This window comes from Epinephelus fuscoguttatus, linkage group LG3 (assembly GCF_011397635.1).
Source record: "Epinephelus fuscoguttatus linkage group LG3, E.fuscoguttatus.final_Chr_v1".
Classification (NCBI taxonomy): domain Eukaryota; kingdom Metazoa; phylum Chordata; class Actinopteri; order Perciformes; family Serranidae; genus Epinephelus; species Epinephelus fuscoguttatus.
In genome coordinates this window covers 2,763,584-2,828,026 of record NC_064754.1, presented here as the reverse complement: position 1 = coordinate 2,828,026, position 64,443 = coordinate 2,763,584, and the positions used below count along the sequence as shown (strand labels likewise).

Genomic DNA, 64,443 nt, shown 5'->3' with positions numbered 1-64,443 from the left:
AAAGCGCCACTGGCACAGCAGATTCTGTGGTTTATTTCGCAGTCAATGTCCGCCTTAGAGGAGAGGTGGCTTCCCAGATAAGGGAAGTGGTCAACATTCTCAAGGCGTCCATTGTCAATTGTTATTGTTGGCGGGGATACAGCAGTGTCTGGTGGGGGTTGGTGGAGGACCTCGGTTTTCTTGATGTTCATGGTGAGAGCAAGAAGCCGGTAGGCCCTTGTGAAAGCATTGAGGGTGGCCTGAAGATCTCCCTCTGTATGGGCTACAACAGCACAGTCATCTGCATATTGTAACTCCATGATGGAAGTATGGAGGACCTTAGATTTGGCTTTGAATCTGTTTAGGTTGAATAGTTTACCATCTGTTCTGTAGATTATCTGGACACCACTGGGTGCACTGTTTCCAACGAAATGGAGGATGGCGGCTATGAAAATTGTGAACAGGGTGGGGGCAATGATACAGCCTTGCTTGACACCAGTTTCCACCTGAAAGGGTTCAGTCTCGCTGCCATGGCTGAGGACAGCAGCTGACATGTTGTCATGGAAGAGTCTCAGGACCCTGATGTACTTTTCTGGACATCCAAATTTGGATAAGATTGTCCAGAGGGCCTGACATACAGTCGCAGGGGACAGTTTGATACTTTAATACTGCATTTTACTGATTATATTGAGGGAACAGTTCCAACGCAGGACTTGTACTTATAGCAGAGTGTTTTTGCTGTGTGGTTTTAGTGCTGTTCCTCAAGTTAAGGGTCTGAATACGTCCTCCACCACTGATACATTAAAATATTCATGATTATAATAACTGCAAATGTGACTGTACAGTGCTATTGGTTCATTATACTGTTTTATTCACAAAGACACTTTATACTCCTTCAGTTCAACACGTAACAAAACAGCAAGGTTCAGGCATTGAGACATCTCAACAGAAAACAAACAAACAGATCATATTTGGCAAAATAAATCCAGCCATGCACTTCAGGAGGAAACTGAGAAAAGAAAAAGCTGTGGCGGCACAAACGTAACACAAAGTGGAGCACTTGCAGCCGTCGAAAAGCACTGTGTCCCAAAATAAAAGCAAAACTCTTCTCAGCGGAGAGACAGAGGTGTCTGACGGCTTTAAGGATCAGTCTGGTGACACTTTTCTTACTGTCAACAAATCCCATGAAATCATCAAATGTGGATTAATCCACCGCTGAAAATAGTCCCCAACAGATGTACTATTTCCTCCTGTTTGTGTGATAAAAACTACAGTGAGCAGCTGTTTTGGGAAATTACTGATGGAGCTATATATTTGTGTTTTTAAAGATTTAGGTCTTCAGAACCAATGGGCTCAGAGCTGAGAGCCACGGACAGGAAGTCAGACAATATTAAGAAACGGACTAACGGGGCCCCCAGGAAGTGCGCCGGGCTTTGAAAGACAGATGTTTAACTGCAGACACATTCCCATTGTAGCGTACACGCCCACCATTAGTACAAGACAAACCCACCACTCGACACTGTGGAAACAAACATGAGGCCAAACGTGGCAATACTCCACATTATAATTGATAATACACGAAAACAGGATTTACTTTATAAGTAACGAGATGTAGCCTTCCCATTACCCTCAACCTACCTCTCTTTTAACCAACTACTTCACAGCTAGCTAATCGCTAACTTAGCTTTTTCGTCAGGGCTCTACCTCCAGGTCAACAGGTGAAGGCGGCTGATCGTGGACTGATATGTAGGTTAAGATGGGCGAGTCATGCAGGTGCTCCAGCTGCAATATACCTACTTGCTTTAAAGCCAATTTTCATAGTGGTCAAACAGCGGTACTGCACTTTCCATACTTTTCCCCATAGACTTGCATTGTAAAAGAGACGTCTGTAAATCAGTGGATGCATTTCTTAGAGCATCACAACGCCCATGAAATGACTTGTTCCACTATTGATTTAATCAGTCCGATAACATTCCCAAAGTACAACAGGGCCACAAGATCAAACTATTTTATCTCCAGTCAAGTTAGCAGAGCACTAAACAGGAAGTCAGCTGGTTGGCCAGCAGGAGTTGGCGGTTGTTGGCGTCTGTAAGTCTCTAGCGCACCTGCTCTATGGGCCCATGATGGCAGAGCAGCACCAATCACCCAGGTAATTTGATACCATGGAAACAGAGCTTTTTTGGCTTCATGTGCCACTGAGCAACTTCCATAGCAATGAACAGGGACCCTCCTCCAACGTTGTATCCAGGTCTCTTTACACATCCACAGGACTAACACGTGTTGGTTTTTGTTTTTCAATGGGATTTCCTGACATTTAGAGTAACACCAGCCTGATCCTTTAGAGGAGGAATCCACCATCATCCACTCACACTGTCACGTCTCATTTTGTCTTTAAGGTTTGTTTCATTGCTACAGAAATGCACGTTTTTTACAACCTGCCTCGACATTTGTGTTTCCTCTTCTTGACAGAGTTCCAACATGACAGCTCTCACTGTGTCTGAAATTGGCCAGTTATAAACAGGAAGAAGAAGAAACATTCTTTTAGGGACTGTTCGTTATTTATGAGGGGGGAGAGGTGGAGCAAAAAAGGGGGCGGGATGTCAAATAATATTTGAAGCAGTGGGAGGGACCTATGGTTTTATTTTTGGCTTAGGGGAGGAGCACACAAGTTTAAATGGTTGTATTTTGTATTTATTTTATGGCAGATTTATAAAGAAAACATGCAGGTGGGATGGGACATAGATATAGGAACATAGATGCCTCATTGGCTGCTGAGTCATATGTCAGCAGCACCGCCATATTGGCGAGGTCAGACTTGCCTGTAAACAAATGCAAGCAAACAGGAGCTGCGGTTCTTCCTGATTAAAAACACACTATAATGATTATTTTTCTTAACCAACTGCAATAAGTGGTTTTTATGTTATATTTATATGTATTCAGTTCATGTAATCCTAACATGATCCCAACCTTTCCTGGTTGGAAAAAAAAACATCATAATTTTTTTTTATTTGATTTTTTTAATCAAGAAAAACCACAGCTGCCCTGGTCACTTGCATTGGTATAATACAGGCGTATTTGACATCATCAATATGACATCGCCACTGACATATCACTGCAATGGTCTGACGCAGTCAATGCAGCATCTACGTATAAATGACTGTGAGTTAGGAAGGCATGTTTTCTATACAAATTGCCAAAATTACACCATCGATAACAGCCAGAATCGGTAAAAAACAAAAATTATTGTTGGATTTGTAAAATTTCTGACTGTCCTTAAACACATCACGTGCAACAAATGGTTCTGTCTTAAATAAAACGTCACCAAATCTGATCTTAAAATAGTGATATTGCTTCAGAATCACTTTATTCCACATCTCATTTAAAATTCAGCCACAAATAAACCATTTGCATAAACTAACCAGCATGACGAGGGTGAAAACAAAGGCTATTTTAAATCTAATAACTCATTTATAGCGGACGGAGGGTCATGGATTTCCACCGGCCACTCAGGGAGGCGCAAGGAAAAATATGTGTAGCTTTGGGGAGGGTCCAAATAAATGAAGTCACACCCCAGCCACCTGCCTCCTCTGATAAATAGAGAACAGTCCCTTATTGTGACCTGTTTGTTTAAAAGTGTTTTGGGTGGATTTTTCACGTTAAATAACACAATACATAACACATAAGAAAAGTCAGAACTATCACAGCGATGAACACGCTCTCACATATCGTCTCTCCTCTCTCACAGACACATCCACACAGCTATTAATAAATAAGATAAAATACTTCTTCCACCCACAGGTGTCTTCCGTCCTGCTAACACCACGCTAGCTGCTGCGCTCAGTCCCGAGGGGGGGTATTGCTCACACACATCTGAAGGCTTCAGGCTTGACTCAACCTTAAAGGAACAGTTGGAACATTCTGGGGGGATGTTGTTTTTTGTGAATTTCTGTGCTTCCACCACAGAGAGAGGTCCTGTATTTAGCCTAGCTTAGCACAAAGACTGGGAGCAGGGGGAAACTGTTAGCCTAGCCCCATTAAAAGTGGGCAAATACACTTTCCAAAGGATTTCTGGGAAAATTCACAAAGCACATATTGTGGCCGCTGATAGCACACATGCCAATGACGTTACAGCACAAACACACTACTAAAGTTTACAGCAGAGTGTAATCAACTGTGACAAACAGTATTTGTGATTTAATATCTCAGTCTGTCAGTGCGCTTCAGTTCCCACCATCTCTCTGAAGACACCAATAATTTCACTGTAACTGTGTGTGGCTGACGACTGATCTTTAAGACTTGGACTGTTTTTGCAGTGAGGCTCATTTGCATAGGAGAGGACCAGTTTTGATCAAATGTATGCATATTACCCAGTTTAAATATATGCAAACAGCACAGGAGTACTGAGATGGTGTTTGCTTGGCAGTGCAGTTTGGGGTGCATTTCACCCTTTGCAGGTGCTCTGAGAATTACATGGTTTCTCCTGCGGCAGCAAAAGCTGCACAAGCCTTGTGTAATTCTGCCCCTCAGTCTGATTTAAATGCTGTATCATGTTTATTGAGCAGGTGCAGAAATAGGTGACATTGGAGCTGCTGTTTTTGTTGGCTGACAACCGCTGGCGGCAGTGACTGAACGCAGCATCTCTAAAGTCCATCGTGGTTGTTTGAGCTCTGGCTTTGCATTTGATGGAAAGAGTATTTGTCTCTTTTGATCGAGCCAGACTGGCAGGTTCCCCTAACCCCGACTGTAACCGCAGCACTCTGATCTGAGCTTAAAATACTGATATTGCACCAAAATCACTTTGTTCTACATGTCTCGTTTAAAGTTTGGCCAAAGATAAATCATGTGCACAAACTAACCAGCGACAAGAGTGAAAAACCGAGGCTTGAGTCAACTCCAGGATTTTGTCGATGCCTTTAACGTCAAAAGGTACATTTTAAAAATCTAATAGGAGGAGGGAGGGTCATGGATTCTCTGTCAGTCAGGGAGGCTCGAGGAAAAATATTTGTAGCTTCAAGAAAGGGTTTAAAAAGCCCCCAAAACAAAACAAAGTCACACCCCAGCCACCACCTCCTTTGATAAATAAAGAACAGTCCCTAACTGGTTTACAATTGTTTGGCCTGTGATTCCTTAAATTTTCCTGTAAATGGCCCACAGTCAAAAAAGTTTGACCAGCCCTGCTCTGAAGGAGTTTTATAACATGTCTGTTCTCCTGAAAAGCACTTTGCCTGTGAACAAAAGACCAACCTGTGTTTGTGTTGACTAAGTTTAAGTTCCCCGCTGCCTCCTGTCTTTGAGCTAGACTTCGCTAAACACATCCTGGATCTCTGTACTGGAGTCACTCAGATGGTGTGTATGTAAATCTTCTCATCTGAATCCAACAAGCTGATTTCATTAAGTGTCCGATTGTCCCTTAAACTCTGCACGCTCCTGTTTTAAAGCTTCACTCCGCGACTTTCTATGTGGAACTTTTCTTGGTGTTTGATCATTGAAAGAAGTCCACCTACACACTGAGTGACGGACTGAAACATAAACCCCTTTTCCACTAACATTAGCGTGTCTGCGCGGGTTATTTAAACACGGGACAATGAGCTAAAAATAGGCGATAGACTTCTTTGCTATTGCCAGATGACCACCGCTGTGTACACGGCTCTGCAGCAGAGGAGTATGCCTGTCTGTGTGTGTAGGGTTTATTGTGTGTGTGTGTGTCATGTTTAACGTCACTGACAGGCTGGAAACAGGTTAACAAACAGTTGGAAGCAGCATGGAGGCCAGTGAAAACTTGATGGTGGTTACTTTTTTGCATATATATATCCCTTATGTATACAGTCTGTCTTTCAAACTTGATGCAGACAAATTTGGATTGATGTTTGAACGCTGCTTGGCCATAGATGGACGGCATTGTGTGGTGACCTGTCATTGCACCTCGCTGGTTAAGGGGCTATAAAATCAGCGTGTTCACCCGGGTGTTGTGTTCCCATCACTGCCGACAAATACCTGCGACTACTACTGAGTCAGTTGACCCAGCTGTGAAACCTTTCCCATTACATTAAAAAGATGTTAGCGGGTGTTAGTGGATTTTTTTGTGCAGTGGAAAAGGGGCTTTAGATACAGATAGTGTTGGTGAGCGCTCCCCTCAGAGGTTAACTGCTCTTCCAAGCTTTAGATCTTTCCCCTGTTCTGTCCCTTTAGTTCCCTTTGATATAAAACATCTTAAACCAGCCGAGCTGTGTGCAGTTAACTTACATTACTATACAGGATTTCTGAATACTAGCTAATGCTTTTCAAACTTTTCCCCTCTGCTGGCGTGTGAAGCTGCCAAGAAGCACCACTGCAGAGTGCAGCTTTAAAACAAAAACCCCCTTTAAGGACCAGCACAGCTAACAGCTACTTTCTTTCCTCTCTGTGATAAAACAAATACCAGACCCTCGCTGACATGACGCACGCCTTTAAGATAAGGCTGTCCTTTTACTGTGATGCTGATGTTCAAAGTCCCGGTACAACTGTATCCTCTGCTTGGTATTTGGTGTGTGGGCGGTGGGAGGACGAGCGGACTCAGTTGAAGGCCTCCTTGTTGATCCACATGAGGGTCCGCGTCTCGTTGGGCTTGCACTCGTACTCGATGCTGCTGAATTTGTTGCCGAACTGGCAGTGCTCCCTCTTGTAGTAATTGTAGTATTTCGCCTGCCAGACCGTCTCAAACGTCCCCGCTTTGTTGAACTGGACAGGAGGAGAGATCATCATCACCAACACTGCTGCAAAAATCACCCATCTGATATGTGATAAAAGGTCCCTGTGACACTGTTGTCTCACCTCCATGCTGACTTGGACAGGCTGCCGGTCTCCGCTCTTGGTGTGCGGGACGCCCTCGGTGTCGTACTGGCCGTGGTAAACCACCGACTCCTCGTCCCTGGACTGCTGCTCCAGAGGGAAGATGATGCCTCCGATGTTCATGTTGCTGTGAGGAGGAGAAAGAGGAGCAAGTAGTTTGATACTGCACTGAGAGCTTTAAAGTGACACCTGCATGCACCTGCAGGTCAGGTGGCTCTGAGAGCTGATATTCTCAAAGGCCTCTCCGGGAATGACTGTGTCTTGGACTGTACGTTTGGTCGAAAGGTCTGCCAAATAAATAAATGTCATCTTAATAGAATGACCTTCTTTCTGGTAACCATGAGTCTCATTCATGCGTAGTCCCCCGTCAATTACTGGGATAACCTTTCAGGCACTCCATGCACTATATTCATGAAAATTCCCGTCTGGGAGCTTTTCACAAATGCCTTGAGAATAGATGAGGCAGGGACAGTCCAGCAGATGGCGGTAATGCAACATTTTTACATGCCGACAGTGATAAAACTCAGCAGAAGAAGAAAAGGATGGGGCAAGGCCGGATGTAAGACGTCTCATAATTTTCAACATGGCAAATAAGGAGCTGTTAATGTCTGGCGGCAATGTTCTTATAATATGTTTAACATTTAACAAGTTTGTGGTGTCAATGCTAATTGCAAATGTATGCTAACACCAACTGGATCCCAGGATGGTGCCTATTAATTCAAATGGAGTTGCTACGTCAAAAAAGTTTCTAGCTTTCTAGCTTCCACTGAATATATGCAGTAGTGTTTCTTACGCTGGCACCACCTGCAAGTTCCCACCTGGCTCATAGACTTTACATCGTGATGACGTCACAGATGTTTTTTTTTTAATGGCTTTTCTTGGTTTAAGGAAAGTTTTACAAATATAAAACCGCCATGGATCAAAAACTCATAATAGAAAGAGGCATAACTGAGCTTGTTTGCAGTTGGAGGCATCCTGTCAACAGTTTAACAGACGTCTCTCTTATAATGGTGCTCTACGGGGAAAATGCTTTTTGGGTTCCAGGGGATGTTTTGTTGCAATACCGTGAGTGGCCACTGGCAACAATTGGCAGCAAGGCTGAGCAGTGTTCCTGGAGGCCCGATGCTAAGCCGTAAATATCTCACAGATTCAAATACGCCATCGTCGTAGTCTTGAGATTGGTTTGCTCGCTCTACATGAAAGCGTCTTTCGTACATGCTGCAAAAGTGCTGCAGGGGTGACGTTTTCTTGTAGGCCGATACGGAGGTTAGCGTCGCCCTGGTTCCCTTGGATTATAGATTACTGCAGAAAATACGCTCTGCGGAAAACAAACATTTATGATTCACATGTTTTGTTCAGCAAGATAATCTTCACTACTGAACACCACTTTTATGATTTTTTTTTTAAATTTTTTTTTTGATGAAATATCACCATTTTAAGCTCAAATTTCGTTGTTTTTTTTCTAACAGAAGCCTTCGTCACTCATGATGTGTCCAAGGACCGTCGGAAATCTTAAAAGCCAATGCTAATTTCTGTTTTTACACTTCCTGGCTCTGATAAATGGTGTAATTTTGGTGATTTTTAAAGAAAACACGACGGGTTTGGAAGGTTTTCTTCAAAGATCAGTAGTAAAATAAATATAAAATTCATCCATTTCAAAGTCTGTGCCCCCTTAGCCAAAATAAAAAGCATACGTCCCTCCCCAAATATTATTTCACATGCCTCCCCTTTGTTGCACCACCCCTCCCCCTCTCCTCACAAGTAACGCACAGTCCCTTGACGCCTTCCTCTGCACAGATGGATCCCTCCCTGCGTGTCACTGAGGCTGGCTGTGATCAGGTGGACCCCGCCCTGCTCACTTCACTTCACCTTATCCAACAGCAGCAGAGCCGACACGAGCTGTTGGTCCATCAGCAGAGACACGACGCCTCGTGACGTCACCAGCGATGAAAAAAACATCACACATGATGATTTATTCAGGCGGATATCAGATGCTGCTGCAGGCCTGCAGGAGGAGGCCACGGAGCCACCGACATGCGCCACTGTCACTGCTTTAATTTAGTTTCATATTCTAAAACAGTCGCTAATTACGGCGGTGCATCTCATGCTTACAGATGTGTGACCTTTGTTTTATTATAGGGAATGAATGAAATAAGAGAACACGCATGCTCTGTGTGCTCCTGCTGCAGATACACCCAGTATCTGACCATATCATAAAGACAACAGTAACAATACTGATATAATCTGTTTCTTCTTACGTGGCCTCGACGTTTCCAGGCTTCAGCACCACCTCGATCTTGTATTTGGAGCCTGTGAGCAGTTTGATGGTCCTGCTCTGTCCGAACCGGGTCCCGTCCACCTTGAAGAACACGGGCCCCTCATTGGGCTGGATCCGCAGGGAGATGGAGATGTTGATGATCGGAGGGACGTCGTCCATTATCCCGGATCCTTCGGTGTCCTGCGGGGTCGGTTGTCGGTCCCGAGTTGAGGGAGAGGACGGCGGATGATGCGGTGATGCTGAGGAGGGACCACGGTCAAGCTGAGGAGCACACGGCTTCCGGTTACGTCTTTCAAAATAAAAGTGTAAGGGCCGAAGTCTGGGCTGCAACTAACCGATCATGGTCTCGATTAATCGACTGTGGTTGAAAATGGCAATATCAATATGCCGAAAGACGATTTCAAATTGTTTCTTCTGTCAAACCAGTAGTCAATAAATCAAATTAATCTTACTATTAAGGGACTGTTGGTTACTTATGAGGGGGGAGGGGTGGGGCAAAAAGTGGGGGGCATTCTCAAGCACTGGGGAGCGACTTATATTTTTTATTTCAGCTTAAGAGAGGGGCGTACGCATTGAAATGGTTATATTTTGTGTTTAATTTACTGCAGATTTTTATATTTTACATTCAGAAACAGGAATCAGCACACCCTGACTTCCACCCCTGCAGGTAGTGGCCCCACAGCGAGAGAGGTCAAGTAATTCAGGGTCTTGTTCAAGAGTGAGGGTAGAATGGAGCGTGAGATGGATCAGCGGTTTGGTGCAGCATGTGCAGTGATGCAGGCGCTGTGTCAGACCATCGTGGTGAAGACGGAGCTGAGCCGGAAGGCGAAGCTTTTGATTTCCTGGCCCATCTACGTCCCAACCCTTACCTATGGTCATGAACTCTGGGTAGTGACTGAAAGAATGAGCTCGTGGATACAAGCAGGTGAAATGAGTTTCAGACTTAGAGATAGGGGGAGGAGCTCAGAGGGATTATATATTGCATCAGGTCTGGGCACGCCTCAGGGTCCCCCAGGAAGAGGTGGAAAGGAGAGGGACGTCTGGCGTACTTCCTTGGCCTGCTGCCTCCACGACCCGGCCCTAGATAAACGGATGAAAATGGATGGGCGGATGGTAAAGAAAAAGGAATTTAACCATTTAACTAACCTGCATGCACAACAAGAGTGAAAAAATGCAGCTTTTTCAACTTGAATTTCGTCTTCAACCTTTAACTTATAAAGATCAAAGGGTAAGTTAAAATCTAATAACTAATTCATTTAAATCTGACCTTAACTATTGTGATATATTATCAATATCACTTTATTCTGCATCTCGTTTAAAATTTGGCTAAAATCAGCCAAGGTTATTTTCAATTCCAGAATTTCATCTTCAACCTCTTACATCACAGGGTGAGATCTAAAAATCTAATAACTAATTTATGATGGCGGGAGGGTCATCCAGTCGCTCGAGGAAAAATATTTGTCACTTCGGGAGGATCAAAAATAAATAAATAAATAAATAAATAAAAATAAAGTAATCACACCCACCCCCTCCTCTGATAAGTAGAGAACAGCCCCTTACTATTTTTTTTCTTTTATTGTTTTTTATGACAAACAAAAGCCACACATTTTCATATTTGAGATCATCTTCATTGTTTACAGAGTACAGCTGCAATGATTGGCTGATTAATTTAAGTTGAATTTAAATATTTAATCAGAAACTGTTTTACGGTTCCAAATGATCAAATGTTCAAATTTTTGTCTCTTATAAATTATAGTGAAATGAATAATTTAGTATTAGCCTGAAACTTTTTTCAGTTTTCTGATATTTCATAGACCAAATTATCAACGAGTTACTTCAACATACGAGCCAGCATAAGAGATGATTAAAAATATATATTTGCAGCAGCCCTCCTGATGAATAATTAACAACATTTACTCAAGATATGACAGTGTAAATGTACAAAATGTAGGCCTATGTAAGTAAGTGCTTCACAGGGATACCATTATATTCAAGTATCATATTGTCTTTTGTTTCCTGCACTTTTCTAAAGCAAATATTAAACTTTTCACTTTCAACATTTGACAGCTGAATATGTTTCTTTTGCACATTAATATGTATGTTCAAAATTTCTTTTAAGTTCTCTTTTGTCCTTCTTCCTTTCATGACGAACATGAAAAACCCAAATATTGTGAAATATTCTGTTTCAGTAACTCTTCCTGTTCCTGAAGTACTGTTGAGTTCATGCTGCAGACTTAGTTTTGATCAACAGTTAATTTTTTGAGAGATTTTTGCAGCTGAAACATGACACTGAGACTTCAGCTGATTAGTAATCATGAGTTTCTGAATTAGATATGTGCGTTTTTACAGACACAGAAAAACTCAAATATGTTATTATAAAATATTAAGCAGGTTTCAACATTATTGTTGTGTTGAGCTCTGTGGCTTTGCAGTTGGGTGTCCTACCAGTGTACAGACACCTGTAGGTTGTGAAACTGTATGTAGCCAGGGTGGACACAATAAGAGAAACACCTTATGATGTAATGCAATACAAAACTCCAGTGTATCAACAAAGGTGTCGACAAAAGCTGCTTCACAACAATGTCATTTATTACATTTTTACAGTAAAAGCAATGAAACAGTTTAATTTTTACAACTAATGTCAATGTTTCATTCTCCATGATTTTTCTTAAAAAAAAAAGCAATTAAAAAAATTATGTACAATTGTTTTTTTATATATATATATTCATATGAAACACAAAAGTATAAAATATATATTAGAGTTAAAAATCAGGCACGCAGTAGTGCCAGAGGTGCTTTGAATAAAAATCCTACATGTGGTATTGATCATCTGTCGAGCTCGGCCTGCAGGATCTCTCCCCAGGTCTCAGCGTCCAGCGGCGTCATCCTCCTGCCGCTCAGCTCCTCCGCTGATCTCACGTGGCTGTAGCGACCTCTCAGCCAGTCTCTCTTCAGACAGCTGCGAGTGTAGTTCTTCACCAGAGCGACCTGCGGAGAGGAGACGGGATGCTGTCAGAGGACAAGGGTCAGAGAAGCTTCAACCTCCTCTCAGTCAAGACTCAACCCAGTCGCCTGAAAAAATGTTGGCAGTGTATGTTTGAGCAGTTCACGGCTACAATACATTTGTACGTTATTACGTAGAAAACTTTACGTTTCAACAACACTTAACATGTGGTTATATTTGAGCACAAAATCAACTTGGATATGGTTAGGAAAAGATCATGTTTTGGCTCACAGTACCCAGTTTTGAGGTACCCAGCAATGTCTCTGTAAAAAACAATGGCTTTTCATCTCATCATTCCCGCTGACAGGTCGCTACAAAACACCCACGTTTAAAGGTGAAACAGTGAGACACAGCAAGGACTCACTAAATAACAATCACTTTTATTGTTTGTTGGTCTCAAACAGTGGTCTGCAGCCTCTCACCTGATGCATCACCTCAGAAATGTTGACACGAAACGTGCAAACGTAACATAGTCGTGCTTTGCAGAAACGTACAAAGCCAATATTTTCTTCTGGAGACTGGGAGACAAGGTGATATTTTATGGGGATATTTTTTTCTTCATAGGATACAAATTCAAAATAATAGGAGTTTGTCCATCAGTTAAAGCCTACAGCCTCCTCCTTTGATGTTTTCTACTTGACCTCTGAGATATTCTCAAGGTCTCTGTTGGGTGATAAATGTGGCGATATCTCTGGTTGTGGCTCGTGAGAAGGGTTTGAAGATGGCCGTTGACACGATCAAAGACTCAACCCAACTTAACTTTATTTATGAAGCACATTTAAAAACAACTCATGTTGACCACGGTGCTGTACTAAAGGGATAAAATGTTAGAAACTCACATGAGAGGCAACATAACACACACTTAGAGACACAACACACACAGGCAGCATCAGGGGAAACCACATCAGGGGGACTCCAACAATAAAGAATAAAAGTAGGTTTTTCAGCTGAAGCCTCAGTGTCTCAGTGTCTCTGTGCAGTTTACTGTCCGACACCTGACAGTGTAATGCTGAAATCCACTGTACTCACCACGGTGAAAAAAAAGACTTCCAACACAGAAAAGTGCAATGAAACATCATTCAAGCTGAAATTCAAAATCAGAAACTTGGGCAAGATCCATCTTATCTGGGTTCGCCAACACAAGTTCATCTGACCTCACAGCAAACATGGCGGCGTCCACAGTAAACCGAGCAGGGTGACCTTTACATCAGATCTTACTTTATGCAGTGTTTTATGTAGAGTTTGTGTGTGAAACATGTGAAATATGCTCTTCTACAGCTTTATGCTCCTGGCTGTGGTGGGTCACACTATGATGCTCAGCACTCGTTATACATTTCACAATTTTGAGCTGCTATTAGAACAAGCAAAGACGAGACAGGTTACTTATTTTAAACGCCGTTTCTTTTCACTAATGGTGCTGTGGTCTTCAGTAGATGGTTGTGAAGCTCAGAAACGTAGCCATAAAAAACACCAGTTTGCTGCGGGCGTCCATGTTTTCCTGAGGAGATGCACTGGGATGCATTTAGATCGGACACTGGGAACACAAACTCAAAATGATCAACTCCCAACTTCCATGGATTGCAGCATAACATGGAACTAAACATATTTTGTGCCTCTGTGATGTCACATCTCTTGCCTGGGTCCAGACCTTTGAATCCAACCACTCCAGTGAGTTTGAGTTCACTGATTCATCTGGTGTGAAACGGCCTGTATCGTTTAAGATAAAAAACGACCGATGAGCACTGTGACAGGGCTCCATCAGCCAATCAGTGTCACAGGGGGAACTAACATTGTTGTCATGTTGTCAAGCTCTTGTCAAGTGGTGTACCAGAGTAAACGAGGAGTAACAACAAAATGGCGAGCTCCTTAAAGGAGACAGTCGCTGCTGTCTAGGCTGTTCTACATCAATACATACTCGGCATGTCCTCTAAATATCACTCTACATCATAGATTGTATTTACTTCGCTCCGCTCCACTCTTAAGACCCCAGCAAAACAGGTATGTTGGCATGACTACGCATCAGTGAGGAATTAAAATGACGACAGATTCAGGCGGATACGTTGGTTTCTAGTGACTGATTATGGAAAATTGAATCCCCATCCCCAGTGGAAATCAATTAGAGTGGACGCAATGTCAGACTGAAGGCAGAAACAGAGTGTAATGCGTAGACAGTTCTGTCTGATACATGTTCACAACTGCCTCCAGTTTAAATCTTTGCTTTAGTGAGACGTTTTTAGCATCAAACTTTATTTCCATGGCAGTACGCAGTCGCTCTGATGACAGGTCATTGGCAGCTGTGTTCATATTTTCCGATTGTTCTTCTGACTCTGCTAAATTTGTCTGCTGATTTCTGACAGCGGGACTGTGAAGTTCCTCTCATCACTCTTGGTGACATTTTTGTGACTGAAACCTTCCCACAAACAGAACACAACAGGCAGTGTTGTCGAGCTAATTTGGGGCATTGATTACGCAGTTGGTTTATTAACAACAAAACAACTATTAGTTTATTTACAGGATAGACTGATGTATAAAGAGATTTCAGCCTGTTGGGTTTAAATGGAGAGACTCCATTGACTGAATCGCCTGTTGGAGCGCAGAAGTTGGTATTTATTATTTAGTTATTATCATTTTGGACATATTCATTAGTCACCTCATGAGTTCATTTTAAATGTAATGTTAAAGTGAAAGCTGGCACTAAGAGCCAAAATGAACCCACCTGGTTTGAGTTCATTTTGAATTTTAGTGTCTGAATTTGTGCACAAATTAATTTTCCTGCCGACCCACCTTCCAGGACAGGCCGTCCCTCCTGTCGCTGTCGACCTCCCTCTGGCAGACGGCTCTGACCAGCAGACACTGCCTCCTCCACACCTGGTCGCTCTCCTCGATGATGTGGTGCCACAGCTTGCAGGTCCGCGAGGCGTTGCACAGACTCTCGGCGTCCAGCTCGCCAAAAATCTTCACGCTCATTTCTATCGGCAGCGTCTCGGCAAAGTTTTGAGGGGTGGTGGTGTCGCATGTGGATATCAGGGAGGGTCCTCTTTTGGAGAGGAGGAACACAGGCGAGGTCCTCGTGGAGTCATGCTGCATAATAGCTCAGAGTCCAACAGGGTGAAACAGCCTGGGGAAAACAGATGGATCCAGTATTTCAGAATCTGACGTCACTGATTAAATTATGATTTACACTACATTACATTAGCTTTGGATCTTATGGGCAATGTGAAGACATAAGGAGGGAAGGACCTGTTAAACTGTTTGTGTTGAAGGAGACAGAGGAAGACTTGTATTTTGCTGAGCAGCCATCTTCACCAATATAAAGATATTTTGATTTAAATTTTCTGCAGTGCTTATGTTAGATTTTATTCTATATGTTTGTCTACCACAGAGGCCCCTCGCCTCAATTGCAAAAATTTACTTACATGTATTTTCTGCTCAGTTACACACACAGACAACTGTCAAAAACCTGCTCATTGCCCAGTAATATACACAGACATTAACCCTCAGGATATTTAGGTTTGACTGACAGGCACATGTGGCTGTTGTCCATCACCAACTGACTCTACAAAGTGGGAAGGAGTGCAAATAATGAAGTGCAGTTGCAAATAACCAATAACAGTTATCAGTATGTTATAAAAAAAAAAAAAAATGGTGCCAATGCCAGACATGTCAACAGGATAACAGTAGTTTCATGAATGTAGAAGTAATGTGCAATTCATTAACGATAAGGATCACCAAAGGACTGGACAAATGAAAAGGTTATTAACATGTTATTACGTATGAAGTTACTTTACGTCCCAAACATAGATTTGCAGGCTGAAGGATGACAAACACAGAAAAACATGTTCATTACAAAACACCGAATAACAGCACACAGTTTATATTAACATTCTCCATTTTCCTGATGGGCTTGTGGGTGAACAAAAGCTTCAGTTTTCTTGAATCAAATCTTATTGTGAGAAAATCAGATGCAGCTCAGAGTCACGTTCAGCCGCACGAGTCTCGTGTCCGCCCCGGATAGCAGGAACACGGTTAGCTAGCTTAATGTTAGCTCACAGCGACCGAGACCCCTCCAGACTGTCGCAGTTTACAGGATAAATACTTTTATTTTTTACCGTAGAGCGTTGCTATGTGATGGCTGCCGACATATTCAAATACAAGACGAGTCATTTAATCGACGTGTGTCGGTTAAATGAGAGTTTCTTACCGGCTGTGTGGTCGCTCCGTGCTGCTCTGACAGCTGACTGTTTAAATGTCTCAACGGTTGTTTACACACACAGACACGTCACTGTGTTTTCCATCGAGTGCGCATGCGTCAAAAAGCCCACGCCCGTGAATCGCAAACGCCTAACGACACATTCGCCGAATCCCATCCTAAAAGTTTAGAATTTAAAATACTCTTGGTTATTTGCGAATAATGTCGGCATATGAAATTAATCTCAAAGCGTATTATGAATAAGTAAATATCATTCTTTAATTCGGCATACATATTATATACATGGCGTGACTTTAATTGATCAAAATTCCAACTTAAATTGGTTCACATATCTTGCCACATACATCTTTTTTTTTTGAGAACATGCCAAATAAAGGCTAGTCAAAAAAAACTAAATGTACTTCCTTTGGCCAAACAAAATAGCAAATGTGTGCAAAAACTCTGCTCAATTTAAAATTCAAACTCAAATTTTAGGAAATAGTCAAATCGTGCAAATAAGCTTCCTTTCTGCAATATTTCTGTTTTCTATTTTCCTTTCTTACCTAATATCTAGCTATAAAAATACATAATACGTCGAGCACAAAGGGACCGAAACAAGAACTGTGAACCAAATAAAAAAGTTTACATTTTAATAAACTAAGGTCATGCACTGTGTGTTGCATGTATGACAAATACAGGATTGATGTCTATTTTATTCAATTTAACCACACTTTATTTAAGAGCACCACACGTCAATTGCATGGAACGGTGTGAACGAAGTCAAAAAGTTTAAATTTTGATAACTAAAGTCACGCAAGGTATGTTATAAGTATGCCGAATTATAGAGTGACACCTACTAAATTATAGATTATTTTTAGATGTATTTTTTTAATCACAAATAATTTGTAAATAAGACATTTTAAATGGAAGAAATTCAGGATGGAATAAGGGGGACGTGTTCAGACATGCTTTCAATAACATCGCCACACCTCTACTGCGCATGCTCCCTCCACATCCCGGAAGTTTTGAATCCCGTAGCTGAGAGTTGTGAGTGGTGTCCGTGCTCTATGGTTGGATTTGAGAGTTGGGAGACAAAAACTATCTAGTTTACCTCCACAGCAGGTAGGCAGCAGTACAGGTGTACCACTGCAGCGCATTACGTGGCTCAGACGGAGCATCTGAATGAAACATTAAGTCAGAGAAGCTCTTTGATTCCTGATTTAATTCTCCTAATAACTTTCAAAATCCTCTGAACTAAGTGGTAAAGGCTTGTTTTAATGTGTGTTTTCTTCCTCCAGTGAACCGGGGTGAAGCTCTCTCCTCTCCCGCCCGCTGAGCAGATGTCCGGTTTCGACCTCGTCCCGGTGGACGGCGGGGATCCCGTCCACCTGCCGCCCGGGGAGACGGTGCTGGGCAGGGGGGCGTTACTGGGAGTGAGTCCTCCTGTGGCTTTGTTTCAGTTTACTTTACTCTTATACCAGCATTACTATTAACAGTGCGCATTAACAAGCATTGCTGTGGTGGGATGTAACTATTTACTCAAGTACTAAGTGCAACTATAGGGTACTTGAGTATTTTATTTATATGGTATTTGATGCAGAACAACCCCTGCTCCACCCAGCTTGGTCCTGGCAAGGTGCTGGAAACACCAATAAGTCCAGACTGGTAGAAAAGATTTCTCCACGCTTACATCTATTTTTATGGCATTTAAAACTTTTACCCCACTGAACCTCAGATGCAGGGGTGTTTGTAGGATTTGAGGACACAGGGGGCTTAGCCCGGACCTCTGAAGGGGGGTCCTTGGGGCTCCTCCCTGTGAATTTTTTTTTTTTTTTATTGAACACGCTTTATGTTGATGCTTTTTTCTTTTATGTGGCACCTTATGGGTCGTTCACATGTCGTGTTTTAAACTGCCTGGAAAACTGGAGGTCGGGCTCTGGGTGCTACTCTTGTGCCAGCTTCCAGGGGTGTGGAGGCAGGTTGTGTCTGAGGTTGCTAAGCGACCATAACTAGCACCGTATCACAGCCTATTTACCAGAAATCCTGAGTGCAGAGCTGATCTTCTTCCAGGTGTTGTTTTGTATGTGTGTATTAGGCCAAACATATTGTCTGTGGGACAGATGTAAAGCTCTGACAGCTCTGCACCAACATGATCAACTTCCCCTCCATATTTATCACAGACTGATATTTACATTAGAAGAGAAAGATATCCGTCGGCTGTGGTTGGTTGTTCCTTGTCACATGACATGCGATGAGCACTGCTGCGTTCCAAAAGTTGAACTCAAGGCGCAGCCGTAGCGCCCTGAATAAAAGGCACTCTGCGTCTTTGTTGTCTTATCATTTTTAACTTTACTTATTTTTTAAAACTTTTTTTTTAAATTATGAATTATGATGTTAAAAATATTAGTAACTGTTAGTAATAAGTATTGAGTAGAGGCAGAATACTTAACAACTGGGAAAGTAGTTGAAAAAATAGTTAAATATATGTATTTATGTTTAAGCAGCTCTTACCTTTCTTGCAGTTCACACAGCACAGAAAAAATTTGAACATCCACAACTCCACCTCCCTCCATTATGTCCTCATTACGTCTATGATAGACGTGGGCGTTGGCAAGGTAACGTCAGATACACGGAAGAGGAGAGCCAATTTAACGTTACAACCAAGACAGTCAAACAGTCTGTTTCAAAACTCAACCGGAGTCAGTGATGACTGATGAGTTTTAGAATAAGGTTACAGTGCTAACGTTAGATAGTAGCGTTAACGTTACTAGTAAGTGGAAACACACAAGGAAGATAACGTTAATGTTTCAGAGGCTACACTACAGTAGGCTAACATTAGATTGTAGTGTTAACGTTACTAGTAAGTGGAAACACACAAGGAAGATAACGTTAATGTTTCAGAGGCTACACTACAATAGGCTAACATTAGATAGTAGTGTTAACGTTACTAGTAAGTGGAAACACACAAGGAAGATAACGTTAATGTTTCAGAGGCTACGCTACAGTAGGCTAACATTAGATTGTAGTGTTAACAATACTAGTAAGTGGAAACGCACAAGGAAGATAACGTTAATGTGTCAGAGGCTACGCTACAATAGGCTAACATTAGATAGTAGTGTTAACGTTACTAGTAAGTGGAAACGCACAAGGAAGATAACGTTAATGTGTCAGAGGCTACGCTACAATAGGCTAACATTAGATAGTAGTGTTAACGTTACTAGTAAGTGGAAACGCACAAGGAAGATAACGTTAATGTGTCAGAGGCTACGCTACAGTAGGCTAACGTTAGATAGTAGTGTTAACGTTACTAGTAAGTGGAAACACACAAGGAAGATAACGTTAATGTTTCAGAAGCTACACTACAATAAGCTAACATTAGATAGTAGTGTTAACCTTACTAGTAAGTGGAAACGCACAAGGAAGATAACGTTAATGTTTCAGTGGCTACGCTACAGTAGGCTAACGTTAGCCATTAGCAACTGGATGCTGTGTTGTCGTATAACGTTATATGTTATATTAGAAGCAAACTAAACATAATGTTACTAGTCCTGCACGGTCAAACGCAACCCCGGAGTTTTGAAACTTATCCGGGTTCAGTGATGACTGATGAGTTTTAGAATATAACGTAAACGCTAACGTTAGATAGTACTGGTGACTGGCAACAAACAAGACAGTAGGCTAACCGTAAGCAACTGGATGCTGTGTTGTCAAATATAATGTTATAGCCTATGATACATTAGAGGCAAACTAAAAACTAAAAATTCGGTCCGAATGCAGTGATTGGTCGGAGTTTTCTTAGAACCATATGAGAATGGTATAATTATGAGTTTTTATTTCTGGTGGAATTCACTTACATTTTAGTGTGCCATCAGCTTATTAATAGCATTTTAACCTAAACAAAGAAAAGCGTAAAATTTCCAGAAAGGTAAGTGTTGCTTTAAGTGTGGTGGAATGTAACTAAGTATATTATTTTTAATAATTATTTTATAATTATATATTTTTAATTGAGTTCTATCAAAGTCCAAACAGACAGTTTAATCAAACTCATAGGACTCAATAGCCATACCTTTCCAGGCCTTCTGTGAGACACACTTACAGCAGGAGATAACATGAAAGTGGAGGTGAGTTACAGTACACAAGCCAAAATGGACCAGTAGAGTAAATGTAAATACAGGTATAAGCATAGAAAAACAAATTCAAAAAAGAAATTGAGCTCATTATATAGAACCAGAACGTTGGATAAGAAAATTCACCTCAAACAAATGAAGATCATACGGGTGTAATACACACCATCCACTTTTCACATCTTTCAAAAGCTTATCTTGTTGCAGTCTGATAGGAAAGTAATCCTTTCCATCTTAAAGATATCATATATAATATCTATTCAGTCATCAGCTGTAGGTGTTGCTGGTTTTAGCCTCTCTCTAATAATGGCTTTCTCGCTGCACTCAGGATCCCAAATACAAATCTCTCATGAGAGGTAACACAGTCCAGAGGCAGGGTGCCCAAATATAGCGTTGCTAGTTTTAATGAAATGTCCACCTGGAATACTTTTTGCAAAACTGTGTGAACCTGCTGCCAGAGAGGAATTAATGATGGGCAAGACCAGATACGTGATAATGATTGGCACCAGAGAACCCACATTGTCCCATTCCTCCTCTGTCATACCTACGCTCCCTTCCTATTCGGCCTATTCTTATATTTTATTTATCAAGAATATTTTTATTCAGTTTTAACAGGATTACACAAAACATGCTCACAGCAGGTATCAGACTTAAAGCATATGTATGATGGGGAGCAAAGCTTGAAGTCAAACCCTCCCCATACCATAACCACTAATAGCAGTGAGAGGAGGAGGGATGTTCTTTGTAAAGGCAGGCTCAGAATGATGGGGTACTTTATGCATTCACACTGGCGCTATTTGGTCCACTTTAAATGATCCCTGGTCCACTTCCACGGATAGTTCAGTTCGTTTGGAGTGGCATGAACGCTCATTTGAACTCTGGTGCGGACCAAACAAGCGAACCCTGGTCTCCTGCAAGTGAACCATTGTGCAATTCACTCACAGTGGGAAATACAAACGTCCTATCCAGCGAACCAAAGAGAGGAAGTGACGTAGAGCGCAGACAAAAAAAGTCAACAGCGTGAACTGGGAGAAGCCGAGGTAAAAAAGAAAAAGTTGAATAAAGTCTCGTGGGCAGACGTGGAGTAGTGAGGGGGTGCAGGCGCTTATTGATATGTGGTCAGAGGACAACAAATTGCTGAAGGGGATGGATTTCCGTTTTCGGTCCTGGCCAATCGATGAAGCAGGTTTTCTTCTTCTTCATGCTTTTTTCTTCCTGGTCAGTGGTCGTTTTGGGCAATACCATCCCCAAAACGAGCAGCTGTTGTAACTGCGTGACGTTGTCCAGGTGGTTTGGTCCGCTTCAAAAAGTGCAGAGTGAAAGTGAACCGAACCAAATGAAGGTGTGAAATGTTTCAGCATTCCACTGGCAGAAAGCACCAAGAACAAGAAACAAACACAAAATCTCAGTTTAACTGGCAACTCTGAAAGTACTTCAGTGAAGGGGCCCCAAACCTGTTGGAATTTTTTATTTGAGTCACTAATTGAGTGGCAGATCTTTTCAAGATTAAGGCAGGACACAATGTCCTTCAGCCACTGGGCGCGTGGGTGGGCGGGGCAGCATCCCTCCATCTGGTTAAAACAGCCTGTCTGGCCAGCACAGAGGCAAAAGACAGTGTACGGCGTTGGGTCAGAGTCAGGTGTACATCTTCCTCTGTGGTGGTGCCAAAGAGGGCGACCAGGGGGTCGGGCTGCAGGTCAAAGTTAAGGATAGAGGACAAGGATTGAAAAACGTCCTTCCAGTATTTTTTAAGGCTTGGACACATCCAGTACATGTGAATAAGCGAAGCCTCACCACCTGAACATTTGTCACAGCCAGGGTTCACATCTGGGTAAATGTGTGAGAGTCTAACTTTAGACCAGTGGACTCTGTGTATTCTGGCCCAGGCCTAACGACACCACTGCTGAGAGGCAAATACTTTACTTTTTATTTCACTACATTAATCTGACAGCTTCAGTTACTTTACAAATTAAGTTTTTTTTTCACACAAATCATTGAAGAGTTTATAAAATATGATGCTCTGTTATAAATGAAACTACCCAACAATTTCTACATGCACAGCTGCAATGATTAGTCGATTGAAAGCTAATGTGAAATTATTTTGATGGTTGAAGTCATTTTTCATGTGAAAACATTTCAAGTTTCCAGCTTCACAATTTTTTTTCCTATGAATGATGTTAATTGTTTTTGCCTAACACAAATTGATCAATAAAACTGTGCACTGATAAGTATCAGTCAGGATCATATGAATGTAAGTGCTGAGCTGCAGGTCTTCCTCTGGACCACTGGAGGACTCTGTCACACCGATAACACGCAGGCAGCTGGACTCAAGGTTCAGGATGTGTCATTTCTGATGCAGCACACTGTCGTTTATGCAGCACTGATTTTAAGTGATGAGTTTCGGAGGCAGCCCTGCTTCTGAAAAAATCGCCTGATTTTCTTTTTCCTGATACCACAAGCAAGATGTGTGACAGATTAAAGTCAGATAAGTAAATCACCGTACCAAAAGGTGAGCAGGGAGCTTTAATATGTCCTGCAAACATCATGCATGTGTTAATTTTAATAGAAATACAAGTGGAAATTCTGTCCTGATGGTGACAAAGGAGGAAAAGTCAGGGTGTTGGCGACTCCTCAGCATAGTGCTCTGTGGACTGTGACTGTTCACGGTGAATTCCATGAGAATCTGTCCTGCAGTTGGTCAAATGGTGATGTGTATGTATCTGCTTTGTACCTCCATTTTGAACCTTTTCTCCTGTTTTCCTTCACGTCATCTCAGATCACTGATAAGAGAGTGTCCAGACTTCACGGGCTGCTGGAGAACCTGGACGGACAGCTGCGTCTCAAACCGGTACGTCCTCTCACTGAAGGTTTAAAACATCCACACCAGTGGTTTGCCATGTTGACCATTAGCTTACTGGTGAACCTTTTCATAGGTCTACCATCAGTTATTAAAACTTTTTTTAAGTTATAGAATTAGAACGTTATTATTTAATGTTGTCTGTGCGGCTCTGAGCTGCAGCGTGGCTGACTGTGTGCAGTGAAGTCTGAACAAACGACAGTCACTGTGATGCTGCAACAATCAAAGTCAACTCATGTCACTTTAGTGTGTTCAGTGTGTATCTGGTGTATCTGGTTGATCCACCACCAGATAGCTCATACGCAGGCCCATGTGGAATCTGCGCCTGCAGAACAGATTTTAGCAATATAGGTAAGGCACAGTCGCCCAGCCATCGTTTCTTTCTTGTATTTGGTTCCCATGTTTATTCACAAAGGGACGAGCAGTTTTTGGTCTGGACGGTAGAATCAACTCAGCAGGTTAATCTTCAGAGTGTAATTAAGATAAATAACACACACTCTCTGCATCACAGAATTTGCATTTAATTTCCAAACATTTGGTCTTCGTCCTCCCTGTGACTGACTGGAGACCTGTCCAGGTGTGCCTCTCCTCTCACCTTACTGGGGATTGGCTGCAGCGTCGATGTGAGAGGATAAGTGGGTAAAACTAACTGATGGATGGAAGGTGTCTGGTGATCGTACAGTATTGGCATCAAGAGAAATGCGTTTCAGGAGTAATGGCTGCCAAAGGTTGCTGAAAGGTCTCCATTTAGTAGCTGTAGTCATATACAGTCATAACAGATACATTCAGTGCTCTGATCTTTATCCGTCCTGAGGGAGGTGGAGTCTTTGGAGTCAGACAGAGGTCTGTTAATAACATAAATCACACCGTCTTATTGAATTATCATTTGCTTAATTGACTTGAAGGGATGTTAATGCATCAGCACGTTTCAAATCGTTATCTCAGACAAATAATTAACACCTCGCAGTCACAACACCTCTTTTAATCGTGTGTTGGAATCAATCACATCAATGAATTTGGTCTCTTGACATCGCAGCTATGGATATTCTTCAGAGAGCAGCCCGCAGCTGTGAGGCCACATCGATGCTTTAACCGTCACACCTGCATCATAAAACAGAGAAAATGCAAATGCTGTCAATTTTTTCTTTTTTTATCGATTCCTTTTTAGTGGCAGTTTTTTCGCTGCTGGGCTGTGAGCGTAAAGGAAAATCATCCACAGATTTCAGATGATTGTTCCAGGTGAAGAATCAGGTCGCTGTGACCTGTTAAACTGAGGGGTACAGAGAGAGTGCACCCTGACAGAAGCTCCCTACACACTGTGCAGTTATGGTGATTTTGCAGGTTTATTGTGTGTCACACTGTGGGATGGGTCTAATAATAAATCTCAACTGCTGCCTGTGTCAGATTGCACAAGCCTGTGCTGAGATGTAAATAAATTATACATGCACGTGGAAGCCTTAAATCTTCTAGCAATTAAAATTCTTTTTCTGAAGTGTTTTTCTACAGAAATGGAATATTATATAATAAGAGTGTCGCATATAATCACCTGAAATCAGTGTTAATTTTGACAGCTACTTTATATTTAGTCTGAGTCTTGAGGAAAAAATGTTTCTTAGTTTTAGTCACATTTTAGTCTGTTAGTCAATATATTTTGTATATGCTTTTTTATATCTTTAAACTAACCCAGTGAGGCTGATTCATGGATCATAAATCAGACTCAAGGTGACAGGTTGTATAAAATAATGTGTGTGTCATGTCTCCAGCAGTGTGTGACAGGTTTAAGGGCTGATTTACAAGCACACACTTACTGATCATCATCTGAAAAGCTCAACATCTCTCTATTTATGCTCTCAACAAATAACTAATGTGAGCCAACTAGGATTTGTCCCCAGGTTCATTGTAAACTCTGACTTAGAAAGGACCACAAACCTTCTCCAGTCCGGACTGAGTGGAGTCCTGCGGGGTGAAGCTGTGAAGGCTGTGAGCGGAGCTAGCTGCTAACAGCCACCGCTGCAACTAACAAACTCCACAAATCCATTCAGCAGCTCCACCATCCACAGTCAGACACACACGGCTGATTATTTACTGCTGAATTACAGCTCACAACTCGCACCAACCCAAACATCCTGGTGCAGACTATTTACTGGAGTTTACCAGCCTGTCGCTCATCAGGCATCTGAAGAGAATCACAAGCACGGCCATTCTCGGCATTCCGTGTCCGATAGTCCACCACTAACATTTTTTCTCACGTCTCGTCTCGTCAGCAAAAATGAAACATGGAGTTTGTCTTGGTTTTTATTATCAAGATCTACTTTTAGCTCGTCAGCATCTTATTTTCACATGGAAAAGGATGGTGACGAATAATTTCCATCATAGTTTTTGTCAACGAAGTCAACACTGCCTGAAAATAAGAATGTTTTTGTTATCTGAGAATGAGCCGTTTATATCTACACAGGGTACTCGTCTACGGAGATTGCCATGTTGCACCGTCATGTTTCTACAGTAGCCCAGAACAGACAAACCAAACACTGGCTCTAGAGAGGGACATTTGCATTTTTATGTTTTTGCATCGTTAGAGGCCCATCTTTGAAGACCAACATCAGAAAACACTGATTCGTAATATGAAACTGTTTTATTCAGTGTTTTACTGGTTAAATCAGCTGCTCTGTTTGTTTCTGAGAGGAAGAGACCTCTGAGGATAACTCAGCTCCTGAACAATAAACACTGAAGGAATTCTAACCAGGAGAAGTTTCAGCTGGCTGCAGTCTGCAGTCCTCACCGCTAGACGCCACTAAATCCCCCTAAATCTGACACACTGGACCTTAAAGATGTCTTTTAAAAGCAAACAGAGATTGAATGATGAACAGCCCGTCTGTATCGAAGTGAAAATTGAAAAACAGGATATAAAGTATTGACTGAATTCGTTTTTGCGTGCTGAAACTGCACAAATAAGACAAAAGAAAATGTGTGATTCAGTGACAAACCTGCCGGAGTTCATCAGCTCATCCTCTTGTCGTTTTGATCTTTAGACCCACGTGAACCCGTGCTTTGTTCAGTCGTCCCTGACCGACGAGCCTCAGCCTCTGCAGAGAGATACCTGGTACCCTCTTCATCATGGAGACTTGTTCTCTCTGCTGCCGGGCCGCTTCATCTACAAAGTGGTGGCCGTGGGTGAAGAGGACCGCACTCCCAGGTACTTACACGTCAGACAAAGTGCTCCCCGCCATGTCAAGATTAAGTCATATGAATCTCATTTGCTGCGATTTCCCCCCTGACGTCTTTGTGTATAATGAAATCAAGACGTAAGAGGCTGCTCTCCACTGTTTAATTACAGTCTTATCTTTCATCTTGGTGGAGCAGACTGCATGGGGTTGAATGGGATCTGGTTTAAGTGTTATCTGGTGTCTCAATTGAAAGCCAACATTAGGGACATGGTTGATTCATGTAGTCTTTGGGCTGCGGTAATCTTTCATCTATGAGTTAGCGTCTCGTCTATTGTCCTGCTGCCAGCTCTCTGTTTGAAGTTCAGATCAAACAGACGGGAAATGGACACTTGAGAACATGTTGCCACCGTTCAGACCAGACAAAGCTCATGTAAAATTCATACACAAGTTCAGCTTGTATCAGAGCAGCAGCATTACGGTTCTTTTTCTAAAAAGTCTCTTTCTGTCATTCAGGGCTTTTAAAAGTGAACTGCAGCCTCAGTCGTTCAGGCTGAATGTCACTTTTCAATCTTTTTTCTTCCTGTAGAAACAGTCAGATGTTTGAAGAAGAAAAAGAAGAACTCCCAGTTTCTCCAAAGCCAGATGTAGAACAACCTCTTCCTCCTCCTTCTCCTCCTCCTTCTCCTCCTCCTGTCGGACAGACTCCACCTCATGAGGAGCCGACACCAGCAGCTCCGTCGGACCAGGAGGAGGCCGACGACACAAGTTCAAACAAGGTCTGTTTAACTCGCAGAGCAAAATCTTTATGAGCAGAGAAGCAGCGGAGCAGGAAGTTGTGTCACGTCGATCTCTTTCAAGGTAGCTCCCGTTGACAAGACGTTTTTATCATTTAGATATGTGGACGTTACAAACCACGAGATGATCCACACCTGCATCTCTGCTAACTTGGATTCTTTTGCCTTTAAAGGTTCAGTGTGTAACTCTATGCTGAGTGTCATTTCCAGGTCTTCAGATACTGACGCTTTGGGTTAGTAGTCGCACCGAACCACCAAATAAAAGCATCGTGATGAGACTCAACGATCAGCTGTCTTTCAAGCAGAGTGTAAGGGTTGAGTGATTCATCGACATAATCAGTGCCATTAATGTCATAGTTAGTTAGTTGTCACATCACAGGAAAGTAAACTGCACCTGAGACAAGCATGAATTCTTATGGAGAACAAGCTGCAGCTAAAAACCTCGCCGCCAACGTGAAAATGGCTTCTCACAGGAGTGCAACTGCAGCGCACAGACGCTTGAAGTCAAAGCATCCCGCAGCACTGTCTTAAAACAGCAGGTCAGGGGGCGTTGGTGGCTTAGTGGTAGAGCAGGCGCCCCATGTACAAGGCTGTTGCCGCAGCGGCCCGGGTTCGACTCCAGCCTGTGGCCCTTTGCTGCATGTCACTCCCCCTCTCTCTCCCCCTTTCATACTTGTCTGTCCTATCCATTAAAGGCTAAAAATGCCCCCAAAAAAAACAGCAGGTCAGGTAAATTTTCTGCACCGCTGCTGACATGACATCATGCGTCATCTAACAATGTTATTCGGCCATTTTATATTTTCTGTTTATGTTAACAGGCATGCATGAGCAAGAGAACGACTTTAACGTTGCAGACTGCTGTTACAGTCTGTAAATCATTTCCGTCACTTTCCTTTCAGTTTCAGAGGCTACGCTACAGTAGGTCACGGTCATCTCAGGGCTAGCTCGACGTAGCAGTTTTCTTACAACCATATGAGAGTGGTCTAATTATGAGTTTTTATTTCTGGTGGAATTCACTTACATTTCAGTGTGCCATCAGCTTATTGATAGCATTTTAACCTAAACAAAGAAAAGCGTAAAATTTCCAGAAAGCTAAGTGTTGCTTTAAGTGTTCTATTAATCAGATTAAAAAAAAAACAACCTTTAGAATAATGGACAAATTATTAGATTAATCAACTAATCGAAAAAATAATTGTCAGATTCATTGATAAAAGAATAATCGTTGGGTGCAGCCAGAGTTACATACAGAACTTTTAAAGGAGCAGTGCGTAAACCTGTCCACACGCTCCAAACAAATAGGGGGCAGCACTTCACCGGTCCACTGCTGGGTCCATTCAGTTCACTGCTACTAACAACAGCTAACACGCAAAATTCAACCAACCTGCTGCAACTCTGAGAGACGCTCAAAATAACTAACAGCTATCTTATAACCTTCACGTGTGGCGTCGGCACGTTTTTACACCACAGCTTGCTCTGCTAAGTTTTAGCGAGAAAACGACCACGTCAAAACCGTACTGACGACATATGTAATGATTTCAGTACGAGAATATAAAGTGAGAACATGTAGGGGTGATTGTTTTCAGCTGCCACATTTATCAACGCCGATCATTCCTACGCTGTGATCGTTACATGAATCACACACGAATCCCAACGGTAGATGATTTCTGCTAGATTTCTGTTAGATTAATAAATGAGGGCCAATGAGAGCGGGAGTGTGTCCAGCAGTGACACAGACTCTGAGTTCAGACCATGAGGTTGATGAAATACATGGATAAACTGTGACGCTAACAGAATCTCTCCCGCTGTTGGCAACAAAGATTTGAGCACAAAGCCTTCAGATATCAGCTTCTCATCATTAGCTGATTATATCAAATCTTAATGACTCCACCAATGATCATCGGCGAGGAAAGAAGCTCTGCTGTTTCTGTCGTGAGATGTCTTCACACCAGTTTCAGGAGTCACATTCTGTTAGTTAAACTTGTTAAACTGATGATAAACCCACCAGACATTATTGAGAACTGCTCTCTGTTTTCATGAAGGGAGACTCTGCACAACCAAAAGAAGAAGACGCCGACGACCAGAGAGACGTCACTCCACCTGTAACCAAGAAAAGAGTTTTACCTGCGTGGATGATGGCAGCTGCAGCAGCTGCACAGAGTCCGTCCTCCTCCCCCAGTCTCAAAGGTACTGTGCTCATGATTCATGGGTTTATTGTGTTTTATTTTCATGTGTCCGTCCACACTGGCAAACTTAAACCTGAACTGTCCAGGTCTGTGAATGGATCTGTCGTTACATCACAATACATGTACCGGTTCCTCTAAAAAGGTTCTAAAAAATTCTTAAAAGTTCCCGTTTTTTAAATTCCTCAATGTCTGAAGTCATCTTTCCCACCAGACAAGAAAACATCAACATTTGGGTTTTGTATTTAGTGGGAAATGTTGGGCAAATGACTCTGCAGTCATCACAGGTAGTTATCAGCTCCAGCTCCGATCAGCAGTGACGGAAACATGACACCCAGCAACGACGTGCTGCCACATATTCAATCTGTCTCCATCCAAGCAGTGTTAGAACATCGCTCCGTGTCTGGTGGAGGAATGAGTGTCTGTTTTCAGCTGATGTTGTCCAGGTGCTGCTGACGGGACGCCACTAACACACTGCAGGCATTTGTTGACCTTAAATAGCAGCTGAACCCGACACACAGTGTGAGAGTGTTAAGCAGGCGGACCGCTGTGATAATGGATGAAGTGACGTCAACAAGAGAATAAGTAAAAGTGTAACACAGCGGTTATCCTTTCTCTGTGTATCAGGATGTTCTCTGATAATTATAGGAGATAAAAGAAGCCTTCGTGTGTGTGTGTGTGTGTGTGTGTGTGTGTGTGTGTGTGTGTGTGTGTCACTGTGTTTCCCCTGAGTGCTGCCGTTTGAGTGTCTGCTGCTGTAATATTTACTGTGAAGGAAAGCAGACGGCTCTGCTCTGCTGGATGGACCCTCTGTAACTTCATCACTGCCTCCATTACTGCGTCCATCCACTCTGCTGCCCTTAAACAGCTGAAGCAAACTGGGCAGAGTGGGCTGATGGAAAAGTTCCAGTTCCCTAAAGAGAAACCTGTAAAGCTCTCGCTGTCGTTCAGAAACATCACTCTGCTTTTATTCAGTGAGACTTTTTCACTGACGTGTTCACAGTCACATCATGGCTTTGACTGCAGTCAAGTGCAAGTTTGAGGTACTTGTATGCATCTTAAGTATTTTACAGTTTTACTGAACGACAGTTATCTGACACCTGTAGTTACTTTGTAGATTTGCAAAAAGTCTGATAAAACAAATATAAATATGTCAGGGATGCACTGACTGTGAAATTCTGGGGAGATACCAATGTTTAAAATAAGAATTTGACCGATAGTTGATACCAATGGTTTTGAATAGGATAGAATATATTGTAGAAAAAAACTTACAAAACAGAGACAAATGAGAAATCATAAACAGAGTTACAATGAGAAATATAAATTCACATTTCATGTCTGAAAAGGAGAGGGAAGCAACAGGCTTGTCTAGTCTTTCTAATCCATCACTAAGCAGACTATTACATAAATACTCTCTCCTCACAATCAATCAACCACACATCTACACCACTACACTTCTTAATGCCTGACAACCAATTTTACCCCGTTTTTAAGACAAATACGAAAATATGAACTAAGCATACCGACAACAGTCTCACTCTGAGTGTGCATGAAATCATTTCTGTACTTCTTGAAGATACTGTCTTTGTACCTGTTTCTAAACTGTCGTTATTTTTGTTTTTATTTATTCCCCCTTTTGTGCAAAAGAAATCTACTTTACAAAAAAACTGGACTGTTTTAAAGTCATTCACCACACTGCCTTTGAATGCGCACAAATTCAATCATACACATTTTTATAACGTTCTTTCACGTGAAGAAAATCATGTAACTGTTGATTAAAATAAAAAAAGCAACTGCTTCAAAAGTCTTTTCGCTATATAAAATAAATCATAACTCCCTCTCTAATATACGACGGAGTATATTGAAGAAAAAAAAAATTCGGAGATTTTGAGAATAAAGTCGTAACATTTCGAGAAAAAACTCGTAGTATTATGTGTGTTTCAAGGCAATGCATCTGAGACAAAGAGCAGCTGCCACAAGCAGGTTCATCCTCTAACCCGTTCTGCTTGTTGTTGATTTCCTTAAAAATTACGACTTTATTCTTGTAATATTACGTCCTTTTCGCAGTTAAGACTTTGTTCTCGTAATATTACGAGTTTTTTCTTGTAATATTACGAGAATAAAGTCCTAATATTACAACTTTATTCTCAAAATCTCCGAATTTTTTTTCCTTCATTGTGGCCCTAATACTCCGTCGTAGTTTTATATTTCTGTGAAAACATCATAAAAATGTTTACTTCAAACAGCTGTTTTTATTCAAGTTTCTCACCAAAAACTACATTTTACTAGATTACCTTGAACACATCATGAAGATGTTATAATTTACCTTACTCATTTTTACTGAAGAGATATTGAACGCATCATAGCGTAACTCAAAGCAGCCTCTGTGAGCTCTCAGTTTGTAACTTTATCAGGGAAACAACACGGCGTGTCTATAGTGAGTTTATTGCATCCTTTCATCCCGACGGCGTCCTGGTGAAGATTTCTGCTCGTCCCCAACACATTTTCTGTTGTCCCCAGGACGACGAGACGCCATTGGTGTTGAGTTCTGCTTTTTAGTCTGCCCAAAAATGATGTGACACAACAGACAAATATCGGTCACTGCCATCAGTAATCACTGATACCGATGTTCAGCCAGTAAATCAGTACATCCCCAAAATGAGTGTATCAGAATTTAGTTTCCTCCTACTCTCTCCCATTAATCATTTGACGACCCCTCAGATTTATCTTATGGCCCTTTGGAGGGGCCCAGCCCCCATGTTGGGAACCACTGGTCTAAACTAACTGTATATATATAAGAGTTCAAACTGGCTCCACCTGCAGCAGCTTCAACAGTAACAGGCTGCTCTCACTCTGATGCTTCAGTATTAACTCTCTGACAGTGTCTCACAGTATCACAGGAGACATTTTACCACACATGTACTTTTACTTTTACCACTTGAAATAATTTTGCTGGTGATAATTCTGTACTTCTAATGCAGGACATTGACATGTAATGGAGTATATTTACTTTGTTGTACTGGTACTGTCACTGAGTAAAAAAATCTAAATACTTCCCCTCCTGTAAGTTGTATAAAATGAAGTATTAAGCAGCTGTCAGATTAAAAACCCAACAGTTCTGAGAATTGAACATTTAAATTTTGAATCATGCAAACAATGCAAACTATTATTAATTTTTAACAGATTTTGCACAATGAAACTCGACACTTTTAAGCCTCCGCACTCCAGCATTATGTTTATGGGTTGTCCGTCCATTCGTACGTCCCAAAGGTCAAGGTCACTGTGACCTTGCATCTGTCTTGTTCTCCTGAACATGATACCTCAAGAACACCTTAAGGGAATTTCTTTGAATGTGACACAAACGTCCACTTGGACCAAAGAATGAACTTATAAGAATTTTGTGGTCGAAGGTCAGTGTGACCTCACAAAACATGGTTTTGGCCATAACTCAAGAATTCCTACGCTAATTATGACAAAACTTCACACAAATGTCTCACAGGATAAAATGTTGAAGCGATGACCCAAATGGTCAAAGGTCAGTTTCACTGTTCTGTCATAATGTTCGACATCAAACACCTTCCTGTCCATTACTCAGCGTCATATCTCAGGAACAGAAGGGGAGACATTTGGTCAGATACTGAATTGGTGACTCTAATCTTGAAACTGTGCTGATTGTATAGATCTTCTGTGTGTGAAGCATCCATGTTTTCACTGACATGGATGGAGACTGTCAGAGACACTGGACTGGTGGGCGGAGTCATACAACCACACGGCGGTAATTGTAGTTTAGTATCCGTCGGGCTCTAGTTGCTGTATGATCCTCTGAAAATGATGCTTCTCTCTGTTGTAGTTCAGACAGCTGCGAAGAGAAGTAGAGGAGCTGCAGCGTCGACCAGCACTAAAGGAGCGGCAGCCAAAAAGGCCACAACCACCAAGACCTCCTCATCTGAGGGGGCGGAGGTCAGTGAGGAGGAGATGCCGAAGAAGAGGAGAAGAAAGATCAGTGATGATGAAGAAGAAGAAGAAGCAGCTCAGTCTAAAACAGTTGAGTGCAGTTGTTAGCGAGTAGTCGGTGGCTCTTAACACAGGTCTTTCTATAATAATCATTTTTGGTCCAAATAAGGCCTTCTGTCCATCCAACCTGTAAAATCACACTTTCACTAAGTGTCCACAAAATGTCTCTATGTCGTCTTTACAGACTAATGAAACCCTTTGTGTCTCTGTTGTTGACTCTCAGGACGTTCCTTCACAGCGGCCCTCCGTCCAGCGGCAGAGGGAATCCAAGAGGCCTGAGGTGAGCGACGAGTCTGACGGCTTCACCGTGGACCAGGAGGGAGCAGGAGGAGAGACATCTACAGCTGACCTTAACACCACGAAAAATGGAGGACAGCAGACTAAACAAGCACAGTCCGTCAGCAGCTCTGCGTCTAAACCTCAACTCAGAACGCCGTGTCCATACGGGAAGGACTGCTACAGGTACGTCTACCTGTGCACAAACACATCAGCTGAGCTTCTTCAGAGATAAAAAAAAAAAAGAAAAAAGTTAAAGGTAGGGGTGTAACGGTGCACAAAAATCTCGGTTCGGTACGTACCTCGGTACACAAGTCACGGTTCGTTTTTTTTCGGTACAGTAATGAAAAAAATAGACAACTATTAAATATCTTTTACTTATTGGTAACCTTATTAAAACATACCACCACAGCAGTTAACTCTTTTTACACAATTTTTGAATGAAACAAATATATATAAAATCCTGCTTTTTCACATTGTTTGAATGAAAATAGAAATATAAAAGTGAAAAATAAAATCCTGCTGTTTTTTTAACACATTTTTTGAATGAAAAATATAAATATACATTTCTGCTTTAACAGTTTTACTCAATTAAAATAAAAAGTGTAGTGCAGCTGGTCAGCTTTAAAGCCTGCTCAGATTCAGTTTTACTAGGAACTTACTTAGCTTTCCCACTTTGTTAAAGTGCAGTAAACAAAACATGCTTATATCTAAAGTGCAGCTTAAACAATTTTGAGGCAGAGCAGGCTCACGGCTTATGTGTTTGTCACTTTCTTTTTCATTTTAACCCACACCATGCACAAAGTGAAAGCGGAGATTTACGGTTGGACTCGGTCCGTCACTCAATTATGTCCGTCGGGGAACTAGATATTTTAAATGGTTCGGCTCGCAAAAACGGAATTAAAATAAAACAAAATAAAATAAAATAATATCCTGCGCCCAATAATTTGGTACAGGGTCGTGCCGAACCGAAAGTTGCGTACCGAACGGTTCGACACGAATACACGTACCATTACGGCCCTAGTTAAAGGATGAATTTATTTCGTGTCCTGCCAGGGGGCTTCCTCTTTGATGTGGCTCGGTTTCCAACACAGATGAGATAAAGTGCACTTGAGCTGATAAACATGAAGCGAGCCAAAACTGAATCGGTCCAAAAGCTTCTCAAAGCAGCCGCCTCGTGTCTCTGCCTTTAGCCGCAAGAGATGTTCCTTCTTGAATTTAAGATGAGGGATTATGTCAAAGCCAATAAAGCTGAACATGAATGTTATAAGATTTTCTTTCAAACTTAAATCACAAAGTAGGGCTGCAGTAGAGAAGAGCAGCCACACTGATTTATCTCCCAAACTTCACTGGTGGGGATCGTCTCTGTGGGCTGAGAGTGAACACTGACCCTCATTTACAGGAGTCGTGTTTAAAGTCAAGCGAATTTTTGAAATGTTGCAAAAAAGAAATGCGAATTAGGGACGTTTCCATCAGCTGGTTTGGAGTGAATAAACTTGGCTACACAAAGTTGGAGGAATAGGTTTCCCTTTACACATGGCTGCAATCCTCCAGTGAACAGAGAAGAGGTCATGGCTGTCAACAGGAAACCTTTCCTTTCCTCGCCTTTTCCTGTGTGCATGAATGTCCAACCAAGTCTATGCTTCTACACCAGCGCTGACACTGAAAGCGGACTTTTCCCCGACTGCGGACTTTGCTCTGTGTTAATTGATAACACATTTGCATGTTTAGTGCAATCCTAAATATTCCTCAACCAGTTCCACCTGTTGTTCACCAAGTGTTGGACACGTTAAGGCCAAAACACAGTGGTGGCAAATGACACTCGTCGAAAAATACGCCCCTTTCATTTTCAGTGTACAACCCCACACCAATTGTGGCTAGATGCGTGGTGGTGGCTCCTGGAAGTGCAGCCCCGCGGCACTTCACGCCACTGTCCTATTTCCGCACTTGCTTTCTGCTTGTACATACCAGCTCCCACAGCAGCTTTTTCTCTGCTCCTACAACAGTTTGACTCCTCTCCTCACCATTGATACAAAGAGAACTCTAAGCTCTCCCAAGCTAAATAACCCACAGTCCCGAAATTATGAAGATCATGGCCAAAAAGATATTGCCTGGCGATTCGTAGAAGAGATCAACTCTTCAGGTGAGAAATCAACTTTTATTAAAGGTGTCCTCACATGATTTGAATCTGACGCAGAGCTGAAAGAGGTACAGATCTTCTAATTAGTAGTTACTTTGTGTGATTGTCTGTTAACGGGCTGCAGCGTGACGTGTCCAGTGTGTGCTCGGGGCGGCACTTGATGCATGTCACATAATACCGCGCCACGACAGTGTAGAGTCTGCCAACTTTCTGTTGCTGCTGTCTCCAGAGCCGCTCTCCTCTTGGTGCCAGCAAAGGGTTAGTCCAACATCTGCCCGGTTAGCACGAGCTAACACAGCAGCAGCAGCTAACATCCAACAGTGAACTGTTAAACAGTGCCAGCAAACTTATACCAACACCGAAACGGCTCGACTCTGTCGTTACTCCGTTAGGTAGCGTTAGCCGTGTGATGCTAACAGTTAGCCCTGTCACTGTGCGTGCGGTAGGGGTATAATCACTAGTTTCATCACAATACAATATTATATCGGTTCTTCTGATAGCAGTAGGATATTTGCTGATATCACAAAGTCCTCCATGATACAGTTATGATTCGATGCAATTCAGGAGCCTGTGATCGATATGAGACGATATTGTGTGCTTACTAAACACAGCCAGTTACAGAAAAAGCTGCCACTCTTTTTCGCTCTTGGCCATAAGAAATAAAAACAGCACTTAAAACTTCGACAGCACCAACACACATTAAACAGCACATGGGATAATAAGTTAACCTACAAGTCTTTCTCTCTGGAGGAAGTGCTTTCATTGTAACCCAAACCATCATCTTCTTCCTTAAACTTTAGGGCTATCTGGCTTTAAGCCCTGAAGGCAAACTTCTCCCAGTAGCCATAAAACTTCACAAACACTTTTCATTTCACTAAAACATTACACTATAAAACACTCTTGAGTCAATGAGTAGCGTGTCCTGAGCGTCCCTGAGCATAGCATTTTAGCAGGAATACACACTTGTGCCCAGACGTGCTACTCGTCCGTGCGTGAGTCTGTTTTTAATCATAAATCATTAAGTTTTAGTAAAAGTGCATTTGCATACGACGGATGCTCTGATTATTTGCTTGATCGATTTTATGCCTTCACTGCATCTTTAAAAGAACAGCCAGCCCCAGTCTGGCTCCTGTGGACCTCCACTGTTGGCTCCTTTAAATGAAATGTACACACTGTAACGAGGGCGCAGCGGCGTGTTTCTGAAGATCCCTCATCACCTCCTTGTTTGTGTTTCCAGGAAGAACCCGCTCCATTTCCAGGAGTGCAGTCACCCCGGTGACACTGACTATGAGGAGGAGGAGGAGCAGGAGGAGACTGAGGAGGCAGACCGACCTGAGTGCCCCTACGGCACCGACTGCTACAGGTCAGACATCACAGCGCAGTCAGATGAAAGGGAGTGATGGGAAACCTGGTGGCTCTATGAAGCAAACACTAATGGCAGACATGACATGATGTTAAGATGCTCCATATTAGTGCAGCTATGTTGGTATCAGAGGATATGTTTTACCTGTCAGGAGGTCCAACACAAAGACACACACACACACACACACACACACACATCACAGGTGGTTGAATAAGACTTTGCATTAAAGCAGTAATTAGTGGGAGTGTCCCTGTAGCTGAGGGACGAAAGCACCAACCATTAACTGCAACACCTCCTTTAAAGTCTGGCCGGGAACTTTGGTGCACCTCCTTCACTGTCATTACCTGTCAACTCTCTGCTGTCTGTAAGAAAGGCTTAAAAATACCCAAAAACATGCGTCTGTCTTTCATGTTTTAATTTTTTTATTTATTGACTGAAAATCTGCGTCACTGTGTCGGACTGGAAGTGACATTAATCTTTGTTTATTGACATAATTTGACTGTAACTTTGACTTTTTGTTCCCTCACAGGAAAAACCCTCTTCACAGGAAAGAATACAAACACACAAAGAAACCAGGTAGGATGTTTCCGTTTCTTCTGTTTGACGATATCTTAATGTTGACTCTAATGAACAGTGAGATCTGTAAAAGAACACAGTAAACAGAGTCGGTATGAAATGCATTTTTAAAAAAATTGCTTTTTAAACAAAGAAATGACTCTTCTCTCCACAAATACACTACATTTTAATGAAATGTATTTAATTACTGTCAGGGGATCAAAGCCTCATTAAAACGCAGGAAAAAGTCATTAACTCGGGTCCATTATGCAAATTAAATAAAGCCTTTTAAAATGGCTTAGTTATTTAACATATTATTTTTTCATAATTTCATGACAGGCTCGTTTTTCTTTAACTTCTTCTTTAACTTTCAGTGTTAGCATTATAAAGGAAAATACATTTTGTTTCATCATCTGCTATACGAATTGTAATAACCAAACATTATAGAGTCATAATGCAGTCATTTGTCAGACCTTCACTTCAGGACATGAATACAACACCAGGTGGATTAATAAAGGTTTGGTATTTTCCAGCCTGGACTCTGCTTTCCCATGTTTTTGTGTCTAATCGACGCCGTACCTACAATGTAGCCTGACGTGCACCTTCCCAGAAATCTAACTATACCTTGCGGCGACGCAGAGCTCCTGTCTGTCTCTGTAAGCTGAAACCACAGTAATGACAGTAGCTTACAACAACATTAATCAAAGTAATAATATTATAGTTATAGTTCTGGCTACTGCGGTACAATATGTTGAAAGTATGTATTAATATCTGGCAGTGTACATGTGTGACAATAGTCATATGTGTATAATAACAGTAGAAGTATGACTAATGACTAATGATGGCAGCAGCAGGAGGCATCTGGCAGGACCACGGCAGCAGCACAACCACACACGTCACGCTGTCCAGGCACCGCTGTGATATGAGTTAATCTGAGAGACAGTGGAGCACAAAGGCTCCGGAGAAGAAGCCGAGTTAGTGACATCCAGAATGGTCAAGTTAGCTAGATGCAGTAATAGGATGAGAGAGAGAGAGAGAGAGAGAGAGAGAGAGAGAGAGAAGGAGAGAAGGGGCCCGGTGTATTATAGGGGGGTCCTCCGGCAGACTAGGCCTAAGTCAGCCTAACTAGGGGCTGGTACAGGGCAAGCCTGAGCCAGCCCTAACTATAAGCTTTATCAAAGAGGAAAGTCTTAAGTCTAGTCTTAAATGTGGAGACGGTGTTTGCCTCCCGGACCGTAACAGGAAGATGATTCCACAGGAGAGGAGCCTGATAGCTGAAGGCTCTGGCTCCTGATCTACTTTTGGAGACTTTAGGGACTACCAGTGTGTCCTGTGTTGCTGGTAGTTGCTCAGCTCCGAGGAAAACAGAAAGTGATCCAGTTGTCTTTGCAACTTTGGTGCCAACAATAAAACCACTTGGAAACGCTGGGAGGGGAAAAAGTTGTCTGGAAATTGGTTGTAATCTAAGTTGTAATCACAAACAGTATTTGGAAGATTTACAGGGCTGTTTGGTCCGTAAAACACAGCGTCACATAAAATGTTGGAAAAGCAAAACTAAAAGGAATTTCCTCTTCTGAAAGGGTTTAGCAACAGAAACACACACACACACACACACACACACACCACCTGTCACCAGAGCTGCTCAGGATCTATAAACCCATTGAGGCCCATTGATTTTTTTTTCGTTAGCAGGTCGTGTAATTTAATCTTGCAGCCCTTCAGGACATCAGCCCCCCTGCTGGAGTGGAAATGACCTTCTGACCCATCCACACATACACACACACACACACACACACACACACACACCCTCCAACATTTAATAAGAAACCTCTCCACACAGATGAGAAACGTGTTTTTCCTCAGCAGCAGCAGCAGTTTGATGCCTCGGCTGACATTTAGTTTAAACGCTTAATTTACACTCAGGTTGCTCGACTCCCTCGACAGTCATCTCCTGATTTAAGACGCTGTGACGCATTTCCACCGCAACCACACTGACAGGAAGAAGAAAGATGGAGAAATAATGGCTCTGTTTATTTTTTTCCACACTGATGGCTCTGAAAATGCTGCTGTTGTTTGACCTGTGGGGGGCCGAAGGAAAGATTTATTTGTTTGATCTGCATCAAAACACACATAAAGACCGACAGTCACGCATGTGTCCGATTTCTGTGCAGATATTTTTCATGACGGTGGCCCAGTGAGGACACTGGTATCTTTGGATGACGCACCAAAGCCAAAAGCCATTACTGAATCTCCGGAATTCGTTCATGAAATTAGTTTAGAGTATTTTTCAAACTGCAGTATTTTTAATAGAACAATAATAACCTGTTTTTACTTCTCACCAGGAGATGGACCAATACTTGTCAACACTTTCTTCCTCACAAAACAAAGCAGCTACCAAAACCATAAATATACTGTATGCACTATCTTCAAAATTCTAATGTGAACTTTGTGTCACATCCACTTTATTTTTATTTTAATTTACCGTACATTTGTTTTACTTTTGTTTTACTTTTGTTATCCTTTTCTATTTGGTACTGTCTTTAGTTTTTCAGTGCTCCATCTGGATCTGTTCAGATGTGTCTCTGCTCTCAGTGTATCTTGAGAATTAAAGTTCATAAAAACATGAATAGCCCAGAGACTGTATATAAAGATGGACGACATGTCAGCTCCCCAGAAGTGAAGCTGAAACATCTCCCCCTGGTGGCTGGCTGCACTATAGATCATAAACTCCGCCCCCTCCTTGTAAGTGGATGGAACATGAGCCAAACTAAACACTCAAAGTGCACATCAAATAAATTTTTCCCAAAGATGGTTTCTGTCATTTAAAGTACTTTTTATGACACTGCTGTTTGTACAAGTGTTCGTTTTTCTGGTAGGTTTGGTTTTAATCAGTTATTAAATGCTATAAAACGGGGATTTTACAATTTGATTGACAGCTGTGTGAGCCAATCAGTTCGCAATCGGTCGGATGGGTGTATGGGATGGAAATGTGATACAGCCGAGATCGCTGCTGCACAGACTCTGGCTCCAAATGACGTCACCAGAGCAAGATGGCAGCGGCCGTATCCGAGATATTTTCACGTCGTCCATCTTTACATACAGTCTATGATCTAGACTAATGGCGGCACGGTTAACATTTTGAGTTGCACAACAATCCTGCTTTAATGTGTTATGTGTCTGTACTGTTAGGCGATTCACTGGTTTTCAAATAACCTGGTTGTTCTTAAATATACAGCTCAATTTGAAGTACATTGATTGTAAGGAACAAAATATTCACTGGGAACAAGCCTTCTCAAGTTTAGGAGAGACTCGTGGGTACCCCTTAGTTTTTATTCAGATATCTTGAGGTGAGAGTTCAAGGGACCCATTTGAAAATGGCCACGTCAGTTATTCCCTCACCAACATTTAGCCTAAGTTTGCAGCATTATTCAGCACGCTTCCTCTCAAGCTGTGCCGACAATGTTGGTATGGAGGTAGCCTCAGGTTTTCTAGTTTCACAAGATACCACTAACTTTGCACTAGCTTAAAAAATGAGTGCCCATGTCCCCCCTTGGTGGAGCCACTGGTGCTGTAGGTCATAAGGAAATGTGAATCTTCGTCTTCTGTCTCTTTGTCAGTCTCTTTTTCCTCGCATCAGAAGTAGAAACCAGTCAATCCAAGACAGCTGATTTCAAAATGCACTCAGCATGAAACACAGCTCTCCACGGTGCTCATGTAGCACTTCAAGCCTTTTTGTATTGTCTCCCTCTGTGGCTCACTCTGCATTATAACCTCATGTTCACACTGCTGACACTTTTACAGCTCGCACTACACGAACCGCCCCCAAAAAGACGCCTGCTGATGATGAAGACGAAGACGAGGACTTTGGGGACGACGACAGCTTCATTAATGATGACAGCGAGGATTTGGGCGATGACTCAGACTACGTCCCTCCTGGCTCAGACGACAGCGGTAAGGAGGACATCAAAGGACTACAGAAGGAAGCGAAGGCCTTTGTGAAGAGGAGGAAGTAGATACAGACCTCCTTTCTCTTCTTCTTTTTGTTGTCTGTTTTAAAGCTGCACCAAACAGAGACAAACTAGTTTTAATTAGCCTACATCAGCTGCAGCAGCTGAGGCCTTGGCACATTCCTGTGCAGGTGGAAAGAGTCCAAACACACGGAGGATGTTGTTTGAATCAGATTTCATTGAACCCTGCCGGGCTGCTTATCAAACTACAATCATGTTTTCATACTAAGTGTCCAGTGGACAGTCTTCACAGGTCCAAACTGACCGGAAGCTGTCCATGAAACCAAATCTTCCTCCTAAAATCTTTCAGGTGTCAGCACCCTGTATTATCCTGCATTCTGTGCTGAACATCAGCACTTAAAGGGATAGGTTGTATTTTAAAGTGGAGTTGTATGAGGTACTTATCCATGGCCAGTTTATTCCCAGTTTGGACAGGTGGCAGGATCGCCTCCACAGAAGCGAAGCAATGTACTGCTGTGGACGGGGGCAGCAGCAAAACATATTTTAGCCACCAAAAAAAAAAAATCGATATCATTTTAAATGTGTGCTATAGTGAGAATGTTTTCACAACTTGAGCTTGGTGTCAGACAGCCTTCGACAAACCAGTCATTTTACCTTGCAGAACACAAGAGCTGTTGCCTCAGATGGTAAGTTTGTTTGTGTGATTGTGTGAATTTAATGTTTAAAAGTGTTAGTTTGGCTTCACCAAAATCACACAAAAATAAGAACGATTCGATCGAGGAGGTGGTGGACGAGCAGCTCCCGTGTTCAGTGGGTTAAAATTACTGGTTTTGTCAGTGGAGCTTTGAAGGGAGCAGTTAGACGCTGAGTTCCCCATCAGAAAGGTGAAGAGGTGAAAATATTCCAGTATATTGTAATGTAGGTCCAGCAGACTTCACTACAAGCGGATTGACTGTAGAAACAGGTGACATCCTTTACATGCTAAAACCAGCCATCGGCAATTTGACCAGCTGAGCTGCAGGTGACACCGTCAGACTCAAGCTGGTGAATGTGAGTGTGAATGGTTGTCTGTCTCTATGTGTCAGCCCTGTGATAGTCTGGTGACCTGTCCAGGGTGAACCCTGCCTCTCACCCAGTGTCAGCTGGGATAGGCTCCAGCCCCCCGCGGCCCCTAACAGGATAAGCAGTTATGGAAAATAAATGAATGAATCTCCACACTCCATCAGTACGAGCCGTTGATGTAAAAACTACTGAACTGTCGTTGAGCTGCCCTCAGGTGTGTTCGTATTTTCAACAGAACTTTTGGAGCATTGAAAGCCGTAAATGGGAGCTTCTCAAGAGACTCTAGCTCCCAACCTTTTCAGCACCGTGGCCCTTTTTTAAATCAACAGATCTGTGTCGCCTCTCGTCCGTCTGCTTACGTCACATTCAAAGAATTCTGAGTTCATTTTCTTTGTGCTTGCAGCTGACAACGTGTAAAAGCTGTCAGGTGTCTTCGCAGGTGTCGTCATGGCAACGTTAAACACTATAGCGGACCGCAGTAACTTAGGCTGATTAGGGAAAATGTGTTTTTGTATGAGAGGCATGCCTCAGTCAGCTTGAAATGCAAATTCAGATTAAGAGATGTTCCCACGACATCAGCTGCAGCGGCTGTTTGCAGAAAGCACACAAAGGAGTTGACAAACCTGAGAACACAGACAGTGTCTCTGAACAGAACATTTTCAGTCGTATTTTATAAGATTCTTTTCATTCAGATTTTGTTTCAGATGAAGCTCCACCTGTGTCTGTTCAGGATCGATTCTGCTCATGTAAATATGTGTAACTGAGGAGTTCAGGAGCAGATTTGTTATAATTGTTCCTCTGATTTGTTCTGACTGTTTTTCTTATGTTGTTTAAATACATCCAATGGAAACAAAGTCTGTCCTGTATTTTGATTTCATCTTTCTGTTGTGAAACACAAACCTGTCTCACACTCATCAAAACACGACATTTCAAATGTATCTCTTCATTTACCTCCTGATGAATTATATTTTCTATAAATCTGATCTCCATACATGAAACTCTTTATTCACAGAAAGTAAAATGTGAGCAGTTGTGTTCCCGCTCGTTTCATCATTTACATTGTGATGACGCTGGGATTTGCAAATTGCTTTTTACAAATTCAAAACCTCCATGGCTCAGACACTCAGAGTAGAAAGAGTCATAATTGACCTTCATAAGTGCTGATATCATAGGCAACTGGACTTGAAGACGTTTCGCCTTTCATCCAAGAAGCTTCTTGATGAGAGGCGAAACGTCTTCAAGAAACACAAGCAAGTCCAGTTGCCTACGATATTAGCACTTACGATTACCATGACCTGGATGACTGAGAATCTTCTCCGAGAAGCATAATTGAGCTTGTTTGCAGTTGGAGGTGTCCTGTCAACAGTTCTACAGACGTCTCTTTTATAATGGTGGTCTATGGGGAAAATGCTTTTTGAGCCGCAGGGAATTTTTTTCACTACAATGCTGTGAGTGGCCACTGGGGAAAAACTGGGGACAAACCTGAGCAGCGTTCCTGAGGGCCTGGTTTGGTCTCGTGTGTACCACGTGGGGCATTTCTTGAAATGAGCTCTGGGGCGTCTCCTGGAATTGCAAAAATTGTTCAGGAGGCTGCGATTGGCCCGGGCAGCCTCTCAGTGTTGTGGAGATCTGCACTGCACTTTTTTAGTTTTTAGAAAGTTTCTCATTTTGCCATCTCAGTGGCCGTAATGTGTTTCCACATCAGTTGAGATATTTCAGTCTGGAACAGTGATGGAGTGAATTTACTGACATCATTAGTGTGGATAAAATGATCTGTATCTGTAGGACCTGAACTAAACATGGTCTCTGTGGGGTAACTGTTGATGTCAGAAGAGTTCCTGTTTCTAAAGTGTCGGTCTCGTGGCAGCAGTTGGATCACCTGCTTCATTTAAAGACAGCTGGTGGAGATAAGGGGCGGGGGATATGGCCCTAAAATAATATCAGGATATTTCAGGGTATTTTTGCGATAACGATATTCTTGACAATATGACAAGTTAGTAAAAAAATATTTTATTATTAATTTAAGAACATAGAACTGCAACAGAATCAGTGATGTAGTTTCACAGTTTGCTTCAAATATTCAGTAAAAACTAAAATGATGTTTCATTTCTTTAGTTTATGAACAACAACAGTAACTCAGAGTCAGATTCAGATCCTGTCACAATATTAATAGTTCAACTAAATCAAATCTACCACTAATTACACATTTAAACAAATGTCCCCTGGGATCTATATATATAAATCAACAGCTGATTTCCTTGTGTGTTTTTATGCTCTGCCATTTCTCCTCTAACCATCAGGCTGTAACCTGTGACGGGGTCATCACTATGTTTCCCGGGTTCTATGTTCCCCGCTCAACCAAAAAGGATTCTATTCTAACCTTTTTTGTGTAAGCGGGGAACATAGAACCCGGGAAACAGATACGCTCCCCCTGTGACAGGCTGTAATGATACCACAACTATCACACTGTCACATAATGGAGGTTTTTGTCGAGCTGCGAGCGTCACGTAGGTTTCCATCAGCAAAGGTTTGTGACAGAATCAGAGAGGAGAGGGAGAGACGCTGTGCTGCTGCCAGAGGAGCCGCTGAATGAGTTCCCTCTGAGCGCTAAGAGAAGGAAAACATTCAGGACGCCACACTTTATTCCACACTACTGAAGCTATACCAGTATTATCGTGAACAAGATGATATGACACACAACAAGTGGAGATGAAGACGAGTGTTGGACAAACAGCCTCAGAGGCTGACTGACTCTTCTCTGTCTTTATTTGAAAAGGTAATAAGATAAAGCTCTGCCGGCTAATCTTAATTCCAGGTCCTGTGCAAACACTTGATCTGTGTACACACACCTGACATCTTAATCACATTACCCTCAACATCCCTGACAGAGTGTGCATAATGTGCAAGGTCACCTTCACACTGAGAGACACGTCTTCCTGGAGCCGCAGGCTGACTCTTTCTGAGCACGTCTCAACCCTGAGAGTCGCACTCTCACGTGCGTCACTCACGTTTCAAGATGTTTTTAATTTAAAAAATGACACACGTCTGCTAAGGCTGCACAGTCCTCCTGCGTGATTCACAAATGTTACTCTGCATCTGGAGCAACGCCTGGATCAGAACATACACAGTGATGGATAATGACGCTGTGTGGAGGCCGGAGACGCTTGTGGCACTAATATGACATTATTAGTTAATTAATTAAGACAATAATTTAAGTGAAAAATAGTAAAATATTACCTTTCACAGCAAAGGGCAAACACAGTCAGTACGTTTACATGACATCAGAGAAAATCATTTTATTGTGTTAGCCGGACTGAAGGCCCTGATCACACAGAAAGCATTTCAGCAGCTGGAGGAGACTTTTACTCATTGTTTTTAATGAGAATGAAGCTTTTTGCTCGCTGTTTCTGTGTTGCGGCGTGCCTGGTGTTTCTGCTCTCTAGGGGCCCGGTGTGTTTTCCGGAGAGCTCTGAACTCCTTGAGTTGAAAAAACTTAACTCAGAGCAGAAACGTGCCCTACGTCATCTCTTTTTTCCCAATTTTCCAATGGGGTGATTTGAGAGGCGGGGCTTCTGTGGTGGTCACAACAACAAGTTAACAGTTAGTAAACAACGGAGGAGAAACTGGTGGTAGTGGTTGCTGATGATAGACAGCAGGTTGTCAAACTGCCCCTGAGTCATCCTAAAATCTGCCTGTAAGCGTCCATGATGGAGGAGAAGCTCCTGGACCAACTGGTGGTACTCCCCATGATCCAGCCTCTTTTTTAGGGTCTCATGTACCCACACAGATCTCTGTTTATCTGCTGACAGCCTCTCACCCTCAACCAGAGCTACAGACAGCACCCTCTGCCTCAACATGGCAGCAGCTACACACTGATTACTGCAGGATACATGAGATAAATACGAACACAAAAAGATTAGAGTAAGGAGGTGAGTCCGTGGTTGCCTGGCAACAATTAAAAGCATCACATTTTTTTAAAAAGGCAGTTGGGCGTGCCTTACTGTGTGATCAGGGCCTAAAACCAGACTGTTAAAATAACATGTCAACATGTTAGTCTGATTTAAGTTGTGTGAAATTGAATGTGTCACAGTGGGACTAACACACCCAGATCATGTGACTCCTGCATGTATACAGTCAATCAGACCCAAACTGGCCGAGGCGCTCTGAGCATGCTCCACAGTTTCTGCCCCAGAGGTCCAATAGCATTAATTGCGTGACAGAAGGAGGTAACAACATGGAGAAATCTACATCCAGAGCCGTGCGGTTTTGGACGGACGAGGAGACACAGTTCATGCTGTTTCAACTCAGAGAGTTAAATATTTTAAAATACATGGATGGAGAAAAACATGGAATGGCGATTGTTTGGTCTGTGACGTAATAGGTCAGCAGGAAAAAGGTCCAATACTAACAAGCTGAAAGGGGGCATATCTCCACCTATCGTAGAGGAGTCGCACATACTTGGCTCAATAAATGGATTCCCCTCCCGTGCTTGTATACTGGGACAAGGACAGTAGGCCAGTTAGATGGACTAGTTGACCATAGAACGTCAACTAGGACATTTAACTAGCACGATATCTCAAGAAACCCGCGACAGAATTTCTTCATATTTGGCAAAAATGTCCAGTTTGAGTCAGGGACGAACATATTAGAATTTGGTGGTCAAAGGTCAAGGTTACTGTAACCTTGCATCTGTCTCATTCTCGTAAACAGGCTGTCACAAGAGCACCCTCATGAAAAGGGGAGACATTTGGTCAGATACTGAATTGGTGACTCTAATCTTGAAACTGTGCTGATTGTATAGATCTTCTGTGTGTGAAGCATCGGAGACACTGAGCTGGTTCATGCAGACAAACGACTTCTAGTATTTTTTTACTTATTAATCTATGAAATCTCTGAACCAGAATACCTGAATCCTGTCTGACCCAACAGATAACAGATTGCTCCAGTTACTGAAAGGCTTCATGTTTGACCCATGTTGGATCTTATGTCATTAGAGAAGAAGGTGAGCACACAGCAGCAGGAGCTGGGCTAGTGTCAAGTCTCTGATGTGCCAAACAGGGTCTTAGAAACACTGATATGTAACATTAAACTGCTTTATTCAGTTTTTACTGGATTAAATGACCTGGTTTGTTTTGGAGAGGAAGAGACCTCTGTGGATAACCCAGCTCCAGATTATATTTTGTATCAATAATCTGAATCTGCAAAGTAACTAAAGCTGTCAGATAACTGTTGTGCAGTAAAAAGTACACTATGTGTTTCTGACATGTCGTGGAGTAGAAGAATAAAGTAGCAGAAAATGGGAATACTCATGGTAAGTGCCAGTACTTCAAAACTGCACATAAGTACAGTACTTGATTAAATGTACTTAGTTACTTTCCACCCCTGAAAATTAGTCTTGTCAACCTGTTTGCAGAAGAACCTCTTTAGTTTCAGTGCAGGTGACGGAGTTTAAAAGTTGCCACAGGAAGCTGATCTGAGTTCTGCTGCTCGTCAGGTTGTTTGTTGCATCGTGAGTCTTCCAGCTGACGCTTTGCATTCATTCATGATAAACAGACGGGCGCTCATGAATTTCAACAGCTGCAGACACCGCTCACTCAGTTGTTTTCCTCACATCACAGAAAATGGATTTATTGTGTCAGTCCGACTAAAACTGGACTGCACAGTGAAGTGGAGCTACAGTCCCAGCTAACTGGCCTGCTGTCCTTGTCCCAGTATACAAGCACGGGAGGGGAATCCATTTATTGAGCCAAGTATGTGCGACTCCTCTACGATAGGTGGAGATATGCCCCCTTTCAGCTTGTTAGTGTTGGCCTTTTTTCCTGTTGACCTATTACGTCACAGACCAAACAATGGACAAACAAGTTAGCTACGGTTAGCTAGCAGCTAACTGCTACCATGGTGGACAACTTTACAGCTCTGTACATTTGGTCCGTCCAAAAAGTCACGGCTCTGGATGTAGATTTCTCCATGTTGTTACCGGCTTCTTCTTCTCTTACACATTTAATGCTATTGGACTTCCGGGTCAAAGCCCGGGGCGGAAACTGTGGAGCATGCTCAGAGCGCCTCGGCCAGTTTGGGTCTGATTGACGGAATACATTTTACTAACTAACAACTGATTTTCCAAGCTTTAGAAATACAACTATTCCACACTTTGACACATAATCCAACTTGTCATTTTAATCATCACGGTTTTTTTCTGTATTCTTAAAAGGTGCACACAGGATATGATATAAAGTTTGGACGTGCACTTAAAGAACAGGCTGACGCGGTCACAGAGCTCACCAAAATGTGACCAAAATGTGACCAAAATGTGACCGCTGCGTCCTGCAAACCAGATGAAATACAAAGTTTTCAGGGAGTCCCGCCCCAGAGCGATCAGACCAGTGATGCGATTGCTGAAAAGTAGGGCTGGGCGATCTGGCAAAAAATGTTATCACGATATATTTTTTCATATTGATCAATCTCGATTTTTATCACGATATGTAGTTTTTGCTGATTCTGCCAGTTCGGGGAGCATCCTGATTGGAACTTGAAGAAACAAGAGATTCATTGAAACTTAACAATAAAAGTTTAATAATATAAAACACTAAATAATATGCTTTTCCAATATTGAGAACAAAATGTTTTTACAGGGTATATGCAGGAATCCTGAGGTTAATTTCAATACCTTTTTAAGACTTTTTTAAGACCTTCCAAAAAACCTTGAGACCTCATCCCCACTTCAGGCTGTCGTTAGCAGCAACGCATCTTTAACTTACTAAACAGCTGTAGTTTGCAATTAAATCTATGGAGCACAAATATACAACAGAACTCAGATAAGATGAGAGGGAATAAAGCTTGAAAGAATAAATTAAACCAAAGGCAGGTCATAACATGTAACACAGCTCTACATCAGCTATTCAAGGCCAACTTGCTGAAAACAACAACCTTATGGCTAGCCCCTTGCATGTGGGATTTATGCTGCATTCTATTGGTAGCCGGAACTGGGATTGATACGGTTTCCGGTCTGGAAAGGTACAAAAGAACACCCGTTCTACCCGGAGGTCTCGTCATCAAACTCGGGCAAGGTCCACATAGACCGAGTCGGTAGAATTGACGTCACGACGAAGATGGCTGTGCACATTGTGAATGGTAAACAAAGTTATTTGTCCTCAATTTGTTCTCAAATATGCTGTTTAATTAAGCGTTTGTGTTGTAAAAATCATACAAGTACTTTGCAATGGCATTTCTGTTTCCACTGTTGATTTGTGTTGGAAAAAAAGTCTGTGCAAGCCCATTGTAGCCTAAAGTCGTTTGAACCAGCAAAGTCTCCGTTGCTCAGCAACCATGCAAACAAAAACAAACTTATGGCGCGCCGCCATGTTTTCCAGACTGTTGCAATGAAACGCTTTCAGATCAGACGTGTCATACGGTCATATAAATCCGACAAGGAATGACCGGCCTGGATTGCCAAACGAATGCGGCATTAGGGCTGACCCCAAAAATTTGAAGCTTCAAAGCTTCGTTGGATGGTACGGGGTTCGACTGAGGAAAAAAAATCGAATATTCGGCCTTTTTTTACTCCCGTTTTTTGGAGGGACCTTGAACGCAACACTAATCATGCTGTCCGTTTACGGTTGTTTTTTTTCCCCTTTAGCCATATGTGAACTCAAAGAACGAGAAGCAATGTCAAATAAAAGCTTTAACTTATTGACACATTGAATGCTTCTCATATGGGGTAATGGCTGCAAAACACAACTGGATAGACTATTGTTTTGCTAAGCTGCCACTAGCGACGCTAACAGCAGGTGAAGGGGTCCTGGAGTCGGGGCAACTTGAGGCCGCATAGTTAGACTGGTTGGTTCCAAAAGCCGTCATATTTTGCAGACCGGCTTCATCTGCTCCTCGTCACTTTTGAGGTAATGTTATCCAAACCACTTCCACACAACTGACATTGCGTTATCTCTTTTTTTTTCAACAACATCTTCGGTTCCGGATGATATAGTGATGTCGCTTTCATGTTCTGCATTATTTTTGCCGTCCTCGACTTCAGTCACTCATTTTTTCTCCTTTTTCCAACTTCTCTCTCTGTTTACCTCCCGTCACAACTGTAGCCACGCTTACAATGAGAAGTGGGCGTATCCTGCCTGCATGGCATACGGTAGCCGGCAGACTCTGATATGCTGTTGTTGGCTTACTTTTGCCATATGATATCGATTCAAAACGTCCCATGCTGATAATTGAGATTGATCAAAATTTTATCGTGATCCCAAATTGAGATCGTATGATCGCCCAGCCCTACTGAAAAGTGTATTTATTACTCAGCACACCCTCAGGTTTATATTTCACATCAACCAGTATCTTTTGCATTTTGCACTAACATGAACAAAAACAGCAGGTGTGCTTGTGTCTCCATGAAAGTCACCAGACCTTATGGAAGGAATACAAACATTTTTACTTGTTGTCCAGCAGCAGTCTGTATCTTCCAGATATGTTCGTCATCAAACCTTTGTTTATTATCTAACCACGATCAGAACATCTCTGCTCAAGGTGAACCAACGTTTACATCCAGCATTTCTACAAACTGTCCAGCTTCTCAGAAACAGAGCTACAAACATGACTCCACTGTTTTCGGCTTCAAATGATGAACTGTGTCCGTTACACACATTGACAACGTCGCCATCTTGCCATAATACGGGTTGAGATTTCCCATTTTGTGCCTCGTTGATGTGGTTCTGAAGGTTTGAGCTGCAGGAGATCCAGCATGCTGTTTGAGCTGTCAGATGTTTGACCTCTACTTCAACCGAGCTCCCTCCGCATCCTCCGTCACTCGCAGAGAGGAGGTGCGTGCCTCCCCTTCATCCACCGACTTGGCGGTCACAAAGGTCATCAGCCTCAGCGGGAACTTGCCCGCCTTCTTCAGGCGCTTGGTGTTGTTTCGGACACTCATGAAGCAGAAGGTGTTGATGACCCCGTTGCTCATGGCGATGCACTCGATGATGTAGAAGACCACCAGGGAGTTCTTGTCCCTGGATATGAGGGTGGGGTAAAAGTCCCGCAGCAGGGCGAAGCCGTAGTATGGCGCCCAGCACAGGACGTAGGCGACCAGCACCAAAATCAGCACCACCACCGTCCTCCGACGCCTCTGAAGCCTCTTCCGGATCTGCTCCGTCTGGAAACCTGGAACGTTCTTAAACCACAGCTCCCTGGAGATCTGGACGTAGCAGACGGCCATGACGATCACTGGGCCCATGAACTCCAGAGCGAAGATGAGGAGAAAGTAGGAGCGGTAGTAGATCTGCTGGTCCACGGGCCAGATCTGAGCACAGAAGGTCTTGTGGGTGCGACCTTCCACATGTGGGTACTTGGTCTCAGAGGCCATGTAGGCCGAGGGGATGGAGATGAAGATGGGGACGATCCAGACCGTCAGGATCACACAGTACGCCGTCTGGTGCTTCATACGAGGCCTCAGAGGGTAGAGAATGGCCATGTACCTGCAGACAGGAAGAGGGAGAGCAACACACTGAATGTGAGTCAGGACTGTCTTTGGACTATCAAACACTCAGAAGGACGAAACCAGTTCTTTATTAAAAACTGCAGCTGTGGTCAGCTTGAATTTTTGTTGTGAGGAACTCGTCACTTCTGTTGTAGAGCTACGCAGACAAAACAACGATTGCAGCAACTTTTGCATCAATTGAACCACAGCAGTTTTTTTTTCACATTTCTCTGCTTAAAAAATAACTTTAATTGCACGATCATCACTAATTTTTGTTTGTCAGCTACTCAATTAAAAACCCAATCAGCAGCATAAATGTTTGCAATGTACATTTCTGCACACCATGGTTATTTAACAGTTTTACATTATTATGTAGCGGATATGTTAACACAACACTGTGGTTAACATGTGGTTAAGTTTAGGCACAAAAACCACCGAGTTATGATGAGCAAAAGATGATATTTTGTCTTAAAATGCCTGTCCGGGTTTAGGGGGCAATATTCCCGCATGAAACACAGCGATGTCTCGCTATAAAGAAGACACTTGTACTGGCACAGTCGTTGCTGGAAATGATGCTAATATTTTGCTAAAAAAAAAAAAAAAAAGCTGCTTCTTGAGTCACAATCATGACTAAAAATGCTGCCACTGTGTAGCTAAAAAACACTTGGTTTTGGTGGCACAATTACCACTGAAAATGCTGCTGAAAACTCATACTTTTAGTGGCACAATTAACAGTGGAAGTGCCGCTGTTGTCTCGCTAATAACCCCAACTTTTGATGGCACAGTCAGTGCTAGAAATGTCACTGATATCTCACTAAAAACACTTGCTTTTGGTGGCATAATCATGGCTGGAAATGCCGCTGATGTCTTGCTAGAAAAATTGCCGCTAAAAATACTACCAATAACACCCACTTTGATGGCACAGTTAACAGTGGAAGTGCCACCGATGTCTGGCTAAAAACACACTTTTGTTGGCTCAGTTGCTGCTGACATAGTCACTGATGTCTCGCTAAAAACATTTGCTTTTGGTGGCATACTCATGGCTGGAAATGCTGCTGATGTTTTGCTAAAAACACTTGCTCCTGGGGGCTCTATCGCCGCTGGAAATGCCTCCGCTGATTTGCTACAAAACATCTTTTGGTGGTACAGTTGCTGCTGGGAATGCCACCGATGTGTCACTAAAAACCCGGGTCACACTCAGCAGCTGTCACACCTGGGCTTTCTTCAGCATGACATCTGGCAGTGCTTCAGGTTATTTTGTGGCTGTTTTCAGCTTTTAAACGAGGCATAATAATGAAGATTGGAAACTGTGTCCAACTTAATTGCAAACAGCTGGAGCCTCATCCTGGAAGCACACCAGAAAACCTGTAATGAGCCTTGTTTGTTAGTCAGAGTTGATTTGATTTTACCGCTCAGTAGCTGCAGAAGTTCTGTGCCCTTGATGCAGAGCTGAGAAGGACACACACCAGGTGTGTAGCTGTGAACACATCCAGACTTAACAGGGAATCTTTGACCGTCCCGGATATACAGAGATTATCCATCTTTCCTCCCTGCAGATGCTATTTATACATGAGAGGGGCTGTCAGCCATGATAAATGGAACATGAGGGGCTGCTGGTCCTGAAGTGTGAGCGTCACCCCGATGATGGATTTGGTTCAGAAGCTGAGGGGAAGCCCAGAAGCAGCTTTTATTAGCAGAATGTAAATCATCACTGGTCAAATCGTCCTCAGTGTGTGGAGATGTGTCGCTCCCAAAGGACACATCATCAACATTAATATGCTGTGTATTCATTTGTGATTCAAATAGCTTCATCCCAGTTCAGTTCAAAGATTCTGAGTCAATGATTTTGTAGTTTCACTTTTTTTCCTGCAGCTTAGCAGTCGCATCATCACTCAAGGGCACTTCAGTGTGTACAACAGTAAGTGAACTAATGATTCAGTGTGCTCAGTGTCAGACGGCTCTCTACAAGCACTGCACATAAGGTTTATACTTCAGCAGCCTTTTATCAATAATGACTCATTATACTAAGATAATATCTGTGGCTTTTTTTTTTGTCCTTTTAGAAAGTAACTTGCTGTGTTACATGCATTGTTAGAGGGGTTACTTTTACAACATATTCCACTGCAGATTACTGAATACATGCTCTACAGTGTCATTTGTAACACATTCCATTAGATCACTCAAACTAAGCACCGTATTCTAAATATTAGGGATGCACAATAACATCAGTACATCATTGATATCGGCTCATATTGGCCTTAAAATCGTCCAAAATGCTTTTTCTTATTTGGCACAATTACTGAATATTACATACATTGAAAAGCTTTCTGTTTCATGTGTCCATCTGCTGGTGGGCCGTCATGATAAGAGTGTGTATAATATGATGTTAATTCCACGACAGAAGTGACTCGATGATCACTAAAATCAGTTGGGGAAAAAAGTGGATGTGTTGATATTGGTATCGGTTATCGGCCAAATAAGTTGTTATATATAAGCATCAGCAAAAAAAATCAATATCATGCATCACTGCTAAATACTTTGAATTATTTTTGGAATGCTGCAAAACTGCTGAGCTCATTTGTCTGGGTTTTATATTTTCATACCAAAAAAACCCGCCAGTGTCCTGATGTGCTACATTTTCAGCAACAATACAGTTATTAAGGTGCTACATGGCTGGAACAGGTGACTTACATTGGCAGCTCAGTAATTGTAAAACAAGTATGACAAAGAATTTTACTTATGTCGGCTTAAAGCACTCATTGTCATCATGTCATTGTTTGGTGTATTGTGGTCAACTGGTCTGAGGCAAGAAAGGATCGACCCTTTGTAACCTTTAGAAAGTCTGTGTTACAGTTTACCTCGTGTTAGGAGGTTACCTGTGCTCCTGTATTTTGTATTCTGTTACTCCCCAACCCTGGTGACGTAACAGTGTCGGTTTATTAACAAGTGAAACCAGATAAATAAAGTGTGTGTAGATCCTTTTTTAGTGGCGGAGTCAGCTTAATCAGAGTTATTGTTGGGTTTCACTTAGATCTAAGTAGGGATCGACCAATATGGTTTTTTCAGAGCCGATGCTGATACAGATTATTGTGAAACAGAGATACAGATAGCCGATATTTACAACTGATATATGTCTGCTGTAAAAATCATAGTTGACACAGAATTTAAAAAGAAAAAAAAAAAACACTGACAAAGAAACACCAGAAGCAGGATAAAAACTCAGCATAAAGAACAACATTTTAGATCTTTCAATAAATCGGAAAATAAATAAGTTAAAAATGAATAAATAAGTAATGAAGTTGAAGAATAAACCAGCTGAATAAAAAGAGACTAATAAAAATAAATAAATAAATAAATAAATAAATAAATATACAATAATCATAAATACAAAATTTAAAAAATAAAATGAAAAACAATAAAAGACGATAAGATAAAATAAAATAAAATGATAATAAAATAAAATAAAGAAGAGCTCAATTAAAAGCCAGGCTAAAAAGGTAAGTCTTGAGTTTGCTTTTAAGAGCCTAGAGTGGTACGTGCAGGCAGTAAGAAGCACACCGGGAGCAAAACAGCGCAGATAAAGAAAACAAAACTGTATATCGGCGTATCGGTGGAAAAATCACCGATACCGATAACCCTAAAAATTCCTAATATCGGCCCGATAATCGGCCAGGCTAATTATCTGTCGAGCCCTAGATCTAAGTGCCAGTACTGAAGGGTCTGCAGCCATTTTGTCATCAAATAGAAGAAACTGTTGCTGTTTAAAATTCCTGATGTCTCTAACATGAATGTTTTTTTCCTAATCCGTTGCTCATAATTACGATGTGACTAACACACAACAACACGGGATTAGCATGCTACAGTACATGCTAAGGCTAACGTTAGAAGTTTTAGCTGCTGTAATGACACATGTATGTACAGCATAAGCCCAACAGGACAGAGGTATGCAGTCATAGAAGGCGTCAGACATTTTGACCAGCTGGAGTCAGAAGAAGTCAGAGATCTGTCCACTGACTTAGTGTCGAGTGAACTGACAGACCAGCTCGGCTAATGAGGCTGAACACTCACGTTGGGGCTTTAACACAGGCCTGCAGCAGCTACTGTAGCTGACGAGAGGAGCTGTGTTTTTTCTGTCTCGCTGGTTATCACAAACGGACCACAACACGCCCCCCGGCTGCTCTCCCACACATACATGCTGCTATGATCTGGTCACAGTGGGGAGTCTACAGCAGCTGAAGCCGACGGTATAGTTGTCGCTTATACATGAAGGAGTGACAAGCAGGAATGTGATAAGAACACACACACACACACAGAGAAAAAAGAGAGCAGTGCTGTTAATGGGGGACCTTCAAAGAGGATGAAGGGAAGAAGTGTGGAGGAGAAAAGAAAAGATGAAGGAACAGGCGGCGGTAATGAGCCTCTGTGCTCAGCGGGAGAAATCACATGAGAGGTAAAACAAAGGTTTGTACTTTACAAGAAGGGCTCAAACGAAACCACTTAAAACTTAACCACAATTTTGGCATTGTATATATGTTACGTTCGATTTGTTACGTTACAAGCGCACGTCATCGTGTCATAGATACGTCAAAACTTTTCAGCAACACTGTGGTCAATATGTGGTTAGGTTTAGGCACAAAACACTTGGTTATGGTGAGGAAAAGATCCTGTTTTGACTTAAAATACCTGGATTTGGGGGGCACAATCCTGGCTGACAAACACAGCAACGTCTCAGTAAAAACAGCTGTTTTTATGTCACTGTCCTCGCTGGAAATGCAGCGTGCAGCAATGTCTCAGTAAACAACGGTTGTCTTTTTGTGCCACTATCCCGGCTGGAAATGCAGCAATTTCTCTGTAAAAAAACAGCCATTGTTTGTGCAACTGTCCCCGTTGGAAATGCAATGTCTCGCTAAAAAACAACTGCTTTTCGTGGTGCTGTCTCGCTGCTGGGAAAATCAGTGACAAGTCGCTACAGAACACCAACATTTGGTGCCTAAAAAGCTGCTGGAAATACAGAAGTCACTTGTTAAGGCACAACAGGTTTTGTTCTTTGTTGGTCAACAACAGTGGTCTGCAACTAAGTGGGCGTCTCGGCCAGGTGTCACACCATCCACTCACAAATTCAACATGTACTACTTCACTTTAAATACTTTGATGACACGTATGAAACCTACAAATGTTATCGTATCTGTGCTTTGCAGAAACACAAAATGCCAACATTTTCCTCTGGTGACTGGGCCCCACAACAACACATCTCAGTTATGGTGAGTATATTAATATGAGAGTTGTGATCGAAAGGTCAACATGTGTCCGCCACAGATGACACAATAATCGAACGTGGAGGTTGACAGTCGCCATGAATAGGTGTGGTTTAATCAGTCCTAACTACGCCCCTTCGCTGAGGGGTGGTCAAACGCTTTTTGTTTCCATCACTACAGACAGAGGTCACGTCTCTGATCAATGAGCTTTCACATTCACACATGATTTACTGAGAAATGAAAGGAAACAGATAATTACAAAGTGCAGGAGACACAGGGCCGCGGACAGACTGTAATATCTTAACTTTTATCATAACTCTCATTTTATCAATACAAAATTATATTCTCAACAAAAATGAAGGAAGAAACAGGATGTACAGCCACAGAATCGTGCTTCATGTCAGATTTAGATTCGCAAGGCTGAAGATTTGTTGACAAGATTCAGTTGTTCATCTGAAAATTACTCATTGATCGGTCTGTCATGTTCCTGATTGGGCTGCATTGATTTTCAGCAGATGTTTTTTAGGCTGAGCTCAAGCATTCTGGGAAATACTGAAATCTTGTTCAGGAATGTTGGAGCTTTATGCACAGAGAATCTGTCCAAAGAGCGGCACTGTGGCTCCAGCAAATGTGTCCTAAAAACGACATCCCTTTACAAGAGCAACAAAGTCTGCATACAGACATCGCAGGGGATTGATGATTCAACACAATATGGCAACATGGCTGTTCATTTCCTGTTTCCAAATCAGCGTTGGTTTCTTTTCACCCTGACCCCTGTCACTCCCTAATGCAGGGTTTACGCTACATGATTTTAGGACTGATTTTCCACTCCCCTGGCGACTGTGGATGAAAGCCCCAGATCAGAGGCAAACTGACACTCACTCCCGTGAGCGGCGATCACTATGTACATTTTCAAAGATGTGATCTGTCTGTTGCAGATATCCGAGAGATAACTAGTAGGTTAATTATCTGGACTTGTCCGTGAGTTCAAATCCTGCTGTGTAAAATTAGTTCGACTGCAGCGACAACCAACCTAATGAGAGCGCAAGATACAGGGCGAGGAAAAGGGGGGAGGAGCCGCAACCAGCAATTCTGCATTGCATGTTCTTTGTCTTCCTGGTGTTTGACTGCAAATCAGCGCACAAACAACGTGGAACTTTAGCTTCTTGTAGACATCCATTTTTGGAGAAAAGACCGTCTGTCTCCTGTGTCTTTCCCCGTATAACTTCACGACAAAAATGTTTTGTAATGTGACCCTCTGTTGCTGATCACTTGTGTAACTATGCGGTCACACATGAGCGAAATTAACACCAGCAAATATTGGCCTACTGTCCACTTCTATTCAGCGCAAGCAAAGGGGCGAATAAAGCATTTGTTTCCAGTGGCAAAGCAACGTAGAGTTCAACTTTGGTGACCTCAACAAATAGCAAAGATGTATGTGTGCAGGAGACACTGATAGTTCCCGTGTTTACCCAGCTGATATTGTGTGATATTGGCCCTAAAAAATACAGACTGCCCTGCATGAAAATGAAACACGTGCCAATAACATTTTATTTTGTGTTGTTTATTCGCAAGCTAGATAACATTAGCTTTCTGCGTACATCAAATCTGGCACTGCCCATACGAAGCACGGATGTCACCTCAGCGGAGGATGACTGTGACCATGCCCTCATGTGCAAACCCAGCGCGTTCTCATCCCAACTTGTCAGATATTGATGCTTTGTCAGTGCCGTTCACATCAACATATTACGTGCTAGGCATCCTCCTGCATTTGGTGTTGACGTTGCGGGGCAGCGTGTCAATTTAAATGCTTTGAGTCTTTTCTAAATACTGTGCAGTTTCTGCTCGTTAGATGCATACAGTGTTTTTCAAAATAAACTCACAGCATTGGTAAAACACCTTGTATTTATATTTGTATTTATTCACTTGTGCAACAAAAGCACTTTGTTAGGTTTCGAAAAAACATTGTGGTTTGGCGGCGGTATTTGTCGAGTTCTGAATGAGAATGGGCTGACAAACCAGAGCAACTTCAAGATACCTCATCATAAGACCTTGCTGTATAGTGTGTAGGTGTTGAACCAAATGGTGTCTCAGCTCATTCGGCCTCGTCCCCTCTGTTCCCCTGTTGCCCCTTCACTGCCATTTTCCATCCATCCACTAGCTGTCCTCAGACTTTCCCTCATCACCTGACTGCTCCACCCATCTACACACCTGTTCCCACTTTCCTTGTCAGCCCTGCAGTTACCTCACCATTCCTGCATCCTCTTTCCACCTGCACCTCCTTCCCTAATCAGTCTCTCACTACTCACAGCTGCAGACTTTTGTTCCTCTGCCAGTTCATCAGAGTTGGCATGTCTCTCAGTCATTTGTATCCATGAGCTGTTCTGGATTTACATGGATTTTGACCTGCTGCCTGTTTATCACCTACTTACCCTGTGACACTGTAAGTTTTTGTCTGTGTTTGAGTCCTCGGCACAGCTGTGGCTGTGACACATACTGTACCCCACAAAGCTCCCACAGTCGTCATTTGGATCTCTCACTGAACCTAACCAAGTCATTTTTGTGCCTAAAGCAAACCACACCATAAAATAGATTTATATGTCAGTTTTTGTAAATGTTCTGGACAGTGATGTCATCCTGCTGATAGGAGCATCACATCAGAAAACACTGCTGTGTTGCTCAGGACAAACCACATATGTTGCTTCACTTCACGTCACTTTATTAATTTGTCCCTTGAAGGGCGATTTGGTTTGCAGCAGACAAATTCAACACATACATTCAACAGTCACAATTAGACATAAAACCTACAAGATGTGAGCAGTGAATTACATCAAGTGCACCAAGTGCACAGTTTACAGTGCAAAGAAAGAAAGAATATAGACCACTGGTCAGCTTATATACAGTAGCCTACCCAGTGAAGTGCGTAGCAGATAAATAAATAAATAAATAAATAGACAGGTAAAAAAAATAGTAATGGAAGTTTTAAACCACAGTGAAATTACCTCCTCCTCACCGCAGCGTTTAGAGCCCGGATGGAGAGAAGCACAAAGGAAAATTTGTATCTGTTTTTATCTGCTGAACTTCACCCCAGCTACTTTAGAAGCAACACGCACAATTCTCCCTAGGGAGTTCCTGTCCTTGCTGGCAAGGTTTCCATACCAACAAATGTTAGAAAAAGAAACGACAGATTCGATAAAAGCACTGTAAAACATTTTCATCAGGCTCCTATCTACCTGGAATTTGGCGAGCTTCCTCAGACAAAAGAGACGTTGCTGACCTTTTCTGCAAAGAATATCACAGTTCACATCAAATTTGAGCGTGTTATCAATTATAGTGCCAAGATATTTCAACTGGCTGATTGTGAATGACACTACACTGAGGAACTGGGGATGGTCGTCTAAAATCAATACAAACCTCCTTTGTTTTAGAGACATTGATTTGGAGGAAGGATATAAAATCATCAAGGACCTGGCCGTAACCAACGTCATCATCACGAAGCAGGCTGACGATAACAGAATCATCTGCGTACTTTATGATGAATCTGTCAATGTGGTGGCTAAAACAATCGTTTGTGTCCAAACTGTATAAAAGGGCAGACAAAGCACAGCTTTGAGGTGAACCGGTGGAGGATGTTAGAAGGCTGGACAATGCTCCATTCACTCTTACTTGTTGTGATCTGTTTGTGAGGAAATCAAAAATCCAGCCCACAAGACGCGCATCCAGACCAAAGGAGCGCACAAGTTTATCAGCTAAAACATGAGGCTGGATCGTGTTAAAAGCTGACAAGCAATCAACAAACAGCAGTCGAACATGGTTCTTACTACCTTCAAGATGCTTATATACAAGATTAAGTAAGGTAGCTGTGGCATCTTGTACACCTCTATTATCTCTATAAGCAAACTGAAGAGGGTCCAGTAGATGCTCAGTTTTTGCTAATATTTCTGTTTTGACCAACTTGCTGTACAGTTTAGAGGGCTTGTTGGTAACCCCCAATTTCTTTACCCTCATGAATTTAATGTAAAGGTGTCCAAAAAGCCATGAAGTTTAACCTGATCAACCAAGATGTGACAGTCAGTCTGTGGTCCAATTGTGTGTGCAGGTGAATTTAAGCGTTACGGCAGTTTGTGCAACATAGAACTGCAACAAACGGTAAGTACACAGTATGGAGTTCTAACGTCTGTACATATTTGCACAATCTTGCATGAAATTTGTTTGCCTGGAAACCAGATGAATCTGTGAGCTCAGGTTTTATTTGCTCTGGCGCATGTGTCTGGTCCCCCTCTGCTCTGCTCTCATCTCCAGAAGCCCGAGACGTGCCGGACCAAACATAACTGTTTATCTCAGGCTGCATCCACACCGCTATGTTTTTATTTTAGAATACATAACTATTGCTACAGATGAAACACAGATGGATACACCATTGCTCGAAGCTTTTCCAGAAGCCTCCTCTATCCTGGTCTCCTGGAGGCACATTTAAGGGATTGAAAGATCCTCCATGATAAAGGAGGCAGAACGATTTCTGGGTGACGGGAAGAGAGAGGAGGCGAGGAAGCATTAGCTCGGACTACACTGTTTTTGATGAAGGTTCAGGTGGACTCACCTGTCCACAGCGATGGCCAGCAGGGCGTTGGTGGACACGTAGAGGGAGACGGTGCGCAGGTAGTTGGTGGAGGCGCAGAGTAGCAGGCCGTGATCCCACGACAGCTGCTTCACCACGTAGTAGTCTAGCAGGAAGGGACAACACACCACCGCCACCAGCACGTCGGACACGGCCAGGTTGGCGATTAGCAGGTTGGTCAGGTTGCGGAGCTGCTTGTAGCGGGCGAGGCTGGCGATGAACAGACAGTTTCCAACTCCACAGACCAACATGATACCCACCAGGACCACAGCGATGACGATCATGGCTACAAAGAAGGCCCGGCCCTGCGTGGTGTCCGGGATCTCGTCCAGAGGAATCTCGTAGTCCAGGCCGTCACTAGCCAGGAAGTAGTCTGTTAGAGCCACGCTGCTGTTGGTCGGGTCGCCCATCTTGAATCAGGTCAACATGCTCAGGTAGGAGTGTCTGCAGGGAAGGTGCAGGAAATTAAAAGAAAACAAACTTAGACTTTGATCCTGGTGAAACAATAACTTTTCGATTTTATCACATGATCGGCAGATAGAGCTCGCACAGTTTTTATGGAATTGTCAGTGTACAAATTTCCATTTTTCTGAGCACGTCTCTGAGCTGGCGGGAAAGTTGAGATCCTGCTGGAGGAAATTCGCGATGTAATCAAAAGCCCCAGAACAGCTACTAAAGGGACTTTGTGGTGACGCTGGTTACATCTGTCACCGAATGTTTCAACATCAAGAGTGAATCTACGGTCTCGACTTTTAAGCAAACGCGGTCGAGAAATCCTCGATAAGCTCATACATTTTAACCAACTGAACACAACTCCATGTGAGGAAGAGACTCGGGTGCACTTGAAGATGAAGGATGGCTAGTAGAGGACTGTGTGGCGAGATAGTTTTGTTCTTCTGTCTCCAAAGTCAATATTAAACTTTCCACCTCATTTGGAGCAGCTGGCTTTGAGCTGTAGCTGCAGTTCCTCTTAGAGCAATCAGAGTTATAATGAAGATTGTAATGTGAGGACAGCGGCCGCAGGACAACACAATAATTTGAAGTGTGGAGGAACAGCCTGGTGTCACTCCCAGGGTGTCGAAATATGCTGCTTGGTCACTGTACCCTTCGTCACTATAACGACGCCGGGGATGCTGTTTAGTGTCTGTATGAGATGCACCAGGTTTTCCAACTCAATGTAAACCCGTCCATGTCATGATAAGATGCTCAGAGCAACAGATATAGTTTGTGGTTGAACCTGTTTGCACCTTATTGTGAGCTAGCTGGGTTTTATATTTTGAGTCTCACTGTTATTTCGTTTATATTTAGTTTTATATTTGCTATGAATTATGTTTCTCTACACATTGCTTTTTGTATCTGCGCTCCTCTAACTTTATATTGCAACTGCTGCACAGCAACTTCCCATGGGATAAATAGTCTGATGTGATGTGATACAATGTGATCTGATCGGATCTGAAGTCTGCCCAGGGTTGGCAGGAGGATGGTGGACGGGTCCAACAAACACCAGATTTTGAGGAGATCAGTGTTCGAGACCAACAAACAACAATATCGTTTGTGCCCCTCCAAGCCAGATGTTCTTCAGCAGCATCTGTCACCTTTTACAAACATTAACCAAGTAGTCTTGTTGCCGAAACCAAACCACAAACCCCTTAAGTGAGTCACTTCACAAGACTAATGTTGACAACAATCCTTTCTTTGCCGTTACAAGTAGTTTTGCTACCTAAACCTAACTGCCTTCTGCATCAAGACACAAAGCAAAGGGCTGCCCCTGGAGTCACTTTAAGCCCAGTTCAGACCAAAGATTCGCAACGAGACGAGTTGAACGGGGGAACTACTTGCAATGCGTCATTCTGCAACCTTCTAAATTTGACCAGCTGAGTGTCAGGTGACACCATCAGATGGCTTGAGTCGAGCTCAGGCCGGCCAGTTCACACCCCTGACACTTTTCTCTGTGACGTTCTGAAACGGTTTTGTCTTGTTGCAAATCTTTGGTCTGAAGTAACGCCCAAGACTTCTGCCCAGGCAACAAAATATGACGAGTAAGTATGACATCATGTAGGGAGAAAAGTTTTAGTAATTTCCTCAAACAGCTTAGTTTTTATCAAACAACAGGAGGAAATAGTGCACTTGTTGGGGACTATTTTCAACGGCGGATTAATCCATACTTGGTGCTCTAATGAGTTTTTGTGGCAGCACTATTCCTGCTGGAAAACCACCACATTGTGGCACAATCCGCTCTGTAAAAGCAGCGACAGGTCGGAACAAAACAGCCACATTTGGAGGCTTGAAAGCTCCTGGAGAAGCAGCAACGACTCACTAA

At 42.5% G+C, this 64,443-nt stretch overlaps 4 protein-coding genes across 5 annotated transcripts; 1 reads left to right on the top strand and 3 right to left on the bottom strand.

Annotated features, from left to right (window-relative positions):
- Positions 1-842: 842 nt before the first annotated feature.
- On the bottom strand, positions 843-10,635 carry cnrip1a (cannabinoid receptor interacting protein 1a). Its single transcript, XM_049572577.1, has 3 exons — positions 9,066-10,635; positions 6,790-6,934; positions 843-6,696 (listed from the first exon to the last, which is right to left on the bottom strand). The coding sequence occupies exons 1-3, from the start codon at positions 9,242-9,244 to the stop codon at positions 6,532-6,534; spliced, it is 489 nt and encodes a 162-aa protein (XP_049428534.1). The 5' UTR covers positions 9,245-10,635; the 3' UTR covers positions 843-6,531.
- A 1,018-nt stretch (positions 10,636-11,653) lies between these two features.
- Positions 11,654-16,363, bottom strand: LOC125886392 (F-box only protein 48). The gene is made up of 3 exons (XM_049572578.1): positions 16,291-16,363; positions 14,874-15,207; positions 11,654-12,073 (listed from the first exon to the last, which is right to left on the bottom strand). Exons 2-3 carry the CDS (start codon positions 15,174-15,176, stop codon positions 11,912-11,914), a joined length of 465 nt encoding a protein of 154 aa, XP_049428535.1. The 5' UTR covers positions 15,177-15,207; positions 16,291-16,363; the 3' UTR covers positions 11,654-11,911.
- A 937-nt stretch (positions 16,364-17,300) lies between these two features.
- On the top strand, positions 17,301-43,629 carry aplf (aprataxin and PNKP like factor). 2 transcript variants are annotated; one of them, XM_049572543.1, is made up of 11 exons: positions 17,301-17,400; positions 17,577-17,711; positions 23,179-23,250; positions 26,289-26,452; positions 27,010-27,199; positions 29,257-29,401; positions 33,248-33,441; positions 33,635-33,873; positions 37,069-37,190; positions 37,720-37,766; positions 41,547-43,629. In XM_049572543.1, the coding sequence occupies exons 2-11, from the start codon at positions 17,619-17,621 to the stop codon at positions 41,742-41,744; spliced, it is 1,464 nt and encodes a 487-aa protein (XP_049428500.1). In that variant the 5' UTR covers positions 17,301-17,400; positions 17,577-17,618; the 3' UTR covers positions 41,745-43,629. The 2 variants fall into 2 exon arrangements, with proteins under 2 accessions (XP_049428500.1, XP_049428499.1); XM_049572542.1 differs by having other exon boundaries at positions 37,065-37,190.
- Positions 43,630-51,548: 7,919 nt separating this feature from the next.
- prokr1a (prokineticin receptor 1a) lies at positions 51,549-62,533 on the bottom strand. The gene is made up of 2 exons (XM_049572557.1): positions 62,106-62,533; positions 51,549-52,248 (listed from the first exon to the last, which is right to left on the bottom strand). The coding sequence occupies exons 1-2, from the start codon at positions 62,531-62,533 to the stop codon at positions 51,549-51,551; spliced, it is 1,128 nt and encodes a 375-aa protein (XP_049428514.1).
- Positions 62,534-64,443: the final 1,910 nt, after the last annotated feature.

What these genes read in the sequence shown, in the direction of transcription:
- aplf (XM_049572542.1), top strand. Translation starts at nt 17,619, where the DNA reads ATGTCCGGTTTCGACCTCGTCCCGGTGGACGGCGGGGATCCCGTCCAC. An exon ending in GACAGCTGCGTCTCAAACCG is followed by an intron (nt 23,251 to 26,288) that starts GTACGTCCTCTC and finishes TTTGATCTTTAG; the next exon opens with ACCCACGTGAACCCGTGCTT. An exon ending in ACGACACAAGTTCAAACAAG is followed by an intron (nt 27,200 to 29,256) that starts GTCTGTTTAACT and finishes GTTTTCATGAAG; the next exon opens with GGAGACTCTGCACAACCAAA.
- cnrip1a (XM_049572577.1), bottom strand. Translation starts at nt 9,244, where the DNA reads ATGGACGACGTCCCTCCGATCATCAACATCTCCATCTCCCTGCGGATC. An exon ending in CCTGGAAACGTCGAGGCCAC is followed by an intron (nt 6,935 to 9,065) that starts GTAAGAAGAAAC and finishes TCCTCCTCACAG; the next exon opens with CAACATGAACATCGGAGGCA. An exon ending in CTGTCCAAGTCAGCATGGAG is followed by an intron (nt 6,697 to 6,789) that starts GTGAGACAACAG and finishes CCTCCTGTCCAG; the next exon opens with TTCAACAAAGCGGGGACGTT.
- prokr1a (XM_049572557.1), bottom strand. Translation starts at nt 62,533, where the DNA reads ATGGGCGACCCGACCAACAGCAGCGTGGCTCTAACAGACTACTTCCTG. An exon ending in CTGGCCATCGCTGTGGACAG is followed by an intron (nt 52,249 to 62,105) that starts GTGAGTCCACCT and finishes TCCTGTCTGCAG; the next exon opens with GTACATGGCCATTCTCTACC.
- LOC125886392 (XM_049572578.1), bottom strand. Translation starts at nt 15,176, where the DNA reads ATGCAGCATGACTCCACGAGGACCTCGCCTGTGTTCCTCCTCTCCAAA. An exon ending in GGGACGGCCTGTCCTGGAAG is followed by an intron (nt 12,074 to 14,873) that starts GTGGGTCGGCAG and finishes TCCTCTCCGCAG; the next exon opens with GTCGCTCTGGTGAAGAACTA.